The sequence below is a fragment of the Lissotriton helveticus genome, chromosome 5_1, assembly GCF_964261635.1.
Source record: "Lissotriton helveticus chromosome 5_1, aLisHel1.1, whole genome shotgun sequence".
Classification (NCBI taxonomy): Eukaryota; Metazoa; Chordata; class Amphibia; order Caudata; family Salamandridae; genus Lissotriton; species Lissotriton helveticus.
The window spans coordinates 1,272,155,476-1,272,227,564 of NC_136065.1; positions in this window are offsets into that span (position 1 = coordinate 1,272,155,476).

Sequence of the window (72,089 nt, forward strand, 5' to 3'; positions counted from 1 at the left end):
CATTTTATCAACTTGCTATCGGCCTCATGCGTCTTTCTAAATGATTGCATGTTTATTATTCCTTTCTACCTGCTTGTTTTAATACTGAAATGTTGGATGCCTTTTTCTTTGTATTATTTGTACCCATCCTAACGTCTGATCTCTGCGCGATATCCACCAGCTGTATTAACATGTACATGTATTGAAATAGACTTTATTGTTTAATTTGTATCTCACAAATTACGACTGTAGTACCTACTGGCTTTTGGTTGGCATATATTGCAATTGTTTCTGTTGTTTTTTGTCTTTTTCTTTTGAAAATCCAATAAAAACGTTTTTTTAAAACGGTTATAGCTATGCAGTTCACTTCTGATACACTTCAGCAGTACTACGGGTCAGCAGCATTGCAGTCTGCTTTCTAGCACACTTTGGCAGTGCTTCAAAGTCACAGTGGCATAGCCCACTACAGGCACATTTCAGGACAGGGACACAGTGCAGTCTGCTTTCACTGTCATAGATACGCAGGACTCTGGGCCATTGTCAGCAGTGGTATGGTGCAGCCGTTTCACTCAAGAACTGTGACATTCCAATTCAGAACATGTTGGTAGCTTTCTCTTGAGTCTTTCTGGGTGCTTGGACTTTCAGTCCCACAGTATTTGCTTTCCCTGGTATTCAGCATCTCATGCGGGTTTGCCACTCTCCTTCCTTTTTCTCAGGACAGTTAGCCACTCTGTATTTTAAGACAGGGAGACAACTCTTCCTTTCAGGTCAGATTCCAGGTGATTGTCCCCTCACCTCTGAGAATCTGGCTATCAGGCAGACACTAGCTCTGGTTGCACCGTAGTCCTCTGGATATTCTGCAGACATTTGATCAGAAAATACCTGGAACTAGAACAAGTAGGTAAGCAGCTCCCACATGTATACACCTTTATACAGATAAAGCAGACAGGGGGTGTGGAGTCTCTGTAATGCACTCTCAAAACTGATTTAGGTTGTTTCTTCTTTCATGCATCCTTCCCAGGTTTTCTTCCAGATTCAGTCTTTGTATAGAATGATTCCCCTCACAGCAGGGTTGTCTCCAGTTTGGAGCACCTACAACTTAGGCACAATGAGGTGTGATCTTCCTGCACCTGGCTATCAACAGTCACTCTGAACATTGGGCTAGAAGACTGGAAACATTCTGGTCGCTCCTAAAGTACATTCACAACAGAGTCTGCAGTCCCACCTAGCTTATTCTATTACTGTTCTACTGGGCAATTAAGGGTGTGGCCAATTTTAAGAACTGTAAATCTGCCATGCGATAATTGATACATTCAAACTGCTTGAAGTTGAATGCTAATAAAACAGAAATTCTCCTTTTGTGAAATCATTTACAAGAATGGGGTGACAGCTGTTGGCCCAACTTACTGGAGTTGTCTTCTAGGCCCAAAGCAAGCATTAAAATCTTGTGTGTGTGGCTGGATGACACTCTATTTTTGAAGTCACAAGTCGAAGCCCTGACTTTGGTCTTCTTTAGCTTATTAGAATAACATCCTACCCATTCCACTGAACTTGCACCTCACTGGGCTGGAATCGGGGACGGCATTTACTGCTGCACTTCCGCCGGTCCTCTAGTATTTCCGCCTGCTCAGAAGCACACAGGGGCAGGTTACCGCTCTAGTTGCAGAGCCGGAAGGGGGATAAAAGCACGGCTGCAATGCATATACACCGAGGAACAACTCCGAGCTCTAAATAAAAGTGGGAGTTGTGGTCAAAAAGCCAGTTTTAGCTTGTGTGCTCTGGTAACAGGTTTTACATATCAGGAGTGCTGTGTCTCATTTCAGTCCTCAATGCTATCACAAACAACAGTCAGCTCCAATTTAGCCCCATGCAAAGTGGATGAGACAATGAAAGTGACAGACACCCTTATCAATGCGCGCTCCTTTTGTAAGCATGCCTCTGAATTTGCGTTGTTTGTAGAGGCACACTCGATCGACATTGCTTTAGTCACCGAAACTTGAGGGGAGGCCTCCTCAGACCCGGTTTAGCCATGGCGGTCCCCTCTGGGTACACAATGTTCAGACAAGACCGGGTAGGCAAAAGAGGGGGGCTGGGCTGGCCGTAATATTCCGTAGTGTATGGAAAGGAACTTTCACCTCGCAAAACAATGGGCTAACCATGGGATTTTTACAGTTTCAAATCTTAATAGATAACCACTACACCTTCAATGGGATGCTCTGCTATCGACCCCCTGGCCCCCGGGCTGAGTTCCTCAAGGATATAGGCATCTCCCTGGATGTAATATCCCAATCATCTGATTTCACACTTTTGGGCGATTTTAACTTGCACCTTGAGGACCTACTAGACAGAGATGCAGTACAATTTATTGATATTGCAAACAGCCTTGGCTTTGTTTAGAAGGTGATTGGCAGTACGCACTCTGGGGGCCACTTGCTTGATGGGGTGTTCACTAGTAATAAGTCCTTACAATGTTTTCCATCGCTACCGCTTGTGTGGTCAGACCATAATGCAGTCATGTTTTCACTTCTGTTCCAAAAATTACAAGTAGATAAATCACAAAATAAGCAACGAAAAAATGTACGGCCTAGGAATAAGCTGGCGGCAGACATGTTTGAAGAGTACCTATCTCTGACCACTTCAAATTTTACAGAGGATCTAAATATGGCAGCTGCGGCCTTTGAGGAATGGCTTAGGAGGTCAATAGATCAGGTCTTACCAGCTAAATCTATAATCAGTCATAGGTTAAGACCCTCTGAACCCTGGTATTCAGAGCACCTCAGATCACAAAAACAAAAATGCCACAGTTTAGAGAGAAAATGGAGTCCCACTTACGACTCGAAGGACAGAATTGTCTACAAACAAGCTCTGCTTGAGTATAAAAAATTGGTGCATGAGGAAAAAACTCACTACTTTACCACAACCATTTTAACTGCAAAACATTCCTCAAAGGAACCTTTTTCGACATTAAAAAAGTTGGCAAAATGTTCAGAAGTAACGGAATCACCTAAAAACCAGACATTCTGTAACGCATTGGCTACATTTTTCCAAGATAAGGTTAAGGCAGTATACAGTGGTTTTCCTAGCCTTCCTGCTCAAGAAACGTCATCATCCCCCGGGAAGTCAGCTGCACTTAGTGCATCCAGTGAAATCCCCTCAGCCCCCCCAGACTTCAGTGACCCCCCGGAACTGTTGTCCTTTCCTTCATTGACTAAAGAGGAGGTCATTAACCTTCTGCAGTCCACCAAATCCTGCTCCCCAATGGACCCTTGTCCATCTAAAATCTTCCATCTTTTGCCAGATTTATTCGCCCTACAGCTGTCTCAGATTTTTAATCAACTGTTCTCGTCGGGCATATTCCCCACAAGTTGAAAACTGGAGTCTGTTCTTCCCCTGCTGAAGAAGCCACATTTGGAAGTTCCTAACAACTATCATCCAATCTCCAGACTTACTCTGCCTGCTAAAATGGTAGAGAAAGCCCTAAATGGTGCTCTCTGAATATATTGAGAAGCAAGTGTTCCTAGATGCAACCCAGTTTGGTTTTAGAAAGCATCATAGTACCGAATTGGCACTGATTTCAGCGGCTGAATTGATCAGAAAGACCGTTAATGCAGAAGACCGTTGATGCACTTGTGCTGCTTGACCTCTCTGCTGCAATTGATACGGTGAACCACCAAAAACTATTGGAAGTACTGAAGGGGATCGCTCTTTTTTATCTGATCAGGAACAATTTCTGGCTCTTGGAGAGTTTAAGTCACCGAGATTTACATTGCCGTGTGGAGTGCCACAGGGCTCCTTATTAAGCCCAACCCTTTTTAACATCTATGTTGCACCACAGGCAAGGCTAATCAGGTCTCTGGATTTCTCGGCTATTTCTTATGCCGATGACACCCAGATTGTAGTCTCAGTGACAGGCTCCCCTGATGACACTGCTGCACAGTTTCACACCTGTCTTCATCAGGTCGGCGATTGGATGGCCGCCAATTGTTTGAAACTGAATTCCAGTAAGACTAAAGTCCTCCTTTTTGGCGACCATGCTAATTTCTGGTGCCCCTCCTTGTGGCCGTTAGAATTGGGCCCACTAACAACACCTACGAAAAAGGTGAAAAACCCTGGGAGTCACGTTTGACTCTATGCTCTCTTTTGAAAGCCATGTCAATCAGGTCACATCCCTCTGCTTTTTTACACTGAAAGTACAGAGAATAATTCTTCCATTAATTCCGGTTGAGTTATGGAAACTAGTGGTTGCAGCTCTGGTGTTATCTAGAGCCGACTATTGTAATGGCCTATTCATCAACCTTCAGAAGAAGTGCCTGTCCAAATTACTGATTGGGCAAAACGCTGCGGCACGTCTTTTGCTGAACATTCCAAGACACAAATCTGTCTCACCAGTGCTTAAGGAACTACACTGGCTGCCAGTGAGGAGGCGGATTGAGTTTAAGGCTCTTTGTATCACTTTCAAGGCCACGCATGATAGGGGCCGGGTTTCTTTAAACATAATCTACAGCCTTCTATACCTGCCCGCAATCTTCGTTCATCCCACTGCCATAACCTGATAATTCCGAGGCTTAAAAAATGCTCCTGGGGTGGAAGAAGTTTTTTGGTCGGCACGAACAGACTTTGGAATTCCCTTCCTTTAAGGTTAAAACAAGAAACACACCTGTTGGCCTACAGGAAGGCCTTGAAGACATGGCTGTTTAACCTCTGACGTCATCTCCTGCTAGCCTTCATCAAACCTGTCAAATTTTATATGAAAGATATAAGTATTGATTGTAACATTTGGATTGATTTTCTTTTACCTTATGTATATATTATATATGTTTATCTATTTTTGTACAAATGTATATTTATATAATTGATTAAGATAAAACAAATATACCGGAAAGAGATTAAATAACTAAATAACAAATATGTTCATAATAACAAACAAGAACATGGTTTAGTCTACTGTTACTAGTGGCACTCTTTGTGGTTACATGTTTTTATGATGCCTAGAATGTTTATACCCTAGAATTGATTGAAAGCTTGCTACAGTCTCTTTAGCTAACAGTTAACCTCTGACGTGGCCTTGTACCATCCAGTTAAGTCTGTTTGATGAGCTAGCGCCTTGACACCCTTGAATGAATGTTTGCGCTCTATAAATCTCCTTTTCATTTCATTTCATTAAGAAGCCTCAAAAAAATCATAGGCTTTTTTTGCCCACAAGTGTGGCAGATGATCATTCAGGCTTTAATCATCTTGCACCTAGAATAATGTAATATCTTGCATCTGGGTACTACTGGGTACGTGAAAAATAGATTGCAGAATATACAGAACATGGCAGCAAGACTGTTATGTCAGGTGCTGAGATTCTGTTCCGTCTCTCAGAAACGTCATACTCTACATTCTCTCCCGGTCGAAAAGCGGATCCAGTTTAAATCATTATGTGTGGCCATCGATTTGGGAATAAACAGGGCATGACTAGCCTTTTCTCCCTCACCTGCCAGTGTTATGCCCATGATGTTATGGAATACGCTGCCTATTCATCTAAGGAAGCTAGTAAATCACCTCAGTTTTAGGAAGCAGTTAAAGACCTGGTTGTTCTTGGCTTAAGATGGTCTTCATTTTGTAGCTTCAGGTGCGCTGGGAATCCCTAGCTGGGGCAGCCATGCATGGTATAAATCCTCTATAACATCACAAAACATAACATTGCATAGTATAGCATAACCTAACTCTTCTCCTCCCCATCTATAAAATGGCATTGCGCAGGAAGATTAAGCAACAGCTCCTTGAAGCAAACAGACCTAATCAAATGTATAAAGGGAACCTGTCTCCTCTTTCCCCAATTCAATGTCTATCTCTCCTTAACTACAGCTTTAGAAATGACAGCAATACTGTTAAACCTGGCATTCTTGGCATGGGTTCCCCAGACTTTTTTGCCTTCTGACTGCCTGTTTTGCTGACTTCATTTTTGCTGGCTTTAGTTTTACCATTGTTGCCAGTGCTAAAGTGCATGTGCTCTTTCTCTAATACTTGCTGGATTCCTGCTATGCTGTGCTTGCCCTACTGCCTGCTGCCCTCCTTGCCTGATAGTGAGAAGGACTGGACCAGAACCAAGTGACTCCAAGGGATTGCTGGCTTGCCTCCTGTTCTGTAGTCTCAGCACATCAGAGACTTCATTTAACCGTGCTACAGACTCTTGTTTCTGCCAACTGTGAGTCATGCCCTTCCAAGTGGTGACAATCCAGTCCTGGGCCCTTGGAGGTGGGTTTCCTGGCTGTATTCAACCAAAATCCATGCAGTGCCGACTTTGTGCTGGTTGGAATAGACACATTCTCTTCGACGCCGACACATCGCTGTTTCGAAGATACCACAGCGCAGACAGCATGGTTCGATGACAACGCATTGCCTTCATCACCAAGAGCGTGAAGACTACACATCTCCCCACTGCATGACTCAGAACCTACGCAATGCATACAATACTACGGATCGACGCATTGCCTCCGAATGCTCTTTGCAGCTTGGTCCTCGGCATCAACGCTTCCTCTGTGAAGGTACTATTTTCAGAGGGCCCTGCGTGGCTCCTGTATCCAACCTGCACTTCATCGTGGTCAGCCTGGCTTTTCAGACTTGACCCAGTACAGCGGGACCATGTAGCCCCAGTTTGCACTTTATGTTTCTAAACAATATATTTCAAGATATTCTTTAAAAATTCACAACAACGGTTCTACTTCTTGAATTTTTATCATTTTGGTCTTGTTTTGAATAACTTAAGCTCTGTTTTCTAACCTGGTGCGGATTATTTTTTGTGTGGTGTTTTCACTGTTTTACTGTTTTAAGTTTTGCACAAATACTTTACACAGTGCTTCCTAAGTTGAGCCTACCTGCTCTGTGCCAAGCTACCAGAGGGTGAGCACAGGTTCATTTATGATGTGTAACTGATTTACTCTGACTAGGATTGTGGTCCCTACTTGGACAAGGTGCATACCTCTGCCAATTAGAGACCCAATTTCTAACAGATACACCTTCGCTGTCTGGCAAAATAGCCTCACTTGCATCTGTGTACATGAACGGGCCGCAAACCTTCAAGGCAAAACCCACATGCTTCCATTCATACACATAATGTATGGAAAATGCCAGTCACAGACACATGCAAACATGCACTGGGTCCCTAGCTCTAGGACCAGCGTTAGCGCATATCTGTAGAACTTTACATGAGTGGGCCAATAGGCATCCACTCCTGTGACACAGATCAAAAGTCTTGTCATAACTACTGCCACCACCACTCCGCATGCTAAGCCCATGACAGGACTGTAGGCTACTCTCAAACAGATGAGGGTGCACTTTCTGCTCCCTTCCAAGTCCAGGACAGGTCCATGACATCACTCATGTCAAGGGACAGGCCTCGTCATCACTCACACACACTACATTAGCATGAGGCTGCAGTCAAATTAAAAAGAAGGATACCAGATACTAGCAGTTTAATGCTCATGGCACGGGAAAAGAAATGTACAGCATTCAGGAGACAGTCCCGTCCCTATAGGCAGTTTTCTCTGAGTGCTTCTCACACTGGGCTTCTACTACTAAAGAGTCTCTTCGTCTGCAGGGCCTGACACTCACGTTCCTTCTCTCAGGACACAGGCAGGCTTCTAAGCTCTAAAGGGACCTTCAGCTCCTCCAGGAGAATGTGTAGACTTTGGGAACTGTCCCCTCACTTCTGGGAGATTGGCTTTTATGCAAACATCACCCTGGCTACGCAGTAGTTCTTTGACTACTCTGTAAAGCACCCCCTTCCTACTAGCCCTAACACTCAGACTTTCACAAAAGACTGGGCCCTGCTACCATACAAGTGTTACACGCTACTTCCATATGCAATTTCTCAACACACACACAACATGTCAGTGCCAGGTTCTGGGTTTCACATAACAGGGAAGCTTTATATGGAATGAGGAAGTAGGTTCACCACAGTGAGAAAAGGGTTTGACCATACTACTGATTCACAAAACCCAGGTCAGGATTTAAAGTTTGAAAGACAGGATCCCTGTGTTACAAACATAACACAGTACCCTCAGTACCTAGAGTACCCTGTCCACCAAATCCTAGCTTCAATGTTGAGGTGGGTGAACTGTCAGTTTTCAGGTGGCAGTGCCTCATTAGTTCAGCTGTTGGAAAACTAATTCTAACAACCCTCTGGGGCAGAGGTGTCAGAGTAAAGCCATCAGACTTTCAAAGAAACTGCTATGAGGAAGGTTCCTCTGAAGGTACATAGATCACTGCTGGGTGATAATGTCTAAATCTGATGGCTGGCAGTCCATCAGGATGGCAGACGTAATTGCCCTCCGCCACTCTGATTGACAAACTACCACCTACCAAACTCCAAACCTGGCCCACAGTAACCTTCCGCCACAACAATATGTGATACACCAGAGGCATGGCAGTAGTTCAATGTCCTCTATGGGTGCAATCTTGGTTTCATCCCTCCAGGTCACAGAACAGGCTCTGGACCTCGCATTAGTACGAAGAGGCCTAGTCCTTTGAGCACATGCTGGATTAGCACAACGCGAGGGACCAACAAACACAGGATACCAGTTTCACTTGAAGTCATGCCCACTTACATTTAAGGGGTCACTCCCCTCCTAATAGTTGGGTATGATCAAAAGCATAAAGAGATGTATGTACAGACAGATAAGTACAGAATAAAAGTTTATTCAGATATGTATGGACAGAGATAACTTGTCCATCCAAACAGGATTCGCTATGCAGAGTGGCAGACAGACAAATAAATTGAGATGCTATACCTTGGGGTAGATTATGAGCAAGGAGAGGTGTGTATTTTACACATGGTGCACAGAGTTAAGGACTCACTTCCTAGGTTCACTTTGTGCACTTCCCTTCCACTCCTCCTGCAACCACACCCACAAGGCCGCCGACCCTTGAGGGCTCGTTACTGCCTCGTCTATTCCTGATCTCAGTAGGCTTGAATGATGAGAGCGGTGCTGATTCGGTGTGCTCCCAGGGGTAGATGAAGATGCTGCACAATTAGTGATGATAATGCTCGGATATGCGCCTCTTGTGCCCACGGGGCGAGATCTGTTTGTTAGTGTGTCTAATTATTTAGCACGCAGCCAGCCCTGGAGTGCACGGTGCAACAGAGTTGGCATAATCATAAAAATTAGAATGTCAGAAAATGCAGCCAATTCCATGTTGCAAACAGGAAACGAGTCAGTGTGACGCTGTTAGTGAACCATGGTCAGCGCATGGCTTGCCACTGGAGTATCCCAGCCTCCCAGAGCCCCCAGGAAGGGCTGAGGGGGTCAGTATCCCTGCCCATAAATTGCACAGGCTCCCCCTATGTGGCCATTGGGCAAATTGTCAGCTCTGTGAACTGGAGGCCATGTGACTAAAGTCATATTATTGAGTAGTGACACGGTCCTGTTAAAGTGGGCATCCTCTCGACCCTATTTTGAATCATAATTCACCTGTACAAAGCCTTTATTTAGGAATGTGTACATTGTGCATGAATAACAGAGTAAGGCTCAATCTCAACGTGTCAAAGAGACTATTAGGTCCTGCCTTATATGTATGCACAGTTTACACACTCCTCCATGCACAGCATACACATAATGGTAGATTCGCGAAGGATTTTTCCTGACTTACTCATGGAATAAGTTAGGGCTTGATAAAGGGATTTTGCGGTTTCAAAACCTGCAATCCGCAAAATCACATTGTTTGCGACCGCAAAACGCCTTTTTTCCATTTACAAATTCACTTTTATAAGGCAGAAGAGTATTTCCAACTCATAAAAGGACTTTTTCAATCCTGTCTGAATAGCAAATTGAAAGGGCTTGGAAAAGGCATGCCCTTCCTATTTGCGATTTAGAGAGGACTCTATTAATTGTTTGTGACACAACTGCAGTCTCAAACCATTGAGCATATAAAACATTTCAAAGGCGGTGGTAACTGATTTGCAAAGTTGAAGTTGCCCCTGTGGTCCATTTTACCCTTTGAGAATCATGGCGGGAGCCTCGCGAGAGAGGAGACTGTGGTCCATTGTACCACCGCCTGCTCTCCCCAGGGTTACCGTCTTGCCGGACGGCCAGACGGTAACCCTTTGTTTATTAAAAAGCAGTATCTCTTTAATCGATAGAGCCTATTTAAAAAAATATTTCAAAAATTGGAAATGCAAATTCAGGGATGGAGGCCTGCTCTCCCTTGCAGGCCTTCATAGTGCATTTGCAGTCAATCATTGGGGATTCTCAAACTGTGACTTGCCAAATTAATATTTATTAGGCATGTCATTTTGTGACTCTCTCTGAATGTAATTTTTGTTGATACAACCTTTTAGTGCATAGATCGTATTGCAATTGCATTGTTGTTTGCAAGCTGCACATCCCTGATTTGTGACAGAGAGTAGTACATCAAACCCTTTGGGCTAGATGAGATGTACAAAGTGTTAGATAACCGGTAACCAGTCGTGGTATTTTAATAAATTATCAAGTTACCAACTCTGTATTTTAGCAACTAGAGTTTGCCAGTCACTATTACCGATTACCTAATATCGATTTACAAATTGTATGTATCAATCATTCGCAAATACCAACAAGTGACAAACTGGCACATGCATCAAGGTAGGCTTTTGCGGTTCCTTAATTGCGATTATTAAGGAATTGCAATTAAGGAATCGCAAAAGCCAATGCATGTAGGAATCGCTATAAAAATTCCTTAATTGCGACTCGCAAATTGCGAGTCGCAATTAAGGAATGCTGTCCCATTCATTCCCATGGGACAGGCCCATAGGAATGAATTGGAGATTGCATGTGCAATTTGAGAGTACCAGTAGTTAATCGCAAATTGCTCATGCAATTTCAAGGGTGCAAGGGTGTCAGAATGACAATATCTTGAATACACTTAGAGATCAAGTAACTCGATCTCTCATAAGTACTATTTATGTTTTACTAGTATAGACTCACACCATTTATTAAAGTTTTTGAGGTTGAGTTCTATATATTTTTTAACCCACTTTTTCACGATTATTCACTTACCCTTACCTTGTGGGGGCACCCCTCAATATCTCTGGACACTGCAAACTAGACCAGAGGAGCCTCTGGATGAGGCGGGCATTAACTACAAACTATAGCACCCAATGATAAATGCCATAACTACAATGTGGGTCGGAGAAAAGATATACACCGCAATACCGTAATACATTGAGTTTTTGAGGGTGCTATAGAATTTTCTATCCAAAGGTTTAGAATTGTAACAAGTGTCCGTTTTTACACCTGATAACCCTTAGTCTCAACCTGGGGAAACAAATGGACATTTTTTCCTCCTCCCTACCGCTTGATCACTTGATGTCAGAATGAAACCCTGTTACACCCCTGAAATTGTGATGTGCACCCATGTTGCGCACGCACATGCCCCAAGGGCATGTGTGTGTGAAACCTAAAACTTAAAAAAATGCATTTTGGTGCATTTTTCAAAGTTTTAGCAAATTACAGACAAGTGTGATTTGTCTGTAATTTATGATCCCAAATAGCGAAATCGCTATTTGAAAGTGCTTCTAGCATTGCATTTAAGGAATCACAAATTGCGATTCCTTAAATGCAATTGCAATTTAGGAATTAGCAAATAATTGCAAATTCTTAAATTGCGATTAGGAAACACTTTCATGCATCTCCAAAGGCCAATTCGCGATCGCAAATGGCCGAATTTTGTGAATGGCACCGTTTGCGATCGCAAAAACCTTTGATGCATGTCCCCCAAAAAGTGCATTTTGCACATGCAAATTACGACCAACTCTGATCAGGTGATAACCAGATGAAACCTATACAAAGGCCCAAAATGGATCAGGCGGTTCCACAATGGCAGCGCTGTACATTAATGCGAGGAGGATGGCAGAGGAGACAGGAACGGATATTCAGAGAGAGGGTTACACTTTTCCAAAAATACAGGCTTTGTAGTGCAGTTATTTTATATCTAATTGCAGAAATAAGGCCTCAGCTTGCCAGAAACACTCTCAGAAGCAGTGCCATGCCCACCCATGTGCAGGTAGTATGCTCGCTCCATCTTTCACTCTCTAAGAGTTACCAAGGTGTCATTGCTGCTGCAGGTGGTGTATCACAGAGTCCCCTATCTAGGTGTTTAAAGGCTTTCCTGGATTCAATGCTAGAGAAAATTCAGAAACATATAATTTTCCCTAGCACAGCACAGGAGTTGCAGTTAGACAAATTGAACTTTTACTGCATTGCCCAATTTCCTCATGTTATAGATGTATTGATGGAACCAATGTTTCCATATAAGATCCATCTTACAAAGAGGACATATTCCGAAACAGGAAAAATACTCATTCACTCAATATCCAAGTGGTGTGTGATGCAAAATATATCATAATATCATAATATCTCCTTGCAAAGTACCTTAGCAGTACACATGACTCATTCATGTTCAGGCAGAGCAGCATACACTCACGTCTTCTCAGAGGAGAGTTTGAAGATGGCTATCTACTTGGTAAATATGGCCTATGTATATGACAGAAATGTCCTGAATGTCTAAGTTGTAGCTATGGTGACCACATTTCCCAAATGTTTTTAAAGTGACAGTGCATATGCTTTTGAGACCATGGATTTTAACACCATTGGCCAGATGTAGGAGCCCAAATACCAGTCGGTATCGGCCGATTTCGGCCGTTACCGACTGGTATTTAGGAATTGGCATGTAGGGGGCATGTCATTTACAGAATCGGTAAATTTACCGATTCTGTAAATATACAGAATCGGTAAAATACCGAATCGGTAAATTTACCGATTCTGTAAATGAGATGTAGGTGGCACTTCACAGAGTGCCACAGGCTCTTAAGAGTCGGTATTTTACCACCCAATAATACCGAATACAGGTGTGCATGCACATCTGTGCATGCACACCTGTGCAATGTGACACACAGACATGCCCTTAGGGAATGTATGTGTGCCACATGTTATACGTGCCTGTATTTGGGGTGCTAGAGGGTGTCAAAGTGACACCCCCTGCACCCTTGCAGAAATCGGTATTTACCGAATCGGTAAATACCGATTTGGTATTGCCCATTGATTCCTATGGGCTTCAAGGCCCATAGGAATCAATGGGCAATACCGAATCGGTATTTACCGATTCGGTAAATGCCGATTTTTACAGATTCGGTAATTCAAAAAAAGAATTTACCTACATCTCACTCCTTCTAATTTACCGATTCATAAATACCGAGTAGGTAAAATTGGTATTTATGAGTCGGTAAATTGAAGTTACCTACATCTAGCCCCATATCTTTATACTTCCAACCAGAGTGGGTAAGCTACAATGCATCACACAAACAAACCTGGTATGTCGGACATTTGGATTAATGAAACTTAGATTTTTCTGTGTCCATAAAAGTGGGGTTGTCCTACAATATTCTCCAGAAAGAAGTTGCAAGATCATTGCTACTTATGCAATACTTCATAATGTAGCAACACAGAAAGGATTGCCAGAAATGATGTCTGATTCAGAATCTGATGATGATGTACCCCAAAACCCACCAGAACAGGCACCACAGGATGGCTCATTGGCAGCAGAAGGAAGCGCCAGACACAGCCATTACAACCCATTACTTTTAAGTTGCGTAAATGATGATGTTTGATACATTTTGCACAAAGCTAAACTTAAGAAGTGCTATGTTAAACAATATGACCTTTATTTTTTAGGTTGTAGAGGGAGTTGTAGCACCCTTTTCACTGTTCAGAATGTTCAAATGAAAGAAAAACCATCAGTACACATGTTACTGAAATAGCAAAACATGCCAAAACAATATGTTATGTTATGTTATGTTATCCGGATTTATAGAGCGCACAGATGCCCCAGCAAAGGGGCGTCCTGGCGCTAATACAGAACATAAAAACCGGACAGGAGATGGAAGACACAACACAACAGCAGAACTAAGGAGCTAAGGGGAAGAGAAAGGTTTTGACAGCCTTCCTGAAAGCAAGGAGCTGATCAATAGCACGAATGTGGACAGGCAAGGAATTCCATAGCTTGGCGGCGAGGACTCGGAAGGAGCGACCGCCAGTCCTGGCGTTATGTAGTGAGAACGTAAAAATTATTACTGTTTGCAACTACTATAAACTGAACTTTGTTGCACCGGTGAAGTGGAACCTTCAGTACCAAAAACACCACCTTGTGGTTTACTGCAAGGCACACTCATTGCTCCATTCACAGAGGCAATGTGAATACTGGATAGCTCCTAACTTTCGAAAGGCGCAACTGCTCCAAATCATGCAATTTGAGTGGACTGTAAACTTTCTAATGCAGTGATTACTTGCACAAGTTGAGTGCTACATTGCCAATATAGTGACGCATTTTGACCTGAAGCCCTACAGTACAACATGAGAGTATAAAAGTAACCTGTGCAAGGCAATTTATTGACCGACTCAACATACCCATATGTGAGAATAAATAATCTTGAGTATGTCTGTGTGTTGCAGTGTCCTGTTGCATCTGGCAAGATAAATTGGTCATAGCCTCTGTCATACAGTCCACCTTTGCCTACAGAGACATGTGGGATTCTTCAGTGGTTGTCACTAGATGTTGGAAGTCACTTGTGATGTTTCATTCTAGTCCATATATAGTTTTGTTCATTATTCTCTTTTGTTTGTGTTCTAGGTGCTGTACCTTCAACATAGATGCTTCAAGACCTCCAAACAACTGTGTGGTATTGTCCAAATCTTGTGTGGATCCTGATATAGGATTAGGTTGCCTCACAACACTGTGATGTCGGACACGATTACTCATGTGCAGTTGGCTGCACCTCACTGCAGGTTTTTCTGTGACATTTGGACTCCCTGCATCATCAACTTCATCAATAGACAATGTGTGACTGCTATGTTCAGGACTGCAACTTTGCCTCTGGGGTGATATATGTGGAATATTGGACTCATTAGTTCTTCTATGCACTTCTGTGAATCTTCCTGACCCTCTCCTTCAGACTCATCTCTTTGTGCGGGGGTATCTGTGTAGAAATGCAATGTGAAAAATATTCATAAGTAAATGTTGTTATGTATACCTTTGTTTGTTTCATTTAAAGTACGCTAAGTTTGCTTTGTGCTTTAGATGTTTATAATTAAATACTGCATATCCCATAATACACTACCAAGGTAAGCCTAATACTTTTAATTGTGTTTTTAATGCATTATATCTTAGACAAACGTTTCACAGCCTAACAAGGTTACAATATTGCCTCACACATTGCGGCAAATATGTTATTGTAACACTTTAAGCGTAGGTATAATTCTTATCCTTTGAAGTAGCAGGAGCCTCAGAAGTATCAATATTGCTGAGGCCAGACACAGATTGTGGCTCCAGGATGGACTCAATCCTTTCCTCAAGAAGAGTTGGCGGTTGCTGAGTTGGAGGTCCTCCTCCTGTTGCACAGGCCTTATTTCTGCTGGTTGCTAACTTCTCTTTGGTCCTGGCTCAGAGATCGTACCACCTTTTACAGATCTCTTCCATTGATCTTTGTGTGGCCCCCCCCACAGAGTTAATGCACTCCTGGATGTTGAGGCATATTTTTTTCTTCTGGACTCTGGCACAGAGAGGGATGTTTTGCCAAACAAGGCATCTTGATGGGACACACACACTCTTCAGTTACTATCTCTAACTCTTTCTGTTACCCCCTCTAAGGGCCTTCTCCTTCTCAGGATTCTGCCGGAACATTTTACTGCTTTCCAAGGGTGGATGTCTGAGATTGATGCTGATCACAATTGCATTGAAATGGCAATCACTAGTCTCAATGCTCTCCAGTGTTCTTATAGCCTGCTGCTACAATATTTCCTGTTTGTAAGGTTATCACTCACTGCCAGGTAAAAATTCAGTATGTACGACTCAATTCACTATTTAGCAAATCTCTAATTGCGATTCCTTAAACAGCGAATGCGACTCGACTCGTACCGAATCAGTAATGGCCAGTTGTACGGTTCTTCATTTTTGCCGTGGCATTGGGCGTCCGATACAGTGGCGCACAAAGAGGCACGAGAAGGTATCAACATAAAACGTGTTGGATTGAAAGGGAGAAAGCAAAAAATAACTTGAATTGAAAAGGATTCATATCTGCGACCTAAAACGTAAATATCAGCCGACCTGTTGAAATTTTGACGTGACGACATCCATATATAGAAATATAGAAAAAAACAAGTCTTTGGGATTTAGACAAACTATCCTTGGAAGACCGATGATACTCACGCTTAGTGGATCTATACTGTCTGGATTTATAGTACTAAGCTGCACATGTACTGTACTTTTGACACAATGTCCTCTGGGAATTGATTGCTAGTTATCTGGAAAGGTCCTGAGGAAGGTGGCTTTTACATCTACTGTCCACCGAAACGCGCGTCGACCTAGTGCTGAGTCTCTTGTTTCGCATTGTTGCTGGCAGGAGCACCTTCTTGCCAGAAATTACTCAACTGTGTACAGATATTGTATGAGTGTAGTTGGGGTGAGATTGTATGAATTGGTGTGATTGAAGTATGATTGTATGTATTTATTCTTATCCAGGGGCGTTTTGTAGACATTCTTTCTTAGAATTTGTTTCTTATTTTTTGGATTGTGAATACTCACTGCTATAAAAGAAATGTACTTGTGAATTTACGAATCCATAATAAAATATTACTGTGTCTTTTTATAAGAAAATATGATAAATAATTTATAAAAATGAAGTTTTTTGAAAAAGTCTAAGAATGCAAAAAATTAGATGAAAAAATATGAAATATTTTGATAAAATAAAAAAACAATGAGAAGAGTTGAGTTGTCACTGTTACTTCTATGATGTTTAATGAAATGTATATGTACTATGTCAAAAGATAAAAATATGAAGGTCTGTGAGGGAATTAGATAGTATTCAGTTGAACACATTCGTACATGACATTCAGTAAGAATCGTAATTTACAAATTCAAATTAATTTGCTTCGTACATCTAGCCCTCAGTTCTTATGCATTCACTGTTTACTCCAATTTCACATAGTATGATATAAATGTAAATGCTCGAGGTATAGGATTGTGGAGTCTACTCAGTCCTGCGTATTATATGAACTTTTAGGTTGTAAATGAAGTTACATCAGTAGGCTTTTCTAGAGTTTTATCTGTGAAGTCGTCAGCGAAGCCATATGTAATTATGGTAAACACACACTCAGTTTGAACAGTACAGTTTTTATTGCATTTCACACACATTTCTTGACATCCATGTTACTCAAGAATGATTCAGGTTTGACGTATGCTGAAAGTGCAGTAAAGTACACCAATTATTATTGACGTATCTTAATACGAAAAAATAATCATATATATATATCAGAAAATGATCCAATTTAAAAAAAAGAAGTATGTCATCTTTAATCGTGAAGTCCATTGACTGGTTGCTGTTACTGCAACTGCAAAACTTGTGTACGTGTAAGCCACCTTTTTTGTGAATCAGCTTGTTAGTGATACCTTTCAGCTCTATCTCATTTAGAAGAAAAAGCAGAAGAGAATATTGGAAATGTAGGTACTGACATACAAGCAGATTTAGGGGTACTAGTTTACAAAGAGGTAAAGGTATTAGCGTACAGGCAGAGATAGGCACACTAGTGAGGTGGTAAAGATATTAATGTAAACGTATTGGTAGAGCTAGTAAGGTTCAGGCAGGGGTAAAAGCATTTAGCATATATTTAGGGGGAAGGGGTGCTCGGGCAAAGTGTAGCATGGAAATAACAGCACACGGAGTAAAACCTGAAAGAGACCTTTATTGCACCTAATTCAACAAAGCCAACCTCCAATTGCCACCTACTGAATCCCCAACACGAGCCAGTCATAGGATTCCAGAAGACAGCTGAATGTAAGGTAACAGAGTTTGGCCAATGCCTCACACAAAGTCTGGGATGAGGTTACAGGCAGGGGCGTAGCTTGAATGAGGGGGTGAGCTTCAGAGTTTTCAAAAAGCATGCTGGCATACAATGTTAAAATACATTATACAACAAGCAGGGCGCACAAGAGATGCTTAAGGGTCAATGGAAAGGGATAGGAATACGGATTGCTAGGGGTACTAAGTGAGAGAAAACACACTATTTTGTAAAATAACATTTTTGAAGACTATCAAATCAGACAAGGAGAGAGTGTGTGTGTGTTTTTGTCTGTGTGTATGTCAAACTTCCTGGTGAAATCCGACAGACACCTTACCATACCTTAAGTGAAAGCACCTGCACCCAACTATTTAACAGAAAAAAATAATAAAAGGGCAGTGTAACACTCTAAACACTCCCTCACCCCACCCACCGAAGCTATCCTGGTTATAGGATACACGATCCGAGGTACTATGTTACAGGTTTTGGTAGAGATAAAGATAAAGTAGGGTTTACTAGAATATAGATCGGTGGTGGTACAAGTATATTGATAGAAAGAGAGAGGCATTGCCTAAGTAGGAATAGTGAGTGAAAGAGAGGGTTATAAGTACTAACATATACTGCAGACATAATTGTATTCTGCACACACATTTTATATAATACACCGAATCATATGATGTTAGGGAACTTTACATAAACCCTTTTTTACATACAATAGACAACAGTGAGAGAAATATTTAATCACAGCGTATAGTATACGGTACAAGGCACAGAATTATTTCAACAACTGTAAAACATTTCTGTGCTCAGAGATATCATTTAAAGTTTGTAAGGATTTAGATTATGAACAAGCCATAGAGGCAATTCTGCTAGGTAAGGAGGTTTGTTGTGGTGGATAGCTTTGTACTGAATTCAATTAAATGCTAGCCATGATGAGTAGCCAATGGGCATCACACAATATAGATGAGATGTGATCAGATTTGCCTGAGGTGGTGCCAAACCTAGCCAGTGATTGGAATATTACTTTGAATAGTGCAATGGATGACGGAATGTGCTCACAAGTACAGCATAGCCATAAATCAGTCTAGAGGGGGGGCGTGGCTTACGCCCGAAGGAGATGACCGCGCTTCTTTAGCTCTCCGTGAGACGGGGACGGGAGCCGGCCCAGCGCGACTTCTTTTCCGATGAACGGCACCTGAATTACAAGGACTTGTCGTCGGAAGGTTTCCTGCTGCCTTTACACCCATTTTGAGGAACCTGCTGGCCTTCATTTACAACGAAAACTGTGAGGGAATGTTGTAAAGCGACGCCAATCCTATGGCCGCCATTTTGTGAATTCCGTCGACGGAGCGCTGCTCCTAGCGGTTTCCCACGCAATTCTTCACAGCGATTCTCTCTTCTTGCCGCAGCTCTCCTCAATGCCTCTCATATCTTAATTCTGTGATTCCTTGTTGGAAGCTTCGTGGGATATCACCTTATTGTCCTGCTTACTCCGATTGTGCTCCTTCTTCGGATTGCTGCCATTTTGTTAGCTCAGCGTCTTGGATTTCTTCATAGCCTCACAGTAAATTTTACATACTTTTACGCAGCGCTACAGCTTATGGTGACATTTTCAACTTTTCAACTGACTTTCAGAGTTCATTTTATGCGCATTTGTTATTTTCCAGCTGCTTTGCCTTTCTAATGACTCTCACATGATGATGCTTGCTCTGCTGCGCTTTGACTGTTCATAATGGGTTTCCTTGTTGCTACTTTACCAGTTTTGGTTCGCTAGTTCTTCCAAGAAGCATGATTTTTTGATATATTGAATGCCTATATGCTCTGAGCTTATGTTTTTCCTCATGTTTCACTGCTGGTTACTTACATTATTACATGCTGCCTATATTAGTACTATGCAAAGACTTGTTTTTGTACTTATTGACCTGCTCTAATTACCTAGTATTTTTAGGCTCACCTTCTCATGTTATTTGCATTTCTGCGTGATACTTTCAATAGGCATTACATGTTTTTGTCTTTGGTTTCTCTGCCACTTCTTCTGGATGCTCTTATTATTGTACCTCGTTTTATTTTATATTCTGCTATTCTACACGCACCATTTTGACTGAGTTGTTTTGCTCTCAACTACTCCCCATTTTTGACGCGCCTACTTTCTGTATGTGGAAACTCTCCAAGGACTTACGCAAACCCTCTACCTTTGTCCACAAATTCTCCGTTCATACTAGCTCTCGCTATCAGTGCTTGACAATGGATGATTTGCCAGGTATTTCTTCCTCAAAAGGATTGTCGGCATCTTCCACTCCATCAACTTCTACTACTAAAAAAGGATCCATTAAGAGATTGAAAAAGGATCCTCCCTCTCCTTCTTCGCAGGCTTCTACTGCTACTATAGATTTACTTATTGAAGAAATACGGGCTTTGCGCCCTTTCATCAAAGACACTAAATCCACTCTCCAAATGCTCTCAGATAAATGGTCTACTGTTGATGAATGGGTCACTGTTCTAGAACAAAATGTTGCTTCAATGGAGTCTTCAATTTCTAAAGTTTATCCTGTATGCTCCCAAGTCTCTGTTCTACATAAACAGATCGAAAATTTGGAGAATAGAAGTAGAAGAAACAACCTAGGTCTCTGCGGCCTTGAGGAAGGTCTGGAAGGGTCTGACCCAATTTCCTACTTCAAATCCTTCTTGTGGAAGTTCCTTAATTTACCAGAAGGTACTACATTGAACATACAGAGAGCACATCACCTTGGTTCTATTTGTGGCATGTCTTCTGTATCACCAACGATAAAGCCAAGAGGTGGTATCATGTACTTTTTCGAATACACTGACCTATTGACAGTCCTTTCTGCAGCTCGCGCTATGAATAGTGTCACTTGGTCAGGGAAACCTTTATATTTTTCACAGGACTATGCCAAATCGACTGCGGATCGTCGCAAGTAATTCCTGTTGCTTAGACCACAGTTGCGTTCTTTGGGAGCGCAATATGGGCTTTTCGTCCATGCCTTTTTAGAGTCCCTCTCAATAACAAGACCACCACTTATGACGATCCGATTAAGCTAAAGAGTATCCTCTATTCTCATTCTGCTGACAACATGGATACTACTTCTGCATCAGGCTCGAAGTAATGTCATTGTAGTGATAATGTTTCATTCACATGTTTTATAACTACTGTTCCTGTTCGCTGTTCATGTTCTATTGTTTTCTTTCTTCTATATTACCTATTCCCTTAAGTATCTGCTTGGATTAACTTTGCATTCTTGTTCATTTATACAGATCTTTTTCCTGCACATTTTGTTTCTCCCTTGTGCTCTAGAAGTCCGTTGGGTCCACCCTCCCCCTTCGTCTCCCCTTTTGAGCTTTGGACGCACCATTATCCAGGTAGCCTCCACCCCTCCATCCCTCCTTTGTTCCAGATGTTTTGTAAGTTACTTACCGTTCACTCTTTATTTGTATTATTTGTCTTTTCTCCTTTTTTCTCGCATCTTTTTCTTCCTTGTATCCTTCTTTTGTTACTTTCATGTTCCTCTCTTCTCTTTTTTCCAATCTTTCCTTTTTCTCACCCTCAAACATTTTTATCTCCCTATGGTTGGTTGGTCAAATTATTATGCCTTTATTTCTTCTGGATATATTTCTACTGGTTCTTGCTATATTTCCATGACCTTTACATATTCTCTCAGATTTCAATTTGCTACATCTTTATGTTTTTCTCTTCTCTATCTCTTTTTTCTTTTCCTTCTATTATGCTTCTTTTTCTTTTCTTTTACTTCCTCAATATTGTAACCTTTTTGGCAATTTTCTTTCCTTATTCCATGGCCCTCTTGGTTCTGTCCTAATCAGACAATGTTGTTTTTTCTTATATTGTTCATGTACATGACTGTGCTTTATACTTCTCCTTTATCATTTGATTGGCCTCTATTGATTTTTGTATTTTTTAAGCATCTTTTATGCCTTTAAACATTATTTCATGGAATGTTAGAGGTTTACATTCTCCAATTAAGAGGCAGAGAGTTTTAACTCACCTTGCTAAACTAAATGCAGATATAGCATGTATTCAGGAATCACATATTTCAGCTGAAGAATCCATTAAATTAAAAAGAGGTTGGGTGGGGGATATTCATTTTTCACCAGGTGATGGTAAGCGTAATGGGGTCCTGGTTTTGTTTCGGAAATCTCGTCCCGTTAAACACGTAACAAGTCATTCTGATCAATCAGGCAGATGGGTTCTTGTAAACTTTACATTGGACAACATACCTATCTCTCTTTTGAACATATACGCCCCTGTATCTGGTGATGCTTCCTTTTGGCCTTCCTTAGCTCCGCACATTACACAACACTATGTGGATAACTTCATCCTTGTGGGCGACTGCAATGAAGTCTTTGATCCATTCTTGGACAGACAATCCTCCACTGCTTACCTCCCCCGCAAGTCACATAAAGCTTTTGTGCAACTCATTCACCAATTTAAATTGATTGATGCATGGAGATTATGTAATCCAACCTTGAGAGAATACTCTTTTTTTACACCACCCCATCACACTCAATCGAGATTGGACTATTTTTTTCTCTCGCATCACCAATCTCAATCCCTCATCTCCTCTGATATTGGTTCCATTTTAATATCCGATCATGCGCCGGTTTCTATCACTCTAGATACAATTTCTAAGCCTCATTCTACTAAAAAGTGGCATTTCAACAACTCTCTCCTTCTTGATTCTGACTTTTGTTCTTCTTTTACTTCATTTTTTCATGAGTACTTTGTGTTTAATCATTCCGATGATATTCAATTCCCTGTTATCTGGGATGCCTTTAAGGCGTCCGCGAGAGATTTCATTCTTAGATATGTTTCTCGTAAGCGGAAGAAAGCACAACAAAACACTAACGATCTCCTCTCCAAAATCAAACACTTAAAACATACTTACTATACTTCCAAATCTAAAGATTGCTTAACTGATCTCATTGCCGCTAAACTCCAATTTAATACAGATTCCACAAATAATGCATCCAACTTTTTATTAAAATCCAGCGCAAAATTTTACGGCGGTCAAAATAAGGCTGGTAAATTATTAGCTAATTACTTAAAAGCAAAACAACACAAAGTCAATATCGAGTCCATCTTTGACCGTGATGGCTTACTTAAGCACAAGGATGCAGAGATTCTACAAGAGTTTCTTCATTTCTATGAGTCATTGTACTCCCCTGAATCAACCGCTTTTGAGAATTCTATTGCTCAGTTTCTCTCCAAAATCCAACCACCTTTTGCTTCTCCTCCCGATCTTTCTCCGTTAGAAACGGATCTAACTCAATCAGAACTTCTTTGTGCGCTAAATTCTCTTAAACATGGGACGGCACCAGGCCCTGATGGCTTTACGGTTGAATTTTTCTCTCATTTTTCCAAATTGCTCATCCCTAAATTACTCATTCTTCTTTCTACTTTTCTCGATTCTGGATCCGCCCCTGGTTCATTCTCTGATGCCCTAATATGTATTCTTCCTAAGCCAGGTAAAGATACACAGCACTGAAAGAATTACCGTCCAATCTCTCTGGTAAATATCAACTACAAAATGTTCTCAAAAACTTTAGCTTTGCGCTTGGAATCGTATCTACCCTCTCTTTTAGGTAAAGAACAATCAGGTTTCGTTAAGGGTAGATTTATTGGAGACAATACTAGATTATTTTTTGACATCCTCTCCAAAACTTCACACTCTACTCAGCCTCTTGCAGCCATAGCTTTAGATGCTGAGAAAGCTTTCGATAGGGTAGAATGGCCATACCTTTTTCAGACTCTGCGATGGTTTGGTTTTGGTCCAAAAATCTTTACCCTAATTTCACTTCTATATTCTCATCCAAGAACAGCCATTTCAGCCAATGGTGGTTTATCCTCCTATTTTTCCCTTCATAGAGGGGTTAGGCAGGGTTGCCCTCTTTCTCCTTTTTGTTCAATCTTGCCCTAGAACCCTTTCTATTGAGAATCTGCCAAAACAATGACATACATGGGTTCACTTTTCAGCAGTCCTCCATCAAGATGGCTGCCTATGCCGATGATGTCTTATTATTTCTATCCCAACCTAACTCTTCCTTTCCTTCGTTTTTAGCTGAAGTTGACTCATTTGCATTTGTTTCAGGCTATAAGCTGAACAAGGATAAGTGTGAAATCTTACCCCTCACTAAATTCACTTACAAGAATGATTTCTCTGATTCGGGTTTTATGTGGAGTGATAATTACATTAAATACTTGGGTCTTCATTTCTCCTCTTCTCTTGCAGGTACGGTTTCCCGTTGTATGGAAGAGTGTATACAAAAATGAACCACTCTTACTTCAAAATGGCACCCTTTATACTTATCTTGGTGGGGACGATTGGATACGATAAAGATGATGCTCTCTCCTATCGTTCTCTTTACTATATCCAATATCCCTCTTTCTATTCCCTCAAAATACTTTAAAAAATCAATTCCATTCTGTCTGCCTTTTTGTGGGGTCATAAGAAATCTCGTATGTCTTTAACCGCATGCATGCGGCGGCTTTTCCCGCGGTATGCGGCATTTTAAAAATTACCGCGTTACATGACGAGCTCAGCTCGTCATCAGCACACGACAGGTAACGCTGATGATGAGCTGAGCTCGTCATCAGCATGCAAGGGGTTAACCAAGCTGTCACGCCCCAAACTGGAAGGTGGGGTGAACTTTCCCAATTTTTACCTTTATCATAGATCCTTTCTACTACTTCGTCATCTCCTCTTTGGTTAGATTTAGAACGCTCTTTCATTTCTCCCTTCTCTTTTAGGGAATATCTTTTGTTTTCTCGCAAACCACAATCTTTATCTACCCCTATTCTCAAACATACATCTAAGATTCTCCCCAGTCTTTCTACCTCATCCTTCTTTGAACAACCTATCTGGCATAACGTCCCTATCTTAATCCATAATAAACTAATTTTTTGGAGGTCATGAAGATCTCGTGGCCTTATTTGGGTTCATCAACTATATCATCAGGATCAAATTCTATCTTTTCCGTCCGCTCCCTCCTTGGTTCATTTTCCTCTTTCCTCCTGCTCCAAATATTCCCTACTGACCACTGCAATTCATGATGCTTACCATGTACACCTCACCTCTCCTACCCCCACACTCCAGGAGCCCTCTAACATGCTTCTATTAAGATCCCTACTCCTTAAAGAGGCCAAAGCTTCAAAAATGTATGCTCTTCTTATAAAACCTTGCCCATCCCGCGTTAAAACCAAAACAGAAGAGGCTTGGGAATCAGATCTTGACACCATGTGGCCTATAGAATTATGGGATAAACTTTGGTTGAAACTTCGAAAATCATCCAGAGCTGCTAACACCACTCAGACACTCTTTTTTATCTATAATCGCCTACTATTTACACCACTTCTCCTTAGCAAACAGTTCTCAGACTCCACAGATACATGTTGGTCTTGCTCTAAACCACGTGCAGACCTATATCACATGCTTTTTATGTGCCCATTAGTTCATAGTTTCTGGGTGAAAGTATGGTCCCAAATTAACATGATTTTTTCTTTCAATCATCACTTTTCCATTTCTCATATTTTTCTGGGTAGTGTCTCACCTATTTGGGGTCATTATACTTCTAATATAAGAATAATTGATTTATTGTTGGCAGTAGCCTTCCAACAAATTACCAAAAATTGGAAAGATTTCACTAAAATATCGTATCAGGCTTGGTGGTACGCTGTGTGCTACAATCACAGATTAGACACGACATTTGTTTATCCATTGGTCCTGGCTGTAAAGAGGAAACAATTGTGGGAACCGGTTACATCCTTTTTTGATAAATGTGCACGACGCTCTCTGCCCTTATCACCATTACAGCAAGAAGTTCCTAAACCTCCGTAATTCCCTTCTAATAATTACATATGCTCCTCTTTTATCTTTATTGTTTACCTTATGTTTCTATTTTATATTTCCTGTGTATTTTATTGCTATATATTTTATTAATTGCCGGTCATGTTAATAGTCATTGCCTGTATTGCATTCATTACTATTGTTACTATTGCTTTTCTTATCTGCATTGTTGTTTTGTTCGTATGTTGTATTTTTATTAATTTATTTTGCATATTTTTGTCTTATTTGCTTCAATAAAAATCTTTGAACTAATAAATCAGTCTAGAGATTACTAGACCTTGTACTGCCATTTTTAGTTGATCGGGGGATTGGGGTTGGCCCTTCATTTGTTTTTGATCACATGAAGATATACATTTTTACAGTTTGCTGCCACCTTGTTTATGTGCAAAATTAGAGTTAGTGAAGGATTTAAACCACCAAATTTCAAAATGTTCAGGGGAGAAAAATCTGTTTTACTCTTGCAAGAGGCTGGAAGAGGAGAAACCTGGAGGCATATTATCAAGACAGGCGATAAAATTATCGCCGCTTTAGCGGCAGAAATCTGCTGCTCAAACATCTATAATGGGCTTGATAATATGCTCTATGCAATTCCAATTGAAGTCCATGTTAGATGTGAAGGACATCTAACAGGGGTTTCAATTGGAGGTCCATAGAGCATATTATCAAGCCCATTATTTCCGTTTTAGCGGCAGTTTTCTGCCGCTAAAGCTGCGATAATTGTATCGCCTGTCTTGATAATATGCCCCCTGGTTTCCATAAGAGTGTATGGAGTATAACATAAAGAATTCCTCCAACATCCCAATTCTGCAACCGTTCATGACAGGTGCATAGCATAACTCACTTATCTATGTTTTGGATATAAAACAGTATCTTTGACATGTTGACATATGGAAATGCATGTATCCTTGATTATAGAATATCTCCTCATGCAGAAGGAAAAGGACAGGGGGCAACATTGAACAATGGGCGTAATGAAATGCCACTTTTTGAATGTTCACCCCTACATTTTTGGACTGATGCTGCTGGTTTTTCGACTATGAGAGTGCACTGAGGCCTGCTAATGAGACTCTGGTGCCAGTGTTCCAACCCAATACCAAGTTATGCTGAATTAGATGCACCCACTTTGGAACTACTGACTTGCTTATAAGTCTCTAGTACATGGTACCCCAGGTACTCAGAGCATGTAAGACAGGGTGTTCACCCAGGACTGCAGCTCTGGTTTTGCCACCCTGCCTGTGCCACAGACAAAATGGGCCACTGCAGACTGACAGGAAAGTGTGTGACACAGCCAGTTTAGCTTTTTGCATTACACCTAATGGCAAAGACACTGCTTCCCTTAAGTAAGATATGTAAGTCTCCCTTAAGGAGTGCCTATAAAGTCCTCTGGCAGGGAGCTGTATATTACTAAATAAGACAAATGATTTTCTATATGTCTTAGCAGCAACACTTCCAAATTGCTGTTTTGCTGTGGAAATGTTAGTAACCCCATTGGCTAACAAAGGGTTACCGGCTGGCACCCCAACCCAGCTAACTTCTGAATGAGACCACCTAACAAAGTCAAGTAAGGTATCAAACTAATTGTGACATTAAACCTGATCTGAAGTTCTAGGCCAGATTTAAAGTCACTATTAAAGTTATTCATAAAAGGGGGTGGTGATGGACAGAGTATCTGAATTAAGCAGAACACTCCTACCCAGTCACTGCACCATCAGGATTCAAGCAAGCCGGGCCGAAGACGGCTGCAATGCCAGAAACCGGTCCCCGGAAGCTTGTTTCCTTTCCAGTAAAGAATTGGCTTGGTAGTTTGGTCTGCCCTGTTCCCATGATGCACTGGGCCAGGGTCAGACTAATTTGCATATAGCCAGGTTCTGAGCTGGGATGGTGCAGTGAGCTAAAAAACGGTGATGGATCAAGCCCTGATCTTTTGACTGGGTATGAGTGTTCTGTTTAATTCAGATGCTCTGTCCATCACCACCCCCCTTTATGAATAGTTTTGGCCACTATAGGAGTGGCAGGGTATGCTCAGACATGAGTCCCTTGCTCATTGCACCATAAGGATTCAAGCAAGCCGGGCCCAAGACGGCTGCATTGCCAGAAACCGGTCCCCGGAAGCTTGTTTCCTTTCCAGTAAAGAATTGGCTTGGTAGTTAGGTCTGCCCTGTTCCCATGATGCACTGGGCCAGGGTCAGACTAATTTGCATATAGCCAGGTTCTGAGCTGGGATGGTGCAGTGAGCTAAAAAACGGTGATGGATCAAGCCCTGATCTTTTGACTGGGTATGAGTGTTATGTTTAATTCAGATACTCTGTCCATCACCACCCCCCCTTTATGAACTATTAAAGTTAAGCAATTTTTAGAAATTTGACACTCTGCACTCCAGCTAGCCCAGTAGCCTCACAAAGGCACTGACACATAGACAAGTTTCTGACCGCCTGGGGAGATGTTGCTGCAGAGAGAGGTGTCACCTCCTCTCCCAGGATGGCGACTCAGGGGGGAAGCCCAGAAGGCAGGCTTCAAAGGTGAAGCCATCTTTGAAGCTGCTTGTGACAACATCCTTGAGCAGGATGCCCTTTGTTCCTGCAGACAATTAGGAGACAGAGCTAAGGGAAGGAGGGAAACCTGTGTCCCAACCAGTTTTACTGTAGGCGTGTAGCCCACTGGTAGCCACACCTCTAGGGTGAGCTACCCTGCTCCTGATGACCATGGAAGGGTCATGCCATCTTGAAGAGGGGACTCTGACATAGCCAGATGCCGCACGCCCCCCCTGCTGCCTCCGACCGCATGCATTGTAATGCATCAGTTAGACCGCAGCAGCAGATGGCGGACAGACCGCATCCAATGAGCCATCGGATGCGGTCCGACCTCCATCAGAATGACTTCCCCCAAGAATCTCTTCTAGAATCAATTCTGTATTACCTCTGCACTGTCATCTAATCACACCTTCTTAGACAATTTCAGTTTAGGCTGGACCAAACTCAAATGCAAATACCCTATAGCTCTAGAAAAATGAATACAAGTCAGCAGCCTCATCCTACACTCCATTCAGTCTACTCACAACAAAAGTAAAGTACTTGTCCTCAGCTTCATTTAGCCTACATGTTTTGCTCCGGTCCAAAAGACGATAACCTTTACCAAGGCTGCTAATGACTATAGAATTGCTACACATTGTAAATTATCAGAAAATGAAAACGTTAGGGAATAGTAAAGTGTAACCTCAAACGCCTGTCAATAAACAAAGAATAGAATGTATTTATGAAAAATTTCTGTTCTGGCCGAAAAAAATCAGCAAACATGTGATGAATAAATATTGAAGCTGTTTATTTTGAATGATCAATCAATAGTTAATCTTTTATCAAAGGGCAGTGAACTGACAATATTAAACCTAGTCTTGTACCATTGTAGGTAATTTCAATTTGGAAATGAGGTGGTGAAAGGTTTGCCGGTAAAAATCTCATAACAAGCATTTTTATGCACGGGTATATATAAGATAAATACATTCGGGCATTATATTAAATACATTTCTGTGCCCCCCGAGAAGGCCTCTGGTAATTTTTACACATTAAGCAATGCAAACTGCCATTCTGCACATACCGCAGCCAAAAAGGGCCCCAAAACAATAGTAAATTACTTCAACTCAGAGCCGAAGTAAGTCCAGAACTACACATGGCCAACTCCTGGTCAGTAGCTATTGCAATGAGCATGCGCAGGCATGCGCAGTTTTCTCAAGCAGTACTCGTATGGCGAGGAAGAGGAGGAGGGCTGCACGAGGACACCGCGTTAAAGAGGTAGGTGGTTTTTAGGCTTCTAAAATTACTGGTAAGCTATATCTTAATAGGGGGGTGGAGGTGGGCGGCATAGCGGAGCTCCACGGAGTTCCACTGAGTTTGTTTCCACCTCCGTGGCCCTCCGCGTATCCCCGCTATGCACACTACGCCCAGGGTTAATAATGATTTTCTGTCCTGTCGAAATTTAAGTTTTGATATTTCCCAACTACAGCGCAGTTTAGGATAGAGAGACTCCACAATCTGGGTGGAGATCTCCCTTAGGGAAAGAGTAGGAAAATGTTCCCTATACTTTAAGGGAAATCCCCACTCTGGTGTCCCACACCTATACTCTCCCAGTCCCCCCTATTCATTCTACCATGATGGATCTCATACCTAGCGGTTGCCCGTACTCCCTCTTTCACCTTTCTTCCCATTTCTGGAGCACACTACTACTGCTCTTACATCTGCCTTATGATTGCCAAAGTGCCCTCCTGACATCGCTACTGTGATTGGTAGTGTGGAGAGACTCCTCATCCATAGTGCTTAATTTGTAAAAGAATCAGGGGCAGATTTACAATAAATGGCGCATCCCTGCATATCAGCAGAGATGCGCCACTTATTGTGTGCCATGCCTCCGCCACCATAAATGCACCGCATTTGTGCCATAAAGGTGGCGCATTGCTGGAGTTGCGTCGCAAGCACGACGCAGCTCCAGCAATGCTCTGGGGGGCCCTATTCTTACAATGCTGCGTCAATCCTTACGCCTGCTTTAAGCAGGCGCAGGGTTTTGACGCAGCATGGGCCCCAAAGTGACTGAGTGAAATCTTGTAGATTTCACTCAGCCACTTTTAGGAGGCGTTCCTGCACAGGAACGCCCCCCCCCTCCCCTGCGCAGGAACGCCTCCTTCTGGCGCAGGGCTTTACAATGTGACGCATCTCCCAGATGCGTTACGTTGTAAATACCCCGCACCATGGTGCATCTTTTGCGCTGCCGCTGCGTCACAAAGTGACGCAACGGCGGCGTAAAAGAGGCGCAAGGGGCTTGTAAATCTGCCCCAAAGTATATGTATTCCATTGGTTTTTTTTTGTGGTTTTTTTTGGAAAACCTTTATTGACATAAAAAAGGAGAGACAAGTCTAGGCCTACAACCAAGCCAGCCGGCCGCAATGTGCAAAACAATCAGGAGTCACCAGGCAAATATCACATAATCAATCAATACAAAGCAGCGGCCGTACAATCATAAAAGGGGGGAGAAGAGATACAGGAACCAAAGGGCTAAAACACAGGAGTAAATAAGGCTTAATTTTATAATATGGGGAGAAGACATATGACAGGCTCACTTTCAATACGGAGGCATCGGATATCCCGTAACCAACTTCAACATTAATAAGGGGGCATGGGGCCAGAATATCGGGGGGGACAATACAATTCATTCAAGAAAGCAGGATATGTAAGACACAATCAGCCCCTGAGCATTATCCTCGTAACATGCCCGCCACCCAAGACACTACCAAGCCAGAACAGAGGGATCGGAAAGACAATGCACCAAAACCAGCCCGTCATAGTAACCTCTAGGACACCGGAAGGAAAAAGGGGGGGGGGGACGAGGTAGGGAAGGGGAAGGGGAAGGGAAAGGAAAATGGAGGGAAGACAAAATAAAACAATAAAAAGGAAAATAAAGAAATATAAAAAACGAAAGGAAGAAGACACGCCGACACAGGCCCCCCATGGCGGGAAGACAGGAGACAAGAGGAGTAGCGGCCCAAGTGGGGGTATGGCGATCGGAGAGAAAGACAGCCGAAACATAGCAGGAGGATTAACGACGCCACACCCCCCCCCGAAACACACCATAGGAGGTTGGAACAGACGCGGCCTCATGAAAAAGAGATAGAAAAGGGCCATAGAACCAGAGGACAAACAAAAAGTAGAACCCAACCCACCCGTCCCACCCTGCACCCCTGTAGAAGGCTATGGCCTACCCTTCAAACAGCGTGCCTGTCGCCCTAAACCAGAACCCGAAATATAGCGAGAAGTAAGAAAGAAGAACGAGACAAAAAAAAAACCAACAAAAGCGGAGAAAAGAAGACAGGAGGGAGGAGCAGAATAACTATAATCCGAACGGGCGGCCGCAGCCCTCCGCCCAACCAGACAAGCACAGTCAAAAACAGACCAGGACGACACCCCATCACGCGCCATAAAACATTAGGAGAAGGGGACCTCCCACCTTTCTACGATTAAAAACAATTATGCTACTAAATCGTATAACGGGAATCAAACAGAAGTCGTACATTTCACCCCCAACCCTTTCGAGCGACAAACCCCACCCGCCACATGGCAATGTAAAACCACATACTAAATACGAAATCAGCATATAGACGAGTGGAATGGTGACCAACATAGCTATGTGGGGGGTAGATAGATCCACAGGGGAGCAATAGTCCAAACCGAAAGCGTAGATGCATCAACAATCGCAGCACGAGCAATGAAAAACAGGAGTTCAGTTGCGCCACTGGATCGGGCGAGGTGGCCCCAATTATAGACACAGGCAAAGTCATCGAAGCAGGCACAGGAGGCAGTCCACCAATAGTTTCAGGCAACAATGTCGAACAGGGTCGCAGTACAGCATCCAAGTCCCCGGGGTCCGAACCTTGAAAAGCAGGGCACCCCAAAGTCACCGGCACACTACACGATCTTCGATCAGTGGCGGAGACACTCAAGTCAATCGAGGGGGGCGAGGCAATGAAGTCACCGAAACAAGTGGGCGACAAGAAGAAATGGCCGCCCAAAATGGCGGCAGATCGTGGCGGACCCACCGAGATGCCCAGGGCCAGGGAAGCGTGCAGGGATCTCAGGGCTTCCAGGATATCTCTGACCGTCGGCTCACGTCCACCAGATCCGCTCCCCACACAATTAGGCAACACGGGCCCGCCGCCACAGGGTGATTCTCGTTCCAGAGGGTCGGCCGCCATTTCGTGAATCAGCCCAATCGCCGCCCACCAAGACCCCCGGAAAGAACAGTTCGCAAATGTAGGACTTTACAAGCTCCGGGGGTCCCAGCACACGGCCTATCCCTGCTGATGAGGGGTAATACCCCGAAACACGTGTCCAGGGATGGCGAAGACAGCGAAGATAGCAGAAGATCGAAAGATGATGCATCGCGAACACTTTACTACATTGACCAGAGTCCTTGGGGGCGACACCGCCGGTGTGTGAGTAGTGTGCGACCCCACCCCCATTTGTAACTTTAAAGCTCCCTTGAGCAGCAGGCTGACGAGCCTGGGATCCCGCACCTACGCGCCTGAGTGGTACTATACCTGGCAGATATTGGCAGCCATCGGCAACCCCAGTACACGGCCTATCCCTGCTGATGAGGGGTAATACCCCAAAACACGTGTCCAGGGATGGCGAAGACAGCGAAGATAGCAGAAGATCGAAAGATGATGCATCGCGAACACTTTACTACATTGACCAGAGTCCTTGGGGGCGACAACGCCGGTGTGTGAGTAGTGTGCGACCCCACCCCCATTTGTAACTTTAAAGCTCCCTTGAGCAGCAGGCTGACGAGCCTGGGATCCCGCACCTACGCGCCTGAGTGGTACTATACCTGGCAGATATTGGCAGCCATCGGCAACCCCAGTACACGGCCTATCCCTGCTGATGAGGGGTAATACCCCGAAACACATGTCCAGGGATGGCGAAGACAGCGAAGATAGCAGAAGATCGAAAGATGATGCATCGCGAACACTTTACTACATTGACCAGAGTCCTTGGGGGCGACACCGCCTGTGTGTGAGTAGTGTGCGACCCCACCCCCATTTGTAACTTTAAAGCTCCCTTGAGCAGCAGGCTGATGAGCCTGGGATCCCGCACCTACGCGCCTGAGTGGTACTATACCTGGCAGATATTGGCAGCCATCGGAAACCCCAGTACACGGCCTATCCCTGCTGATGAGGGGTAATACCCCGAAACACGTGTCCAGGGATGGCGAAGACAGCGAAGATAGCAGAAGATCGAAAGATGATGCATCGCGAACACTTTACTACATTGACCAGAGTCCTTGGGGGCGACACCGCCGGTGTGTGAGTAATGTGCGACCCCACCCCCATTTGTTACTTTAAAAAAGCCCTGGACATGGCAAAGTCTACACCTCACCCTCAACCCTTGGAGGCAACCAGTCCCTGTACCTCAGAACAACCGGTAAAATTAAGCATGCAACCGCCGCAAATGCTGTTTTCAGCAATCAAAAAACCTGCTTCGGCTGCGGAAGTTTACATCTTTGGGTCTGCATCTAACGACCAGATAACAGCCCGGGAGGGCTGCGGGAGGATCACTCAAGATCTACCATCAAGTTATTAACCCTTATTGAGTCAGTTTCTTCCACCTAACATCACCAACAAGCAAGAGGCCTGCTCCACCCAACCCCCTCCAGTGACTCTTATTCACGATTTAAGCCCCCCAGCACGTCAACCATCGCAGTCAGAGACCCCATTAACATTGCCGTCTCAACACACTGCCGCGCCAAAGGAGGTTACCCCAGCCCCTCACCTTCAACTAATTTTTCCACAAATTCTCAAAATAACCATGCACCTAACAATGACACACTTAGCCCCCAGTTACTACATATCCCCAGCTCTCCAAAGGGAAGCCCGGATCCGACCGGTCCCCAACAATGCTTATTCTCACCACCAACAGCGACAATACCTTCACCAAATTTACCCAAAAAATCTGAGTCAAATGACCAACTTTTAGCGGACCTGTCCTTCTTTTTTAAAAACCCTAATCTTACCCCAAAATTGAACCCACATCAAGAAGCTCCTACAATATCGAGTATTTGGCCCCAATTACTCCAAACCTTTCAATTGACAGTTACTGCTTTAAATTACCACTCTGATAAATTAGACACGCAGGTCGACCTACTGAACACTTTAGCATTATTCACAGCAGGGATCGACAACAAACTGGATAAATTGAACAACTTAATCATAGGAGCACAATCATCTTCAAAACTAGTACAGTCGGTTTGCTGCTGCTCACCCATTATTGACTCACTCTCTTCGCTGCCAGCTTTCCTATCCAGTGTAATAAATGAGGTCAAGCAGTTGAAGGAAGGCAGTCCACCAAAAACGCCCTGCCAGCAACCTCAAAAACCCTCAAATCCGATCTCAGAATCAGTTATCTCCCCGACATCTTTTGCAATCATGACTCAGGCGAGTGGAGAACAAGACTACCCATTAAGTCAGAGCAACAACCAAATAAAACTCCACCAACCCCAATCGCTCCCCAAACCCTTGGTCAGCAAGTGGGCAAACACATCTTATCAGTCCCAACGTGGCAGGGCCGTCTGTCAGCCTAGTTGCTCCCGCACTTTTCAACCTCAAAACACTGCCTGCCCCCATGCCACCTTGCAGCAAGAGAGAGCGCAAACGTCAGCGCAAACAAAGAAATAAACTAAGAGCAAATCAAACATCTGTTCCTCCGAAATTATTTCCTCTCTTCTTAACGGCATCTAATAAAAAAGCCTTAAGCGTTCCACAACCACCACCAACCTCAATAAACGCCTGTCATAGCCAACTAAAGGGGGACTTACCCCCAAGTGCCTGTCAAAATCCCTCTGGTGGTGGTCACGACCCAAACATGACACCCGCTCAAACCGTGGTCTCAGAGCCACAGCCTGCCATAGAAAAACTAAGGCCTATACCTAACGAACCAACCACACAGAGGACTACAGTCACGACAACTCAACTTTAACCTGTCCTCCCATCAACTCCACCTCGGCTGGAAAAACTCAACACCGGAATAATCCCCTCAAAAACAATTTACAATCATAAATTAACTTCACTAACAAACAGTCAGACACTGAGTAAAGGCCCTCGACATCAGCCCCAACACCAAGCCTAACCCAAGCCCATGTTACAAGGGGACTAAATGTGACCCAAAACACACTAATATCCTCCTAGTTCCCGAATATAAATCACAAGGGCGGCACGACACCCTTAACAGGTCAAATATAATAAAACTAGTGAACGGCATCCCGGGTTTCGAGGCATTAACATCGGACGACATAGAGTCCATCGAATTTCTTCCACCAAGAGGCACACAACCATCCGAGGTAACCTTGGTGTCATTTAGGTTGGCCTCCTGGGCAGGAACATTTTTGGATCATAAGGTTATCTTCCGGAACTGGGGCATCAGAATCTACCCCTATTCTATCCCAGGTTACCCCACAGTGTTATCAAACCAGTCAGGAACTCGGACAAAAGCTGAAAGCCTTACATCTGTACTCAAAACTAGGCCGTACTCAATTTTAAAAAATGCGTTAGGAATAACAGAACCAAACACAACCTCCCCAACTGGTGAACTTAACCCTGATAAAACCCAAGGACGGGGATGGCTCCCGGCTGCCCTGTCTAGTAGAAAAACAGACTGACCACAGGAAGTTCCCCCAGCGGACCAAAACTGTAAAGCACTGGTACAAGCAAGACCCCAATCATCCCCACCCGCAATCGTTACAAGCCCCCAGGCAGATTCCACTTTTAATCTGTGTTCATGGAACATCAGCGGTCTCCAACAGAAAATAACTAACCCGGAGACACATACCTTCATATGCGGGCATGCTGTAACAGCCCTGAAAGACACGTGGGCTATTCAAAGCTGTCCCGTCACTGGTTTTATCGAATTATGGAAACCGGGAAGCAGAGACTGCCGCTACGGCCACCCAAAAGGGGGCCTGTCAATCTGTTTCAAACAACTTAAAGGGTCCGATTGTGCCACTAAACTTTGATGAAGATTGGCTACTTGGTGTCAAAATCAATTCATGGTGCAAACAACGTTCACTCTTATTTCTTAATGTTTACATCAATCCAAGCACGCGCACAAAAAAGGGACATTTGGCACGTCTATCAAAAATCATGAGTGACCTGGCCGCGGGCCACCCCGACTCGGACTGCATCGTTTCAGGGGACTTTAACAATAACCTTTTTCAGGGTAAACCTGCAGAACATGAAGGGCTTTTTCCATTCATATTATCTGAGGCAGCGGCACAGTCCAAGCCCCCAAACCAAGTCCATTGCGGCCTGGGAGAACTTTGTGTGCTGCAATTTTACAGTGCCGGATATCTGGTAATGAACGGAAGATCAACGGATGATACTCCTCCAAAATGGTCCTGGACAAACGGCCATAAGCAATCCTACCTGGACTACACCATCGTAATTCAGCCCTGCTCCAACATCTGGTCAGTTTTAGCATCCAACCGTGATTGGAAAGTGATCACCGCCCCCAGGTCATTACCCTTAACATAAAGCCAGAGTACCATAAATCTGCTCTAACTACATGCACAGGAATCTACACTGAAAATCTGAAGCGCCTAAGATGGAGTGAAGACATAAGCCCTAACATCATAAAGGCAAGTCTGGCTCTCATTACAGGTGGAATAGAGGGCGGACCCAAGATGGCGGAGTGAGGGTCCGAGCTGGTTGACTCACCTGGAGGCTCCGTTCTCCTCTCCTCTTCAGAAGCCTATTGTGAAGCAAGACGACATGAAGCTTAATAATGCCTAACGGAATCGCATCGCTCTGAGAAGTGCGGGTCAAAGAAATTAATTATACTCACTAGGACTGCTGACTCTATTTCTTTAGAAAACTCGGCTCGTGCTGCTCGTTTCCCCTGCAGCAAGCGGATGCTCCCTCTTACCGACTCAGCTTGGCTGTTCAGGCGGCTGCTACTCGGACGGATCAGCAACTCCGGGATCGGCTGGTTTGGTCCTACCCTCAGCCGGCGGGTGATTGCCGGAGTACTGTGGCTCAGGGGGATGTCTCCGAAAAAACCGAACCAGACCCAGTTGCGCCAAACAAGGAACAGTAAACAAGCGGTAGTGATGGCGGCCCCCCCCCCCGTAGCTCCTGCAGTCGCCGTTACCATGCTCACAGCAACAGCATCTACCACGGCAGCAGGGGCCTCTTCTCTGCCAAGCGCGGAAGCGCTTACCGAGGATGTTTTACCAGAGAGCAGCGGGGGCCCTGTTCCATCAGAGAAAAAGAAAAACACAGCCACAGCGGCCACAGCGGCCAAACAGGTACTGAGACCACCTATTTTTTCAGCGGGGTCACAAACCAAGGGCTCGAATTTTAAGACAGTTAAAGCAGGGGGAGGTGTGGGAGAAAATGTTCCACAACCTCTGAAAGAGCCCATTACTAATCTCATTGCGATACAGGAGGGGGGAGAAGCAGCAATGAGCCCAAGCAGCCGAGATGTCGATACCAGTGTCAAAATTGGTATTGGTGCTGAAAAACCCCTTAATGATCCTCTGAGCGCACAGCTTATGTCGGATGTCAATAAAGGTGACAGTAATGCCGAAACAACAAAGTTATTGCCTAAAGGGAGTAACCTCCCTATTATACCTCATGAACTACGGCAAGACTCTGATAATGCTACTCGGACTTGCGAATCAATCCCAAACAGGCTAGAGGGGGCACTGGAAACCCAGCCGGAGGGTATCGAATGCACGACGCCAAACGAAACCGCGGTATTTACAACGACCTCTCCAGATATGGAGATGGACTCATATGAGGACTGCGAGGCTGAAACCGAGCTTGAAGATGACCTGCCCGCTATCCACTGTACGGGGGGGGAGCTTCTCTAAGACTAAGACTAAAAATAAACTAAAACTAAAGAAAAGTAACAAGACTGGCGCTATCCCTAAACGGCCAAAGCTAAAGCCAAACAACAACCTAGCTTTAAGGAAGAATGTCCCAGACAAGAGCCCGCTTAGAAAATGGATCGAAGCAAAAGGCTTGGTTAAAACCATGACGCTAAGGTTATCAGGAGCGAGCCCCACAGATTCCACATTAACACTGATCTCCCCCGACAAGAGCATTCTGATTGACCCGGATAGTACACCCCCTGTGGATCAGATAGAAGAAGTGCTATCTCAATTTCAAGCTCTAGAGCTGGATAATTGTTCGCCTGATGTTCCGGAGTTAACATTAACGCACGAAAATTTTGTTATACTTCCAACTACTCAATCGCCCGGCCATGCAATGGTTAGCCCTCCCTCTTTGGCGGAGCTTCCCCCTGGCCCTGTTTTAGTTTCTCCTTCATCTCTAACGTCTAAAAACAGGGGGAACCCATCAGATGAGGAATTATTGACCTCAGACTCAGACCTAAGAAGGTAAGGAACTAATACCTCCTCTTTGGATGAAATACTAATGATTCTGAGTAAGCAACTGAGCAACCAGCGGTCGGAAGCACAAGAATATTACCTCCAACTTAGGGAGGACAATAACAAGATGCAATCCTCTTTATCCGACCTCACTACTAGAATTGGGGGGATCTCACAGGAAACCACGGAACTACAGCAACGAGTGGTGCAGGTGGAGGAGTCAAGCACTAAAATAGCAGGAGCAGTGGAAAAACATGATGAACAGCTGAAGAAATTACAACTAAAGGTTGAGGACTTGGAGAACAGGCAGAGGCGATCAAACCTAAGACTTTTTGGCATTCCAGAGAGATCAGAGGGCTCAGATCCTAGGGCATACATTATAGGGGTACTCCAGAAGGCCTTCCCTGATCTGGCAGACTGGGACTGGGACTCACAAATCCAGCCCCTGTCTGCCCCTGTTTCAAAGGAGTAGAGAAAATCAGTTCCCACGTCCCTTTCTAATTTATTTTGGTAACTTCCTTTTGCGTCAAGCTGTCTGGCAGAGAGCCCGCCCTAACTCTCCAATAGCTGTAGGAGAGTTCTCATTCTTTGCACGATCTGACCTTAGTAGGGATACTATGGATAGGAGGTGGCAGCTCCGTAAATTGATGGATCCCATTAAAGCCTGTGGAGGGCAGGTTTTCCTTCAAGAACCTGCTCGTCTTAAGGTTATGAGGAACGGGCGGACCCACATTTTCAACGATGTTAATGAAGCAGAGTCTTATGTTTCTAGCATCAGCTCTAGCCAGAACCAGAGCCAGACTTAAAGCAATTAATACTTAACCTAAGGGTGGTTAATAAGCTATATAAGGGGAGGTTGGGGAGCACAAGTACACAGAAGGGGAAGGCAAAGGCAGGGGAAAAAAAAAAAAGGTGAAAAATAAGAAAAAAGAACAGAAAGAATTTTATGTTACACTTCATCTATTGTTCGGTACGCACAACGTTGTTTGTTAAAAGGGGGGGAGGGCAGGAGTTTCTCAGGGTATGTCACCTCACGTGCTGCCACACCAACGGCAGCTGTCACTGGAAGGTGGTTCTTCCCCGGCTGGGGTGAGAGCCAGGGGGGTGGGAGGAGGGTGGGACTCCCTCTCCGCAAGTTGGGAGCAAGTAGAGTTAGGGGGGGGGGGAAATTAATTAAAAAATGTTTGCTAGCCGACAGGGGTAAATCCGGCGAAGTTTCTGAAAAAGACTTTAAATTACTGTTTTTTTAATGTTTCATCAATTGTTTTAGATGCCCGAGAGACCAAGATTTATTATTTGATTATATGATGAGGGGCCCAGTATTTCTACAAACATCTAAATGCATGTAATAAAATGCCTAGCATGGAACGTAGCAGGTCTTAATAGTAAAAACAAAAGATCTCTGGTGTCTGAAGAGCTGAAACTTCATAATCCTCACTTCTGTTTATTATCAGAAACCCACATCATATGGAAGGATAGGAAATTATTACGTCTAATGGGGTATGATACCTTGGTCTGTTCTACTTTTGGGAGTCCCACAAGAGGCGTTGCTATTCTTAAAGACAAACGACTCAGGGTTGAAGTATTGCAAACTGCTCACGATAAGGATGGCAGATGGGCTATTGCACAAATCAATTACGCAAACAATAAGTATGTTCAATGTGTGGTTTATGGTTCAAACTTAGACGAACCAATTTATTTTGACCAATTAAATATGAAGCTTTTGGACTGGGAGGGGGAAATTATTATAATGGGGGATTTTAATTGCATCATGGACTACAAAATTGATACAACTAAGTTACATCCTCGTCATAGGATGCACAAGACCAGGATATCCATATTGGACCTATGTCAGACACACAATATTAAAGATGCTTGGAGATATCTGAACCCAACCATACCGGGGTATACATATTATTCAGCGCCTCACAAAATGTGCACCAGATTAGACATGGCTTTAGCTAGCGATAAGCTACTGCAGACTGGCTCCATGACTCTCTGCCCCCGAATAACCTCCGATCATAATGCTTTAATTTTGACATTTGACACATTAAGTATTAGGACACTCCCCAGACCATTCTCTTTCCCTAGACACCTGATTTCAGACCCAAGTTTTGCGATCCAACTCAAAGCTCATCTCAATGAATTTATAAGCTTTAACAAGAACTCAACAGGCTGTTGTATGGTATGGGACTCCTGCAAGGCAAGCATCAGGGGTTTTGCGCAGGCCTATGTGATCAAGCAAAATGCAGAACGAAAGCAACACAAGATTACATTACTTGCTAACATAAACAAACAAGAAGAACTACTGGCCACAGCTCTACAGTTTAACCCCCCAGCAATTATAGAAATTAATTTAAAACTTAGCGAACTGAAAAATGACATAAAATCCAACTTCATTCAAAAAAATAGTGCAAGGATTCATAAATTCAAAATTGCGCAATATGAGGGGGGGATAAAATAGGCAACATTTTAGCCTATAAAGTTGCTGAAGATAGAGCAGATACCCTAATTTCTAATATTCGGGGGCAAGGGAACAAATTATATAATCAGCCGCAAGATATACTTGAGCAATTTGCTGACTATTATAGAAACTTATATACTCCAGACACCCCAGGAGATACAGACTTAGTTCAAGAATATGTTGATGAACATCCAGTACGTATAGAGAATCTATTAGGCTTGGGCCTACTTTCTGACGGCATATCATTGGCAGAACTACACCAGGCTATTAACTTCCTACCGTCTGGAAAAGCGGCAGGAGAAGATACGATACCCATGGAACTTTATAAAATGTGTAGATCGGAATTAGAACAGCTACTACTCGAAGTCATGCAATCAATTGGGCTAAATGGAATGGCTCCCAAATCCTGGAATAGGACAAAAATATTTTTTTTTATAGAAAGGTAAGCCTAAGGAGGAGAGAGGGTCATATCGACCCATCTCCCTGATAAATACTGATGCGAAAATATTCGCCAAAATTATGGCACTCAGATTAGCTCCAATTATGCCCAAAATAGTCAATCCACAACAACATGGGTTTATCTCTGGGAGAGACACAACTATACATGTAAATATGGCTATTACGGCGTTCGATGTCGCGGAGACCGAGTCCACCCCACTCGGCATGATCTTATTAGATGCTGAAAAAGCTTTTGACCGAGTGGGGTGGGACTATCTCTGGAGTGTGCTGTCTAAAATCGGTTTTGGGGGAAACTTTTTGAAGGGTATAAAAGCACTCTATGATAAACCAACTGCATGCATTAGTTATGGGGGCCTGACTTCATCAGATTTTCCCATCATGCGCGGCACCCGTCAAGGATGCCCCCTTTCACCCCTTTTATTTGCCCTTTCACTAGAACCATTTTTGTTAGCCCTCCACTCTCAAATACTGATTGTGCCCTTCAACTCCGGATCACAGGAGCTGAAAATGACCGCCTATGCGGATGACATCGCCGTATACACTACTGACATAGCTAATGCGCTGAAAGGAATATCTATAGAGGCTGAGAAATTCGGGAAGGTGTCAGGCTACAAGCTTAATCGACAGAAGACTCAAGTTATAGCTAATTACTCTCCAAATAGGGCTATCCCGAGATCTGTAAAGAGGCAACCTACTTAGGGGTCAAACTAACGGCCAGACTACAAGATATTAATAGTATAAATTATAATGACTTGATTAAAAAAAACACTTTCCTACTGAAAAAATGGAACAGATTGCCCTTGAATATGATTAGCAGAATTAATCTTATTAAGATGAAGGTGTTGCCAAAATTTGTTTATCTATTCCGATCTATTCCACTAGCATTAAATAATAAATTCTTTCAGCACTTAGATGGGATTCTGAGTAGTTTCATATGGAGCTACAAGAAGGCCAGAAAATCACTAAAATTGTTGAAAAATAATACAAACAAGGGAGGGCTGAACTTTCCAGATTTCAAACTATATTTCTGGTCAGCGTTTTTTACACGTCTACGTTCTTTAATGTATGGGGACAGAGCTCTTTTTTTTCATTTTTTCATGTTGAAACAAGATTCACAATTCTTTTTATTTAGAGTAAATGACCCGAACTACTACAAGCGGGTGAAGTTTAAGACTGCCAGAGATATTGTTAGGATTTGGGATAATGTACTAAAATTTTGTAAAACAACTTTCTTCCATCCGAAATTGCCACTGTGGGGTAACCCAGGCCTCCCGGCCATTTTTACAGATACTATCACTTATAACTGGGCTTCACTAGGGATTAAGGTATTGGCAGATCTGTACGGCACACAGGGCTTTCTAGAATTCAATACGCTTAAACAGATATATGATATACCGGAAGCCACAAGGTATAAACATCTGCAATTACATAACTACTTAATCAATAACAAAAAGATCCAAAATATCACCGAATGTGACATATGGACGTGTCTTAATTCAAACAAAAATAAATCAGTTATTAGTGAAGCCTATAAAATACTTAGTACTTTTAAAACAAACGATTGCGATAAACTGGCCGTGAAGTGGGGTACTCAACTAGGCTTAAATATTACTTCAAATCAGATTGAGCATTCTTTGGCTAATATTAACAACCTTGTACGGTCATCTAGCCTTCGCTTACAACAATTTAGAACGACCTGTATGCTCTACTATACACCTGAAAGAATCTCTAAATGGTCCTCCAACGCCTCCTTTAGTAATCGCACTAAGTGCCCTAAGTGTCTAACCGAGGCAGCCAATCTAGTACATATGTTGTATTCTTGCCCCAAACTCAAGACCTTCTGGGAGGATATACAGAATGTTCTTAGATTAAAAGATATTACGCTACCCATCATCACGGCGGCCTCGGTCCTACTAGATTTCAATCCTTCTCCACCTCCACAATCAGCCTTAGCCACCATACTTATCTCCTGTGCCAAACTAACCCTGGCTAGGGCTTGGGTTGATTTGGAACCCCCGACGGTTTGGAAGTGGTAGACACTAGTAACAGAGATACACGCCATGGAGTTGGCCTTAGCAAATCTCAGGGGAACACGCTCACTGATCAAATTTAATAGAAACTGGGGTACTTTTCTAGAGTAAAACAACATTCAAACGTCGTACAATTGTTAATTTCGTTTTTTTGTTTTTTTTCTTCTTTTTCTCTTTTCCCCCTTACAAAGATGAATGTGTCTATAGTTCGATCTTGTAATAGGAACTTTTTTTACTGTCCTCATATATCAAATTATTGGCTTATAACATATACACTCTGATGTCTCTTTTGTACATGTATGAAACAATTTATGTATGTATATTCTTCTTTTTTTGTCTTTTTCTGCACTTTTTGTCAGCTGGCAAACAAGAATAAAAATATAAAAAAAAAAAAAGGAATAGACCAGGACTGTTGCATGGACGACGCTTTGCTCACAACTGGTAACCCTTTTTCCAGCTAAACAGCATCTGCACAAGGATACTTCCATCTGTCAGTTTTCACTTTCAAACCCTTCAAGGGTGCTGAAAAAACAGAAATAGAGCCTTGCGGGCGCTCACAAAATCTCCAGGAAACAATGAGCTCTTGTATGTGTACCAATCAGCACAAAAATCATTCAGATTGGCCGCACAAAAAGACAAACGAACACACCAAAATCAATTCTGGGCCAAATTACTATGGGAGAGTAAAAGCCGCAACGCAAGAAAATTCTGGGCTTTAATCAACCGGTCTAACTCCCGTCCATCAAGCGTCAGGTCGGCAAACATACAAGAATCCGATCGGGCCACCTTCCTGACTGATCATTTTAGGTCCCCAAAGAGCATAGCGCCTATAAGAATTTGCACCCCCAAAGAGATAGAAACCATCTCAAGTAATAGCGCGTGCAGGTCTAGAGGCTGTGTAGACTCCTGCAGTGGAGATATCCAGATCACCCTAGAAATGGTCGCCAAGGCTGTGTCAAAAGCAAGATCAGATGGTGCTCCGGGCCCAAACGGCTTACCTCAGAGTCTGTTCAAATCAAATGTAGCTCTCTGGTCGGGGCACTTAACCAACCTTTTCAATTTTGCACTAAGAACCTCAATAGTTCCGGACTCTTAGCGCGGTGCAATAATCCACCCAATCCACAAATCAGGCTCCCGCGCCTCCCCAAGCAATTACAGACTAATTGCCCTCCTAGACATCGAGGCCAAGCATTATGCAGGAATTCTTTTGAGGGAGCTGAGGTCATGGGCAGAGCTGCGTGAACTGATCCCAATGAATCAAACTGGTTTTACTGCCAACTCCGGGACTATGACCAATTTACTGACATTGTCCGTAATCATCGACAAAGCGCATTTAACATCCAGGGCTGTGCACTGCTGTTTTGTTGAATTTAACGCTGCGTTTGATCGGGTTCCAAGGGCATCACTATAGGAAAAACAAAAAAAATGGGGGATCCCTGAAAAACTCCTGGAGGCGATTATCCAACTATATTCACGTACATGGGTTCAGGTGAAGCTGGGGTCTGGCACGCATCTCTCGCGGAAAATCATGACAACCAGAGGTGTCAAACAGGGATGCGTGCTGGCCCCCCTTCTCTTTAACCTGTTTATAGCTGACTTGTCGGTCACACTGGATGAAACAAACAGTCACCCCCCTAAGGTAGGAGGTTTAGCAATAAGTAATTTTCTTTATGCCGACGATCTGGTTCTTTTCAACATCACACGGGTCGGGCTGCAAAGGCTTTTGGACAAGCTATACAGCTATACCACTAAGAACCAACTAGAGGTAAATTTAAAGAAAACCCAAGTGGTAACCTTTGGAAAGAAACGCAACGTCGGTGGTGGGTGGTCATATAATAACACAAGCTTAGCAACAGGAAGTACATATAAATACTTAGGGGTCCATGTTGACTCTAGGGGTAATTTCACCAAACAGCGCAACGAGATCGCAGTAAAATTAACGACCTTACAGGTGACCCTATCTAAGCCCTCAAAAAAGCTGTTTGGTCCAACTTCATCATTCTTATTGGAAGTTTTGAGAGCAAAAATCGGGCCCACCCTGGCGTACGGCATCGAGATATTCAGGGGTAAACTAAATACCACCTTAAATCAACTCGTGACCAAAATCTATAAAAAAGTCCTCCATTTGCCTAAATCTGCCTCCGCTGCCCAGATCAGGCTAGAATTGGGCTTACTAAACTATGAGGCCTCCAACATCGGCACATACTTAAATTTCTGTCATAAACTCAGAAAAGCAGATACAGGCACTTTAGAGTCTTTAGTTTGGTTAGAGATCAGTCAGAAAAACCCAGGGGGCTCGTACGGCCGCCTTTTTATGGATTCTATTCACGAAATGTCGGCGGGTGACCTATGGGCCCTTAACCCTAGCACGACAGCATTTAAAACCTGTATTAAAAAAGGCGTCAGAATGAGCTCCCTTATTAACGATAAAGCTAATTTTTCCAAACGCAGTCATGCATGGTCAGTTATGTATTCCTATGAGCGGATATCCCTCGCTACCTATCTCTCTTGTACTTACTCACTGTATCTAAAACTCAGTTTTTTGGCCATTAGAATGTGGGACTGGTGATTTCAAAAAGATCTGCCCCCTTGGCGGCGTACCACGGAAGACTTAACGTGCAGAGGGTGCAGTAAGACAGCTGAAACATTGGAGCTCGTGGTCTGCTTATGCCCCGCCCTCATGTCCCAACACAGACGCAAACTTAAAGTAGAATGGAATAGGCTGGGTGTTCGGACTTGCAGACAGGCAATTATTACATCTTTGAGCCCAAAAAATATTGTTTTAAACACAGCCTTCACAAACTACATATGGGACGCATACTGTATCTTCACGCTAACGCCGGAGGGACCAGTAAATCCCTCCCTCCCCTATCTAACTGTCTAATATAAAATGTATTTTACTTTTAAGTTTTAAAATTATTTATAATCGGTTGCATTTTATCATAATTGTTGTTACTGACTAGTGTTCTATTTTAATTCGACTGCATTTTATCATAACTAGTTGAATGTCGTTAACTGTCAGCACATCAAACCCCTTTTGTCCTAATGTTATGCGTTTTTGTCGCTTGACATACACTGTTTTAACCATTAATAGGTAACAGAAAATTGAACAACAGGATCCGGACGACTCTCATTGATCAATTGTTGTTAAAACATGCTCCTTATTTCATTTAATAACGTGTTGATTGTGGGAATTACTGTGAAGTGCTTTTAAGGAGATCTTTTTTTATATCCAAATAAAGATTATTATTCATATGGTGCCAGTGGAAGTTGAAATATCTGGGCCTTATTATGAGAAGGTTATGACACACAGTCAAGCAGATTGTATCCTCACTAACCACACAGACAACTGTTGACTAAGAACAATGATCCTAACCGGTACTGCCACTATGGAGCACATGATGGTGAAGATAGTATTTTTGCACTTCACACTGACCATGCTCACCCAAATACTCCAAGACATATCCAGGTGCATCAAATCTTTTCTCCAGGGAAACAAAAGACCTAATTAGCGATTAACAAATGATTTGCCTGGAGGCAATCAGAGGATCTATTCCTACTACACATGTGCCACTACAACTTGACTTGCATACTTCCCATGCTCAGGACACTCATCTTTGAGGCTTGTTAGAACAGACTTAAGAGGATGGTCCAATAGGCCTTTGTTTGATCTACGCATAGGGAACGGCACCATCCAATGGGGGCACATATGCACAAGCCTTCATGCACTAAATCAGCTATTGACGACAACAAGCCCTATACAATACATTCTGAACAAATCCAAGTTGCGGAAATAGACACAACGGTTGCATTGCCTCAAGAGAAGCCTTGAGAAGAAGTCATAGGAATTGCCAGAGCCATACTGGAATATTTGGGAAAGGGAGGTAGATACAAAGGGGTGTTGTTGGGATTTTACAAGATCCTGATACTGAAGTAATTTCTTAAATTCCTTCAGGTTGATCTGAGGCACATGAGTCAAAGGGTCTAGGTAAGGGATTTGTTCATGAAGACGGGTCATAGATGTTTCAGTTACATGAAACTTGAAGCCCGAATGAAATTCAGTGAATTTGAAATTCTCCATAGTTGGTATTAGATACTATTGAGCCTATACAGTGGCGAATTGACAAGAGATTCCAAATGCTGGGTATGTAAACTGACTGGCTCAGGCCTACTCCATATTCTCTGGTGTTGGCCTCTCTGGGACATTACTGATACCCTCTTTTAAACCAGTCATGTTACGTGACACCTTCTCACAACCATCTCTACACATACATGCACAACGACGGAGTTTATAGTCTGCACTTGCCACTGGAAAACTAGGCATATCGATACACTTGCTTACAGAAAGGTACATGATGGCCTCCAGTGAACAAATGGTACTTCAGGACTAGATGACTATGTTCCTTAACATATGGGCACCTTTCCTAGGAGAGGGGACTATGACTAAATTAACACTTGGACATGTAACTAACTCTAACTCTAGCCCCTTTTTGCTGCTTCACAGGTGTTTACCTGGCTATGGTTGAGGGAGGTACTTTCCATGATGTCATGGTCACCTCACTGGACAGTGTGACCTAATAGCTCTGTTAATGTGTTTTGTCCTCTTAATATCTTGCTATATTCAGCCTTTCGATGATTCAGCACTTTTGATGTTATATTTGTGAGGTGCTCTGTCGAGTAATGTGCTCTTTGTTTGTTACTCCGTCGTGTTGCTCACTCTTTGTTGTGCTAAACAAAATATTGTTTTGTTATCTAAATTCTCCATTAAAAAATATACCATGGGGGGCATGGCCGAGACGGCGAGCATGGCGGACGCAGCCTAAACGAGCTCCGTCCCGCCGGCACATTATCCTGCTGAATATCCTGCGTTGCCCCGACCCAGGGACACCCAGACTAGGTGGCTGCCTGCTGACAGCGGAGGGGAAGCCCCGATAGTGAGTTGGGCACCCTCGCTGCCTTTCTTCTGCCGTGCTGAGCCCTGACCGAGGTGCGGCCTGCGTCGCACGCTGAGGCCCGGAGCTGGCGTGACGGGCAGTCCGCCCGGAAGTGCGGTTGCGCCGGGGGCGCCAGAGTGAGGCGTGCCGCCCCTGATCTTGGCCACAGCGATACAGCCACCGGAGATTCTGACCGAGGGTCGGCCCCCGGAGGAGAAGCAGCAACGGGGCCCCGGTGACGGTGATTGTGGGGTAAGAGGCCGTAGCTTGGCAGGCGGACTGGCGGGGGAGGGGACGCTCCTGTGGTGGTGAGCTGTCCCCGCTCAGCGGTTGGATCGGGCCGTGGGGGTTCAGAGGCCTCGGAGCCTTGGGGGGCTGCTGCCTTCCCGTTTCTCCCCCCTCCCCCCCTATTTTGATATCTCGTGTCTGTCTCCTCTGGGTGCTGCGACGAGAGGCGTGTTGGCTGGCAGCTGGGTCTGTGCATCACGGCATTAATTGAGCGGGACCCTCCGTTCGGCGGTTACATCGAGCCGCGGAGAGGGGATCCGTACGAGGGGGACCCCCCCCCTCGAAATTGGGCAGCGCTTGGCAGGCGGCGGGGCCCAGAAAGCAACTTTGAACTTACGCGGGGGAGAAAGGAGGGAGGCCTGAGCTGCCTCCAGTGGGCCCTGAGGGAGACGGAGTGGACCCCTGCTGAGACGTCGCAATTGCCACGACGATCAAACACTCCTGACTAACGGTGGGGTGTGTGGGGACAAGGTGCTGGTACCAATTCAGTGGAACCTCGATTGGATTAGAGCGAGGGCGCCGACCCCCCCAGACCATCGTGTGTGCTTCTCCCCAGACTTCGAGGGGACGGCGGAGGTTGGATCAGGGTCCCCGTGTTCCCCACGGCCGGCCATTGTACCCTACGCGCAACATGACGAGAGGCGGAAACAGCGGCGGAACCACGAAGCAAGGCCCGATGGACAAATTCGCGGGGCCGAGTGGGGGGTGCAGGGGCACCCGGTGGTCAACAAGGCTCGGGACCGGATAACACAACGCTGATGGCGGCGATTACGCAATCAAAGGACATGCTGGATGCAAAAATTGGGGCGGTCGGGGCAGATGTGACCTTGCTCCGACAATGTTTGCGCAACGCTGTCGCCCGCATCACCGAATCAGAAACTAGGATCACGGGGGTGGAAGATGACGTGGTGATCCTCAAAAAGAAGATGGCCGCCATGGAGGGGATCCAAAAGGGTCTAGCGCTCCGGGTCGAGGATGCGGAAGGACGGGCCAGGAGGAACAACCTGCGATTTGTGGGATTTCCGGAGGACATAGAGAAAGGTAACATGGAGGCCTTCCTGACCCAATGGCTGGAGGGGTGGCTTCCCCCGGAGTCCCTTTCATGCTGCTTTGTCGTGGAGCGGGCGCATCGTGCACTTCTTCCGAAGCCGCCAGTGGGGGCTCGCCCCCGATCAGTGATCGCCAAATTGATTAATTAACATGATCAGGGACACTATCTTACAACAAGCCCGCGCCAAAGACCCTCTAATGTACGAGAACCACAAAATTCTGCTATTTCCGGACTATACTAAACTAGTACAGCAGCAAAGACAGTCCTTTACTGCAGCGAAAGCGCGACTGCGAGAACTCAAGATTCAGTATGCCCTGCTTTATCCGGCCCGCCTACGGGTGGTGTTCCAGTCCCGTACCCAGTTCTTTAACTTTCCGGAAGAAGTTTTTGCATGGACAGATGAAACGGTGCGCGTTAAGGTGCACACCCCTCCGAGGCGGGACTCGGATTCATCATCCACGGCGGGACATCCGAGGACACCTCGACGATCACGCAGTAGGAGCAACTGGAGATCGCGCTCCCAGAAGCGCCCACCTCCTCGGTAGGAAGCGGCGGAGGATGTGGAGGCGACGGACTCTCAAACCCTGAAGCTATGAGGCCCTATGCTAAATTGAGCCCGACTGACTTAAGGCCCCCGGAGGTCGATGAGGGACCGTGGTAGCATAAGGAACGATAATGCTAATTGCAGGCATGCCACCTGAACTTTTGCTTCACGTATAAATGTATGTAGGTGGACCATGGGTCGGGAGACTGTCGAGAGAGGGCGGGTCTGCTCCCGAAGTTCGTTTTGCGAGTTGGGTAGGGGGTTGTTTGAGACCAGGTGGGTAGTTGGGTGGGATCCATTGGCGTAGTGGGTCTCTGACCTCCCATTGGAGGGCTGGGATCGCCTGCACCGCGACAGGTACTTCAATGTTGCTGAGGTATGGGGTGGGGGGCTGGAGGGGGAGTTGTTGGCACAGTTTGGGGCAGGGGTGGGACTGGAGGGCGGTAGCGGGGGACCGGGGTGGTGGGGGGATCTGGGGGGGAGTTGGGGGGGTAGGGGTAGTTAGCTTAAGCACGGTGTGTACGAGAGCATGGTCGGTCTTATGTGTCTGTGTGTGGCCTCTGATGCCCAGCACCCTGAAACTCTGGCCTGTGGATGGCGGCTGATATATTAGACACGGGCCTTCCGCGGGCTTTGCTACGAATTATGAGCTGGAATGTGAGGGGGATGCTCGACAAAGTTAAAAGAGGTGCGGTCTTGCGACTAGGGAAGAGGGAAAAGGCAGATGTGATGCTCTTACAGGAGACACACCTCCTGGGAACCAAGACCCTTAGCTTACGAAGATATGGCTATGATCAGGTTTTTCACTCTGGCTTTGCGAGAGGGTCCAGGGGGGTCGCAATTTTGATACACCGTGGGGTGTCCTATACACATGAGATGCAATGGATAGACGCCCATGGCAGGTTTGCATTTGTTAAGGGCATGGTGGGAGATGAGCCCATGGTGTTTGGCAGTGTGTATGCTCCACCCCCGCTGCAGGAGGCCCTTATAGAACGGCTGTTTGGTATTTGGGTGGAGGTCCCGAGTGTGTTGACGGTAGTGGGCGGTGACTGGAATGACGTGATGAATGGGAGATTGGATCGTTGTAGGCCCGGAGGGGGCCTGGTTGCGGACACCCCTACTAAATTGAGCAGCTTGGTGCAGGGGATGGGTTGGATAGACACTTGGCGATACCAACATACACATAGTCGCGAATTCACTTATGTCTCTGCAGTCCATAAATCCTTCTCTAGACTTGATTACCTGTTCATTCCTCAGCCCCGGATTGGGAGGGTGGACTCTACTTCCATACTTCCGCGGGGTCTGTCGGATCATTCCCCGATAACACTGGACTTACTCTTGGATAGGAGGCGGCAGCCATTTCGATGGCGCCTTTCCACGTGGCACTTGCAGCAGGACGACTACCAGTCGCATATGAGGGAGGCAATAGCACACTATTGGAATGATAACGATAGGCCGGACACCGATGCCATGACCTTGTGGGAGGCCCTGAAACCAGTGCTCCGTGGCGTGGACATCGCTTGGTGTGCAGCGAACCGTAGGACCCGTAGGGGGGCCATTGGGGAGGCGGCGAACCAGGTCCGCAGCCTGGAGGCGGAGTGTGCCTCGGGGGGGAGTGGTGATGAGGTAGGGCAATTGCTCTGCCTTCAGCAGTCGTACACTTCCTTATTGCTGGACGAGGCCCGTCAGCTATGGCTGGCTACGCAGAGTAGGATTTATCAATGGGTGACAAATCCAGCACGATGTTGTATAGGCTCTGCCAAGGTACTTTCCAGGCTCAGTCCCTGCCGGGACTCCGGGATGAGGCGGGTGACCCTGTGACTTCCCCTGAGGTCCTGGCCGCTACCTTTGCGCAATACTATGCCGCTCAGTACACCCCCCGGGAAGCTCTCCCGGCGGAGGAGGTTGATAGATTCCTAGCGGACCTTCCACCCCGGACACTCTCAGATGAAGGTCGTGCCCGGCTTGAGCTCCCATTGTCGGCGGAGGAGCTGGGAGAGGCGCTGGGGGGACTGAATACTGGCAAGGCCCCTGGGCCTAACGGCTTCCCATGCGAATTCATGAAAACGTTCCATCTCCAGCTGGGGATGCGCTACAGGAAGGCGCTGGAGGCGGCCAGGGACTGTGGGCGCCTACCGGCGGACTGGCGACATGCGGAGGTTGTGGTTTTCTGTAAACCTGGGAGGCCCCCGAAACGCCCCGAATCATACCGACCGATCTCGCTGCTTAATGTCGAAGCGAAAATCTTGGCGAAGGCCTTGGCCAATCGCCTTCTCCCCTATATCATGGACTTGGTCCACCCGGACCAGGCCGGGTTTATGCCCCACAGGGCGACGAGACACAACATCAGACGAGCGCAGTTAGTGGTGGAGGCAGCGCGGGCGGCGGGAATCCCGGCGGCACTTCTATTAGCCGATATAGATAGAGCTTTCAACTCGCTGAGCTGGACATATCTCCGAGCGCTCCTACTTCGCCTCAATTTGGGTCCGCATTTCCTGTCATATGTTCAGCTACTGTATACTGACCTGACGGCAGCTGTGAGAGTAGCGGGGCAGTCTCCAGCCCATTCCCTATAGGCCGAGGCACCCGGCAGGGTTGCCCTCTTTCACCATATTTATTTGCCCTGGCAATGGAGCCGCTGGCGGCGTGGGTGCGGATGGACGCACAGCTGCGTGGCGTTGAGTGGGAGGCGGGACCGTCTGATAGAATCGCGCTCTATGCCGATGATGTTCTTTTCTTCCTTACAGACCTGAATAGATCAGGGCCCAGGGTCCTTGAAATAATGCGTATATTTGGCGAGGTGTCTGGTTTTAATTTGAATGTACAGAAATCGAAGTTGTGGGTCCCGGGGAGGCGTGGTGACCTGGGTTCCTGGGCGTCGGCCCTACAATATGCAGCGGGTGGCATTAAGTACCTGGGTGTTTTTCTGACGGATGTGCCCGGAGTTTCCTGGTCACGCAATGTACTACCTGTGTGGGACAAAATACGGTCCAACATGAAACTATGGTCCAGGATGCCCTTGAATATCTATGGCCGCTCGGCCATATTCAAGTGGTAGCTCTCCCCCGTATTCTAAATCAATTACAAAATCATCCGTATCCTATATCGCCGCAGTGGTTTCGACAGGTAAACTCGGCGCTAAGTCAGTTCTTGTGGGCTGGGGGGGCGGCAAGGGTAGCGCTCCGCACCTGCTTCCTCTCTACCTATTGTGGGGGGCTGGCCACGTCCGACGTCCTGTCTTACTACCAAGCATCACATCTGTTGGTCCTCAACGAGTGGTGGTATGGGGACCGGGATGACCCGGCCTATGCCCTGGAGAGATACCTGATGGATCCAGATACGCTGCATACTATCTTGTACTCGGCAGCCATCAGAAAGAGGCTCCCGATGGTCACCCAGGTGGTCTTTCAGGTGTGGCATGGCACTCTCCGTCGCATGGGGTGGTGGAATACGCTGACAAGGGAAACCCCACTGTGGCACAATGGGAGGTTTCCGGCACTGGCGTCCCTGTGGGGATTCAGTGGCTGGGATGCGATTGGCATTTCGGTGCTGGGTCAGGTCATGAATGACACGACCCTTAAGTCCTTTCAAGCTCTGCGAGACGAATATGATATGCCCCAAACTCAATTCTTCAGATACCTGCAGCTCCGACACGCCTTGTCCCCCGCATTGGTTGGCTTGGACTCTTTGCCGGAGTTCAGCCCCCTAGAGGCAAAAATATTCAAGGGGGACTTGGAAACGGAGAAAATATCTAATATATATCAAACACTCGTCACACACTGCTCCTCTTCCCTTGATAAATTGCTGTCTGTCTGGGAGGGAGATGTAGGAGGATTGGATGAGGAGGACTGGAGAGAAGCCCTGGAGGCCCGAGGGGGGCAGCGGTTGCGGTGCTCTTGCGCTTTATTCAATTTAAGTACCTGCATAGGGCATACTATACTAGGGATCGCCTGTGGAAGGCGGGGCTGATAGCCTCCCCTGATTGCCTGCGGTGTGGATGTTCAGTTGGCTCCTTTATACATACGGTGTGGGCGTGTGCGGGGTTGCAGAGATTCTGGACCGGTGTGTGGGATTGTCTGACGGAGGTGTTGGGCTGGGACCTCCCCCGCTCGCCGAAGTTGGGCCTTCTCCTTGTCATGGAACAAGTGGGGGGAAATATGTATAAACGTCATCTGCTTCTGCTGGGCCTTACGGTGGCGAAAAGAGACATTGCTCGGGCTTGGAAGGCTCCTAGGGCCCCCTTGGTGGAGGTGTGGAAGAGGGGCATGGACTTTAACATGGGGCTGGAACGCCCGGTATTTGAGGCCAGGGGCTGCCCCAGAAAACACTTTCAAATCTGGAAAAGATGGGCAGACTACAGAGGTCTGTTGCTGGACCCTCCGGCGCCGCGAGCCACTGATGCAGAAAGTTTACTAGCTGACTCTGGGTAAAGTGATACACACGTAGATACTGAGCTCACTATGCTCTTCCTTATGGACCATGTAGACACTGTGCAGGGTTGGGGGTGGGTACCGGGCGGGAAGTTTTAAGGGTGGGAGTTTAGGGGCGGGGGGATCAGGATTAGGCAATAATATTGGAATGTTGATTGAATAACTGGTTTGCGAAGATACTTATATGCACACTGTCTTTCTGACTTATAGGGAGCAGTGCCTCATTGTATTCTCTCAACTGCAAAACTCTAATAAAATTTTGTTCTGAAAAAATATATATATATACCATAAAAATAGATTAAAAGCCTTTTGCAATCTTTACAGGAAAGTAAATTAGTGCTTTCCTTCTCTTTTTAAGTGTGCTGGGTCTACATTTATGAGCAGAAAGACACCGCATTAGGGCAGATGTGGTTTTCGGTCAGTGGTTGAAGTGGTCATAGGTATGGCAGAAAAACTAAATATTCTATAACTTTTTCGGCCTTTCACCTTCAGGTACCTACATAGATAATGACGCAGAGCTTTAATAAAAATTGAATGCAAGTTATGTTAACCAATGGGAAATGCACAGACATTGTGAAACCTCTATCAATTAATGCACTGCACCAGAGAGCCATAGAATTAATCCTGGTTGGTGCAGTGGAGGATAGTGATTTGTGCATGACCAGCGCTACCAGGTCCCAGTCTGTAACAGAAAGCATGGTGCACATGGAAGTCATTATTTTAAATTTGCATTACTCACAATATCAGAAAGGCTGCTACAAAATGCACAAAATTGATTGATTGAAAAAGGATTATGATTGTAAAAAGTGCTTTCAAAATAGATTATAGTAATACCCAAACTTTGCATAGTGCAAAGCTTATTCATAACTGTCTTTTAAAAGCCCACACTTCACACCTTAGCTGCTAGCTCCCTTACAATAGCTCTCAAAAAGAATAAACATGTGTCATCAGGAAGTAATTCCATCTACTGAAGCTGATACCGTCTTCTGAGAACCCTTTATATTTGTAGATTGACCATTTGTGCGCATTTACATTTCTTTCAGAGAAGCAGGCCCCCTTACAAGAAGGTCTGTTTAGCTGTCTGCCTCTCCCAACATTTCACAGCACAGGAGAATCCCTGCTTTGCACTTCAGCGGAAGCATTTAAGCTCTCGGAATTAACACACAAAGTATTGGAAGTTTTTTTTTTATTCAAAAAGTGTGGGCACACCATGCCCCGCCCCACTCCTCTGGGAATGTTAGGTTGTCATGAAGAGAATCTGTCAGATAGTGCTTGCATGACCTGGGCATCGTCTTTGATGAGTTTTGTTGATATCAGTCGATTAAAGATTTTGTTATCAAGTCAAAGTGATTGCATTCTGGTCAGTAGAATAAATCTATTGTGGTGGTTGGAAAGTGATCCTGGTTATAGAATTAGGGGGCATATTATCAAGGGGGTTTATCTCCGCTTTTTTGGCTTTAAAAGCCAAGAAAGCGGAGATAAAATTATCTCCCTATTACCTAGCTGTCGCTAACACCAGTTAGCGACAGCTAGTAGGAGATAGCGACCATCTTGGGCCCCACTTTGCATGTCAGTGATATTTATCACTAATGACATGCAAAGTGGGCGTGCCAAGATGTTAGCGACTGGAAACAGTCGCTAACATCGCTATCTCCTATTACCAACTTTTGGAGATATTCGCGCTAAGCGCGAATATCTCCAAAAGCTAACACCCCCCCCGAGCAGTTCTTAGCCATGTTATCCAATGGGAGGTGGATAACATGGCTAAGAGCATTTGCTCGGTAATGCATGAATATCGCTGACTTTTCAGCGATATTCATGCATTGTGGCCGTTTTTTATCGCATTTGCGATAAACCTTGGTAATACCAAGATTTATCTGCGATAAAAATCGCCGCAGCTCAGCGGTAAAATTTTGTCTCTAACCAAGCAATAGCGATAATTATCGCTATTGCTTGGTAATATGCCCCTTAATTTGCAGTCTAGGCTGCTCCGCTTGTTGTGGGTGAGTATCATGAAAATCTGACCGATGTCAGGGGTTGCCTAGCTTATAGAGTGCATCCCTCACAATTTTGTTGAAGCATCTGCAGGGAGATTGAAATGACCAAGGAAGACAGTATTTGCCTTTTTTAGTCATACTTCAAGTCTTTTTCTTTCTTGTCCCTGTCAAGAGTGTCCTTCTCCTGGCTCATGTCCACAGCCAGAAGAAGGTAGCAACTTTCCATCCAATGGTTGGAAATTTGTCTTTTACAAGGTGTCTCATCAAATGTTCTAGGTTTTCTGCGAAAAATGTGTTCATTCCACCTTTCAGGTAATGAGTAGTAGATGAACACAGCCTCAAGGCCGACAACCCTGAGGTTCGGCGGCGTAAATTGCTACATTTCAGCACTTCACATTCATCCAAACATTTAGAAATACAGAGGTATAGGCCTGTAGGGTTTTCTCTTTTTTATGTGAACCCGTAAGTACAAAGCTATGCTAGCACTCATCAACTTCTTCAGACGGATAGTGGCCCGCCCCTACACATGTGTGTCATGAGGAAAAGTGTCAGCTAGGTGTGCCCTCCAAGAGGGCGCGGGGCGACGGTAGTGGAAGGTGAGGCTGCACGACATCTTAAGTGTGTCGGTGAGCGAGTATCTATACAGCTTATCATTCCTAAGCAGAGAGTCTGATGTTTGTATTGGTGTTCAGTTAGGATCACCTCGGCTATGGCTGCTACTCTCAAAGGCCCCGTGGTGTAGTGTGTACAGTAGCTAACTTCAAAGAGCCTGGTCAAAAGGGAGGCGGGACCAGTGCGTCAATAAACTTTAAAACAATAACAGGGGAAGTATACGTTAAAGGGAGGGGGAGTGTGGGTAGATATAGCCATGTGTTCAGGGAAGAAAGTGCGGTGCCATTGTGTCGGTAGCGGTCGAGCGGGCGGGGAGGCAGGAGATTATAGTGTGCGGCCCGCCTGCATGCTAAGTATACAAGGGGGGATCACCACCATAAGGGCGTGTCAAGCGTAGCAGTAAAGTACGGTTCATGAGTTAGCCCGTGGCAGGACTCCCGATAATAGTTGGATGTGTGGGGACGTAAGCGTGGGAGGGACGATGTATACATCATTGTGAAACAGCCAGGCATGTAGTATGTGCTGATTGGGACGTGGGAGTCGTGCAGGCAGCGATCAGTGTGGCATGTGTAATGGTGCAATGATGCGTGGGTGTTGGGGAGGGGGGAAAAGGAAAATCACATTTGCAGGGAAGGCTGCTGGGTGTAGATGTTCCTCATAGTGTCCACTGTGGGGGGGGGGGCACGGGGGTAGCATATGTCTCTTCACGTGATCCCCTGTTCCACACATTTCTGTTGAAAGGATTGGAGGATGTTATCCCATTGTTGTGCAATTGGGAATTTCCGAAGGCCCGCCGCCTCTTCGCGCCGCAGGGCTGTGCTCTCTGCTCGCGCCCAGTTTGTGAGCGATGGGCTCCAGTGTCGTATGTGCGGAGGTGCGTCGGCTTTCCACCGCTTGGTGAGCAGTCGCTTGGCCGTGATCAGTCCGAGATCCCAGTATCGGGCCTGGACTTTGTTTAGCAGTGTGCGTTTGTATAGTCCCAGTATGCAGGCCTCCAAACTCCTCGGCACGTGTTCTTTAGTGCAATGCGTAAGCAGTGCAGTCACCCCATCCCAGTAATGTTGAAGGGCAGGGCAGAGCCAGTGCATATGGAGGAGGTCCGCTCCCACCAAGGAGCAGCGGCTGCAGGCGGTATCCGTGACCGAAAAATATCTGTTAATTTTGTCTGGGGTGAGGTATGCACGGTGTAGTATGTAGAGTTGTATAATTTTGAAGCGAGGGTTACGTGGGACGTTAACTGGACCAACCAGGACCATCGCCCACTCCTTATCTGTCCAATCCCTCCCCCTGTCTGTAGCCCATTTCTCTCTAAGCTGCGCGGTGGCGGGATGAATGTGAAGGAGAAGAGCTTGTGCTAGCCAGTGAATTATGTGTGTGCCATTACTCATAACGTGAAGGTATTGTATAAAATGATGCATAGGCAACTCGTCAGATAAGTCACCCCAGGCGGCAGTCAGCGTGTGGATGAGGGACGCGTGCAATAGGAACTGTCCAGCTGGGAGAGATGTGTCCCCCACAAGGTTGGTGAAGGGAAGGAGGGCGCCATCGGAGTACAGATCCCCCAGCGTTTCCACCCCCGCAGTGGTCCAGCTGTCAAGCTTTACAGCCGTCAGTGCCCCCGTCGCAGTTGGGTCTGCCCAGTAGGGGGAGTATCGGGGCATATGGTGTTGTCGTTCGGATGAGGCGCAGGAAAAATCTGCGCGCTTCCACAAGATACAGCTGTGAGGGGCGGGGAGTCCGGGTCAGTGGGTGAAACAGCACTTGAATCTGCAACTGGGACCAGACAGCGGTGTCCGTGGCGGTGTCTCCCAGGTTCTTACCACCCAGCCATCCTGATACCCACTGCATTTGCGCCGCCAGGTAATACAGCTCCATATTGGGGACAGCCTGTCCTCCCGTTTCAGTGGGTATATATAGTTTCGTCAGCGCAATGCGCGGTCGGCCTTTATTCCAAATCAGGTCACGTAGTAGGACTTCAAGGTCTCGGAACACCCGGTTGGGGACATAGGATGGAATATTGGCAAAGTAGTACAATAGCCTTGGCAGAACTATCATTTTTGTCAGGGCTACGCGGCTGGGAACGTTTAGCGGTAGAGTTTTCCAGAACCCAATTTGCGCTCGGATGGATGCGATCGCTCGCACCAGGTTCCCCTCCAATATATCAGCAGGGTCACGGTAAATGCGAATCCCCAGGTATCTGAATGTCGTGGGATACCACTGCAGTCTCTCGCCGCCGATGTGTATCTCACTCTCGGGTGTATCCGGGTCAAAGGAATAGGCCCCTGATTTGGCCCAATTGACTTTCAAACCCGACATTTCCTCAAAAGTGCAGAAAATGTCAGTAAGGGACGCCGGAACATCACTCTGATCTCTGATATAGAGGAGGAGTTTGTCTGCATATAATGACACCACATGAAGGCCATCTGCCATCGGTATACCCCACTCCGCTCCTCGGGACCTGAGTATCGCGGCCAGGGGTTCCACCGCTAAGGAGAACAGCAAGGGCGACACGGGGCAGCCCTGTCTGGTGCCCCTCTGCACACGAATAGGGTCAGATAGCAGTGTACCAGTCCGGACGCGGACTGTGGGTCTGCGGTACAAGAGGCCAACCATAGTCTCGTAGTCGTCCCCCAATTCAAATTTGTCCATGACTGCCCGCAGGTAAGGCCATTCCACCGAGTCAAATGCTTTCTCCAGGTCCAGCGTGGCCATTGTCGTGTGGCGTACTCCTGTAGGCGGAATAGACGGCGGATGTTATGGGACGTGTGGCGTGTTGGTACAAACCCGTTCTGGCCGTGATGTACCAGGGCGGGTACGATAGGGGCCAGTCTTCGGGCAAGCGTAGAGGCGAGGATTTTATAGTCCGTGTTGAGGAGGGCTAGGAGGCGGTAGGATCCCATCCGCTCACTATCTTTGTCAGGTTTGAGCAGAGATACGAGAGTAGCTTCATTAAGCGTCGGGGGCAGAGAGAAGTCGTCCGTGGCTGCAGTGTACATTTTCACCAGGTGGGGAATAAGAATGCCCGAGGCGGCCTTGTAGAATTCGGCTGGCGAGCCATCCGGCCCGGAGACTGGCCATTCGAGAGATTGAAAATGGTGTCGCGGAGTTCCTCGGGGTCTAGCGGTGCTCCGAGGTCATCTTGTTGCGCAGCCGTAAGGGTGGGCAACTGTAGGGGTGAGAGATACTCGGCAGTGGGGCACTCAGCCGGGAGCGATATAACCCCGAGTAGTGACCAGTGAACGCCCCATGTATTTGGCGCTGGGTGTAAAGCAATCCACCTCCCTCTGCCTGTATTGCTGAAATAGGGGTCGAGCGGTCCTCCCGTGCAATCAGCCACGTCAACAGCTTGCCAGGCCTATTACCCTGCCGATGCGCGCGGGCAGAGTGCGCCCCGGAATTAATATTGTGTAAGCGTTCCAAGAGGCGACCATGTTCCGCTGTGGCCTCCGTCAGGCGATGGCCGCATCCCCCTCCGCATTGCGTTCAAGATCTAGCAGCTCAGTCTCCAGTCGCGTCTGGTCATCTTCAAGCTGTCGCCGCATCCGCCCCTGTGTGCCCAGACAGAGTCCCTGCGTCACCACCTTAAATGCGTCCCATTCGGTCTGGGGGGAGGATGCCGTGCCGGCATTGAGCTCAAAGTATTGAGCCGTCTGTGTGAGTAGGGAGTCGCGGAAGGTCGCGTCTAGTAAGAGGTCTGGTTGGAGGCGCCAGGTGGGGATAGGCGGGTGGGGATGTTCCCAAGCAATCTCCAGTGTGTGGGGGTTATGATCTGAGTGTGTGCGGTCCATATATTGCGTGTCCTTGACCAACGGGAGAAGATCAGTGGTGATCATGTATCGGTCTAAGCGCACATGTAGGGCATGCGCACCTGACCAGTAGGAATATGTTCGTGTAGTTGGGTTGCGTGCCCTCCATGCATCCTGGAGATCCCATTGCATGGCCCAATTGAGGAGGGTTTTCGTGGTGGTGTGCGTCTGGGCATTGGCCGGGGGTGCGGAAGATCTGTCCAGATTCACATCCAGGACACAGTTGTAGTCGCCCCCAAGAATCCACGGGATTCCATGCCAGGACGCCAAGGTCGCTGAGAGGCCGTCAAAGAATTTGCCCTGGTCAGTGTTTGGGGAGTACAAAGAGGCAAGTACTACAGGGTGCCCATCAAGTCTGCCTCGGGCTATCACGTATCTACCCTCTGTGTCTATCTGCGTGTCTATGACCGCCCACGGGGTGCCCGGTCGGATCCACATGAGTGTCCCGCGAACAAAGGAAGAGTACTCCGTGGCGTAAAGCTGCCCGCGCCATCTGCGGCGCAGTGTGTGTACCTCTGTCCTATTTAAGTGCGTTTCCTGTAACAGTGCTACGTGAAATTTGTGACGTTTCAGGTAAGAATAGATTTGGTAGCGCCTCGACGGTGTGTGCATGCCTCTGACATTTCAAGTACATATCTTGATCTCAGCCATATTCACCGCTTCGGCAAGAAGTATCCTCTCCACCCACTTCCCGCCCCCCAGGCGAGAGCTCCCACAGGTCCCCTGGCCTCTTCCCCCCACTCAGATCAGACACAGGCACTGGCGCATGGAGGAATAGTTTAGGCAAATCTCCGAGGGTAAGGGCGGGATAAGAGTCATAAAGTCCAAACAATGCAAAACAGTAACAAATACCAAAAGGTCGGCTTCGCAACATGTCGCCGTCCAAACACACCAAAGAGGAAAAGAAACAATATTCAAGTCTAGGGAGTAACGTGAGCTAGTCACAGTCTCGGCGGCCTACGTATTCAAGTAAGGAAGGAGATCGTTGGCCCTCCCCCGGGCCATACGTTGTGTATACCATGCAGCCAAAGTCATTGCGTGGGGAGATAGCGCCGCTCCCTGTTTCGGGGCCTCAGGTCGGCAAATCACGCAAGGGGAAAGTAAAGCAGATCTCATTTCTCAAGTCTCTGGCATAGTAAGGTCCCTGGGCGTTAGGGGCAGCGGGCAGGGGGGAGAGAGGGGGAAGGACTTCAGCGTGATCCCACCATCGCCTTACCTTCTCAGCGTCTATGTGGCTGGGGGAATACTCACTGCGTCAAGTTCACCCCGTCTATCAATGGGGCGGTAGGAGACACCCCGGGCGATGTCCAGCACCCACAACGTCACAGTGTCTATCCGGCCCCCAATTCCGTCCCTGCCGCCCCGGCAGGGTTCTTTAGGACTACTTGTGTGGTTTCAGTGAAGCAAGTTCGCCGTCTGCGGTGTGACATCTGGCAGGTCCACGGATAGCTGGGAGTCCGGTATTCCGTATATAGCGTCATCATCACTTGGAACTATCCGTGGGCTGGTAGCCTGTATGACATCCGATGTTGGTGAATTGCTCAGCTGGGAGACCCTCCGGAGTGCATCCTGATGTTCCTGTATTATTAGGTCCGCTGGCGGGGAGTGGCGCATCGCTTCCTCCGGCGGCGGGTCTGGTGGTCTCTGTTCCTGCGGTGACGCCTCGGCCCACGTGCCCGTGGTCTCGCCTCTAAGCCCTGTGTCTGTCTGGGCGCTGTGTCCGTACCGCTGTCGAGCCATTCGCTGACTTCTTCAGGAGTATTAAAGAAGTAGGTCTTGTCCCGTGCCACCACTCTCAGCTTCGCTTGGAAGAGTAGGGAATATTTGAGGCCTGCTGTGCGGAGCCTCCGTTTTACCTCCAAGAAAGAGTGCCTTTAACGTTGCACCTGTATAGTGTAGTCCGGGAAGAACATCACGGTGGCATTATCTATACGAATCTCCCCGAGTCGTCTAGTTTCTCTCAGGATTGTGTCTCTGTCTCGATAGTTCAGTATCCTGAAGAGCAGCGGCCTCGGGTTAGAGCCCGTGGTATGTGGTCTCGTGGGTACGCGGTGGGCCCGTTCCACCACGAAGTAGGGTGAGAGTGTGGCTTCTGGTAGCATGTCCCGTAGCCAGGCTTCCACACGTTGGGCAGGATTATTGCCCTCCCATTTTTCCGGGACCCCCACGAGCCTGATGTTGTTGCGTCTTGCCCGCCCTTCTGCGTCCTCAGCGTGGTCTTCCAGGAACTCCACTCTGTTCAGGAGGTCCTGTACTTGTTTATCCGTTTGGGTGACCCTGGGTTCGAGTTCCATCACAGTTCCCTCTAGAGTCTTGGTCCGATCAGCCAATTTCTTGTGGTCGTGCCTCAGGTGGGTGAGATCTATGGCGACGCTGTCTATTTTGGATTCCAAGGATGTTCTGGTCAATTGGAGCGACTGTTCCATGCGTTCCATGGCGGCGAGCACGCTATCTAGCTTCGTGGTTACCTGATCGGCAGCCATCTTTTTCAGCGATTGTCAGTCTTCCCTTTCGGCAGGGCACCACCAGTTCCAGTGCGAGTCCTTACCCCTCCGGAAATGTGCAGGGCTACCTGGCTATCAGTCCAGCCTGGTTCACAGGAGGATGAGGCGACTTCTGGTTCGCGATTCTGGTGATGTCCGAGTTCGGCGGTACGTTGTTGCTCACGGTGGCTCCGGCGCGGCTGGCCGGTCGTCGTCACACGCGCCGTGTGTGTCGTTCCGCAAAGCAGGCAGGTGCAGTAGTATTATACAGCAGGCACCAAGTAACAGCTCTGAGAGTGCATGTGCATATGGCAGGCAACTGATCGTGTGGCAGCAAATTGTCCAACGTCAGCGAGGTGCACAGCGCCTCCGGGGCAGGTGGGGTAGGTAGAATTTTCGTGCGGGGACTCTGGAGGGTCCAGAGATACGTGCCTGCAGCTTCGCTGCCCCTCCGCGTGTCACAGGGAAGCCAGGCTCTCTCCGGTGTGGAAAACTGTGGCACAGGGACTCTCCGTTCACGTGAGGCCCTCCCTCCCCCGCCAGTTCCAAGGCCTGCACCCAGTGTCCCACGCGCCTCTGTTGGTACCGATCCTCCGGGGGAGGTGCAGCTGGACGACCCGCGCCGGACCCCCGCAGGCCAGCCGATCGTGAGGGGCTCAGGAGGTGCCCGCAGTGGCCGGAGCTAGGCAGCGTCCCCACCAGCGGGGTGTGTGCCCCACTGCAGAGGTTCGGCTCTAGTGGGTCCTCGGCGCCTCCCCTGCGTGGGCCTTGACGGCTGATTCAGGCCTCCAGCAGCATCTGCTGCTCACTGCAACATCGTCCATGCGTGAGGGGGGGCCTCGCTGGGTGTTCACGGCCACTTGGCAAGACCCGGAGGGGGGGGGCCTGTTCTCCCGGCTTCTCAGCTTCATCAGTGCTAGTACCTCAGGGGGTCGCAATGCCTCCGGACGTGGTATCTGGCAGTCGAGTGGTTGCGTTCGTGGCCCAGGTCCTTACCGGTATGGCGGCCGGTCTCAGCAGGTCAGGCCCCTCGCTCCCCTCAAGCTCAGTTTCTCCGCAGTCCTCCGGGAACAATGGTAAACTCGGGTCGGAGCAGTGAGAGGGCTCCCGGGACCCGTTTCCTGTGGGCGGGGAGGCCGTGCACGTTAGTCTGTGGGCCGCATGTGTAGGCCCAGGTGCCAGGCCCAAGCCGCGGTCTCTCGTGGCCTCCTCCGCCGGTCGGGTAGCAGCGAGTCCCGCAGGAGGCCCTCAGGAAAGTCCGGTGTGTACAGGGTCGGTCTTCTGGTGCAAAAATCGGCTAGAATGCCGATACTAGCTCCGTGATGGTCCGCCCGCAGTGTCAGGCGGCTGCAAGGAAATCTGACGGAGAATCGGCCCAGGGAAGGGGAGCTCGGCTCGGAGCTCTACCCGATTGCAACCTCCGCCATTGCGTGCCTAGCCACGCCCCCCCTTCAGGTATCTGTCTCATTCTGCCTTGTAGTGAAAGTGGCCTAGCCTCACTCTGGCGACTAGGACTCCAACACGCTACAACAAAAATATGTGATATTCAAATTTACCAATTTATTCAACATTAAATCACGTAAGATGAATCAATGATCAGTAATCATAAAGCAACAACATTTCAATTTGCAAAATCAATTTAGACAACGAAAATTTGTCAAATCATGATTATACATAAGTAATCCAGATTCACTTTTAGAACCCAATGCATTTCGGGACTTGTTGTCCCTTCATCAGGGATTTCTGTTGAAGAAAAGACAAGAGAAGAAAGGAAACATATTCAAGTGATGCACTTAGTCATTGTAAAACACAATTATTGACATTTACATATGTACAACAACAGTTCAACCAATATATCAGAGCTTCAATTCTGGTTAAGGTGCCTGTCTCTGATACACTCATATGTACAGAAGCAAAAGGTCACTGATATGTCCTGTGTTTAAAGTATCTTCACGATTCATACTGTTAAACTACTTAAACTGTATAAGCCGTGCCACATTTGACCTATATTTTGAAAGAACCACAGATATTTGTGTCACTGACCTTAGTGAAAACGCGACGATCAAAAAATAAATAAACATCACTGGGTAACGAATTCCTAAATACACGAGACCCTGTTGAAAACAGAATACAATTATAAAATGCTGTTATGCAGAATGTACTACTACCAGTCTAACTATCAAGAGTTCTTGGTGTTAAAAACGAATGCTCACCTCCAATGCGGATGTGCCGCGATGTAAACTAATCAAGACAGTAGCATGTTAAACCACTCTCCTACAGGTCGATTGTAGTGCCAGTGGAGTTTACTCTCAAATAGCCCTTCCGAACAGTTCTGAAATAATGCAATGAAATGTGCTTAACACATTTGAACACACAGCGTGTTTCATACTCGTACTCGTAATGTTACTAGAATCCCAGCTCACCTCGAGTGCCAATTATAACAAATCCAAACGGGTCAAACGTTACTCGATGCACTGTAAAAAAGTAGATAAACATACGTCTTATAAACTTTACGAATGCAGCCGCCAATATAATAACACTCAAACCGCCCAAATGAACCCTCACCTTAATATCACTGCACGAAACAGAACTTGTTAAAAAAATCGAATCAGCCACCATTACCCGCCTCGACTACTTCTATTTCCCGATAGACGTCACGCGTGAGCGTCATCGCGAGCAAGACAAAAAACGGACTACTCCCAAAGAGGTCTCGGAGCTACCCTTCTTCCAGTGATATAAACGAAAGACGATGTTCTAATGTGGCATATATTTGATTTCACAAATATCTTTGAAATGATTTTAGTGTGTGGTTTAACAGAAGAAATTGCAGTATGAACAATGAAAATTATGATATGTAAACAAAACATAAACAAATTAACAGTACTTTCATATACAGATTTAAAGGTGCAGGCACGAGTTCATAACCCTGACTGGTGTGATGTGTTTAGATGAACTGAACGAAGTTTTTTATGTAACTTGTATGGGATCTTGCATGGTAATTGTGACCCGCTGTGTCTGTATTTATAAAAAACATGACATTTCTAATTTGTCGTTGAGCCCATGGGGCATTAAGGTCTGAAGTTTTTTTAATCCAAAATACTTCTCGTTGGAGGAGGATTTTAGAATTGTCAGCTCCCAGGGATCGTGAAACTTTTTCAATAATCTGAAATTTCAGTTGTGCGATTGAATGTCGTTCCTGAACCCAATGGACTGCCAAACTTGAGGTGGTATTTTTGTTGCGAATTCGACTCTTATGTTCAGATAACCGGATCTTCAGCTTTCTCTCAGTTTTTCTGACATAAAGTAATCCACAAGGACATTTGATCATGTAAACAACATGCTCTGAGTCGCAGTTGGTGCTGTGTCGTAATTTAATGTTAGCCCCTGTCCTAGGATGTAATAAGATGTTTCCTGGGATAACATTATTGCAATTTTTGCAGTTCCAACACTTGTTTGTTCCACTATGTGTTTGTGTGGAAGTGGTCAATGCTTCTTGTTTTTTTGTGCTGAGAAATTCTTTTAAGTTCTGTGCCCTAGTAAAGGCAAAAAGTGTTTTTCTTTGAATAGTGTTCCAAAATCAGCTTCTGTTCCCAGAATCTCCCAACGTTTGTTAATGATGCGTTTTATGTTTCTTGATGCTGTTGAATACTTAGAGACGAAAACCATGCGCTTACTAGTTTTCTTGGGTTGCTTGACAAGCAAGTTTCTCTGGATGTCAGTCTTACTTACTGTAATTGGGTGTTCAAAAGTGCTTCAGGATAGCCTCTTTCCATGTAATTCAGTTTTTGCTGTTGAAGTGAAGTTTCACATGTTGAATTCTCAGACGTTATACGTCTTGTTCTCAGAAACTGTGAGACTGGTAAATTCTTGATCAGATTAGATGGATGACAACTTTGATACAATAAAGCATTGTTTCTATCAGTAGGTTTTTTGAAAACCCTTGTCTTGATCTTTCCAGCGGTTAAGTCAATCCAGACATCCAAAAATGATAAATCCTTTTTATTGATGGAATATGTGAATTGGATTTGTGGATCAGTCAAATTCAATGTGTGGCCGGGTAGGGCAAAGGGAGGCCTATCAATCTGTATATCCACCGATTTCCTTTGGTTAGTCAGTTGTATCGAATTAGACTCTACATGGATCCAATGCATCAAAATTGAAATTTCGCCTATCATTGGTCTATTGATCGTAAACTTATACATGCACCCAGTTTTTCCGACATAAAGTAATCCACAAGGACATTTGATCATGTAAACAACATGCTCTGAGTCGCAGTTGGTGCTGTGTCATAATTTAATGTTAGCCCCTGTCCTAGGATGTAATAAGATGTTTCCTGGGATAACATTATTGCAATTTTTGCAGTTCCAACACTTGTTTGTTCCACTATGTGTTTGTGTGGAAGTGGTCAAGGCTTCTTGTTTTTTTGTGCTGAGAAATTCTTTTAAGTTCTGTGCCCTAGTAAAGGCAAAAAGTGGTTTTTCTTTGAATAGTGTTCCAAAATCAGCTTCTGTTCCCAGAATCTCCCAACGTTTGTTAATGATGCGTTTTATGTTTCTTGATGCTGTTGAATACTTAGAGACGAAAACCATGCGCTTACTAGTTTTCTTGGGTTGCTTGACAAGCAAGTGTTCTCTGGATGTCAGTCTTACTTACTGTAATTGGGTGTTCAAAAGTGCTTCAGGATAGCCTCTTTCCATGTAATTCAGTTTTTGCTGTTGAAGTGAAGTTTCACATGTTGAAATCTCAGACGTTATACGTCTTGTTCTCAGAAACTGTGAGACTGGTAAATTCTTAATCAGATTAGATGGATGACAACTTTGATACAATAAAGCATTGTTTCTATCAGTAGGTTTTTTGAAAACCCTTGTCTTGATCTTTCCAGCGGTTAAGTCAATCCAGACATCCAAAAATGATAAAGCCTTTTTATTGATGGAATATGTGAATTGGATTCGTGGATCAGCCAAATTCAATGTGTGGCCGGGTAGGGCAAAGGGAGGCCTATCAACCTGTATATCCACCGATTTCCTTTGGTTAGTCAGTTGTATCGAATTAGACTCTACATGGATGCAATGCATCAAAATTGAAATTTCGCCTATCATTTGTCTATTGATCGTAAACTTATACATGCACCCAGGTGGAAAACATGAAGGGAAAAGGATAAAGCAACTAATAACCATAAATACCACATTGAAATCTACCTACCCAAGCGATAACATGCTAATAACTGGAGATTTCAACATGAACTTAATTCAAGGTCAGGAGGGAACTCTACCTACCTCTATTGAGCCACAACAGGGCATTCAAAGCAGACAATGTGCAATGGGGAGGAAATGTGCAGCAGAACTGGAAGCCCTCCACCTGTACACATTAAACGGAAGGGGTCACTTGGACAGACCAGCCGCCCTAACGAGGGTCACTTGGAATTCAGGTTCAACAATAGACTACACCTTGGCAGATCCCGATCTATTTCCCCACATCAAAGACTTCCATATTCTGGAACGGGGTGAAAGCGATCACTACCCACAGACTTTCAGACTATCAATCCAACTAAACAAGTCAGAGCAAGCACAGCCTTTAACATTGAATACTCAACTTTTTAACCTGCAAAGATTAAATTGGAATGAAGATAACATTTCCAATTTAATGGAGACATGCCGCTCACTGCTCTCACCATCAGTAGTATCAAAAGACATAGTAAAGACCTGGGAGTCCTTTGTAGTGAATATTAACAAACAATATCAACCCAATCACAGAGGACACAAAACAAAACAAAATGGAGGAGGGAAATGGTACACTCCAAAATTGAGTTTATTTAAAAAGCAACTTAACTCATATCTTAGGTCTCTACGTAAAAAGGATCCTCAACTATCACAACAAACCCTGAAAACAATTGAATCCTTAAAAAAAGAGCTAAAACGCGAGACCAAACTGGCCAAGCAAAAGCACAAGGAAAAACTAGAGTGCACAATACTCCATGCTAGCAAACAGCGGAATTCCAAAGACTTTTGGGCAAAAATTAATTTCATGCTTAACGGCAAACACCGACAGTTCAATTCGGACATGACAGATCAGATTTGGGGCACTCACATCAACCTACTATACAACCTTAAGAATGATACCTCCACAGACAACACACTTTCAACTCCATTAGAGTCCTCTCCAACTCCAAGCTTGAGAACAACGGGAGCAGCAAAGTCTTCTCAAACCAATGCAACCTTCAAGCCACCGTCGTTGGAGCTCATAGGAGACATTGATCAGATTACACCAACGCAGGTCTCGAGGACTATAAACAACCTGAGAGCAGATGGGGCCCCCGGATCAAATGGCCTTCCCAACGCCCTATTTAGGCAAGATCCTACGTTTTGGGCTAGTCACTTATCCCCCTTGTTCTGTTACAGCCTAAGGACCGGGAACATTCCTGACTCTTGGAGGGGCAGCATTCTACAACCAATTTACAAATCAGGGTCTCGTTCAGATCCCAACAACTATAGGTTAATAGCCTTAATAGATGTAGAGGCCAAGATTTACGCATCTAACCTATTGGTAGAGCTGGAGTCATGGGTTAGCAGTAAAGGGTTAATCCCATTGACACAAACAGGTTTCCGGGCCGGTATGGGCACCTTAACAAACTTATCAGCGCTAACTCTCCTTGCTAAAAAGGCAATTGATAACTCCACCACGCTATACACATGTTTTTTAGACTTGAAAGCGGCTTTTGATAAAGTGCCTAGATCCAAACTTTGGGTCAAAATGAAAGCCTGGGGTGCGCCTCCAAAGTTATTAGGAGCAATCATAGAACTATACTCGCATACCTGGGTCCAAATAAAAAAAGGAGATGGCCGATGCCTAACAAAGAAATTTCAAACATTCAACGGGCTAAATCAAGGATGCGTGTTGACCCCTAGCCTATTTAACATCTATACCGCAGACCTAGAGAGTGACCTACGCACAATTCAGGAAGATCCACCGAAATTGGGACAAACACCCATAGCGAGTCTGCAATACGCAGACGATATTGTGCTTCTCTCGCAAACTCCGCTTTGCCTACAACGGCTGATTTACAAACTTGCGTTGTACATCTCCAAAGCACAACTAACAATAAACCTCAAAAAATCAAATATTCTATGCTTCTCCAGTTCCCAAAAGAAACAACCAAAATTTGTCTGGAAGATAAATTCTTCTATTTTAACACAGGTTGACAAATACAAATACTTGGGCATCCTACTTGACCATCAACTAAAGTACAAATATCAATTAGATCTGGGGAAATCAAAATCCAAACAACTTCAATTTACTTTTAAAACCATACAAAAACATTTAAGTGGAAGTTCATCCGGACATATGTTAAAGATCGTAGCAGCAAAATTCCTGCCCTCGCTTACATACGGCTCGGAAATGATGGCAACCAGGGACTCTACAGTGCTAAATCTTGCCCAATCTAGACTGTTTAAAAACCTCTTTTCGATTCCGCGACACATCTCACAAGCCCAAATACGTCTGGAATACGGATTAACAAACCAGACTCCGGCAAGACAAGGGGCCCTGGCCAAATATTTTTGGCGTATGAGGGACGCTGAAGATAACTCACTTGCCCACCTCTGCTGGCTAGAAGTAAAAAAACAGGCTAGGCTTCCCAACTCAACGTGTTAGTCTCTCAGGCAAGCGCTTCTATCGTTAAATCTGGAAGAAGCCTGGCTTTCACCCATGTCTTACAATGCTTTTAAACAGATTACTAATAAAGCCATCAAACAAGCATCGCTGCAAATGGATAAAGGATCAGTGGCTGGTAAAAGCCACGCTTGGATCGTGATGCCAACATATAACCAACTGAAACACCAGCCATACTTGCAAGAAAGTTTCAGGGATTATTACAAGAGGAAACTAAGTCTACTGAGGTTGGGTTGGTTCTCGAGTAAAGATCTTACCCCCAAATGGCTACGGAGCTGGTCAACTTCAGACTGTCGCCTCTGTGGCATGGGTGCAGAGTCACTATTGCACTTATTATGTACATGCCCGGTACTACAAAATTTAAGGAAGATGCTATTGTTACCACTCCTAAGAGAAGCGCAAGTTAGAACTTGCAGGGCGGCTGTGATAAAATGCCTTAGCGGGTCTTTGATACAACTTTCCTGCAAAACCATAAAATTCTTGGCACTCGCTGCCCAAGAGCTGGAAAACAAGGAAGCAATTAAAGATGAACTGGGCCAATTGGTCTCCCCACGGCTGGCCCTGGACTCTCCCTTATTTTTTTAATAGATACCCTTTTTTCCACTCTTCCCGCATATGCACTTTATTCTGAGTCAATAAGTGTCAGTTCTATCAAGTTAAATGAAACCCCCCAAGCAATTTGTATCCCTTGTCAGAA